This window comes from Camelina sativa, chromosome 18, assembly GCF_030686135.1.
Source record: "Camelina sativa cultivar CO46 ecotype springtype chromosome 18, ASM3068613v1".
NCBI classification, from domain to species: domain Eukaryota; kingdom Viridiplantae; phylum Streptophyta; class Magnoliopsida; order Brassicales; family Brassicaceae; genus Camelina; species Camelina sativa.
Genome location: NC_141897.1, coordinates 4,591,088 through 4,660,722, shown reverse-complemented (window position 1 = coordinate 4,660,722; position 69,635 = coordinate 4,591,088). Strand labels below are relative to the sequence as shown.

Genomic DNA, 69,635 nt, shown 5'->3' with positions numbered 1-69,635 from the left:
AGAACATTATCCGAAGACGGTGTTGCAACATTGCAACAAAACATTTGTATTCTTCTCTGCAACTTGGAGAAAATATTTCCACTATCTTTTTTGATGTTATGGAACATTTGCCTATTCATTTACCACATGAAACTCGACTTGGAGGACCTGTATAATTTAGATGGATGTATCCTTTCGAACGATACATGGGTCATTTAAAGAAAAAAGTGAAAAATAAAGCAAAAGTAGAAGGTTCAATTGTTGAACAATACGTCAATGAAGAAATTTCTACATTTTGTTCTTATTATTTTGAACCCCACATCAAGACGAAAAGTCGAATAGGAGATCGACACTATGATGGATATGATCACTGTACACAACAACCTGATGAAGTCCCATATATTTTTTCTCAACAAGGGAGGTGCAATGGTAAAGCAAACGAGAAATAGTTTCAAATGAAGACTACCATGTTGCACATACATATATTCTTTTGAACTGTGAAGAAGTAAGCCCATATGAAAGGTACGTGAAAATAAATAACTTTACACTTGCACAGTTTTTATATATTATATATAAGACATTGTTATGATTCTCATTATATTACAATTTTATGTAGGTTGTTTGAAGAGGAGATGGTTGCTACTCATCATGAGATAATTGCAGACAATCTAAACGTCCTAAAAGAAAAAAAAATTGCAGCCTGGTTACGAGAATATTGTAAGAAATTATTACTAAATTAACCGTATTTGGATTCCTGATTAATATTTTTTTATTAATAAATGTTCTCATATGTGTTAATAAAATTCAGGTGGAAAACACTATGAGTGATAATTCATATCCAGAATGGCTACATACGTTCGTCCATGGTCCAATGACAAAAGTTACTTCTTGGCCTATGTACTTTTGTCGTGGATTCATATTTCACGCCTATGATCATGGGAAAGATAAAAGAAATGCCACATATGGAGTTCGTGTGAAAGGCACATCATCTTCTAGTTCAAGTGAAGAACATGATTTCTATGGAGTCTTGAGAGAGATTTTAGAACTCCATTATCCTGGATCTGTTCATCTTAAACTTGTTGTGTTCAACTGTGATTGGTATGATTCAACCATTGGAAGAGGTGTGCGAATAAACAAGTCTAAAATTGTCGATGTTAATGTCGCAAAGCGTTACGGTAAATATGATCCTTTCATTTTAGCTTCGCAAAGCAGACCAAGTATGTTATGTACCGTATCCACGGATGACTCAGAAGAAAGATCAACAATGGAATGCAGCAATCGTGATACAACCAAGAGGAAAAGTATTACTCAGCTCAGATTTGGATTTCACTGCAATGCAACATGTAAATGATGAGCCAATTGTTTCTGATGATCCGTTGGAAGTCGAGACTCTCACATATCCACATGGTCAAGCAGAAAATCTTGATGATATAGAAGAAGAAGAGGAATTTGGATCAGATGATGAAGATGGAAACTCTGATATTGAACTAAGTAATTCAGAAGTTGAATATTTTTTTTTTCTAATTTGGATTTGTCATTGATACGAATATTTTCTCTTAGGAAAAAATTTGAGTTTACATGTTTTTTTTTGGTGTTTCTTGGACCTGGTTTTTGTGACGATTGAGGTTTGCTCCTATTAATACAAGTTATTCATCTCTCTACTTTGGGTATGTCAAACTCGTTTCTTTGTTCTTTCAATTAAGTTGCCAACCTTTTATGACATTGGAAAAACGATCAGTTTGAATAGTGATTCTAAGACGTGCAGCTTTCTATCTTTGCAAAAGAAAAATAATCGTAAGTGATTTGATTGTTGTTGTGGTATCGAGACTTGTTTTACGTCTTTGTTCTCTTTTTCTGTTTTATAGTTTAGTCGGTTTTATCATCGTTTAGGCTAGGGTTTTATTTTGGTTTTCCTCTGTGTCTCATCACCTCTGTTTACATCTTGCTCTGTTTTACTACCCCAAAACAGAGCATCGGTTCTTTGTTCTGCTTCCGCCCCTTATCACACCGACATTATAAAGCCATCTCCGGTTTATTTGGATTTAGTCTATCTTCCTTAACCATTAAATTTGAGTCTATCTTCCAAACTTCCATCTATTTAGCATTTTCGTTATAGTAAAAGAAAAAAATTATGAGTCTAGTTAAATTATGTCTTTACTTTTAATCAGTCAAACACTCAAACTTTACTACTTAGTTAGTCATAGTCTGTGATATTTGCAAATCTAGAACCCACTTTGAATTTGTCATCATGAATAATTTCACTATATTTTATTTAGTATTAACTAAAATAATATTATTTTTCAATTAGCAAAATTACTTTTAAATGGTACAATATCCCTCTATCCCAAATTATTAGATGTTTTTACGTATTTTTTTTCTTTCATATTAATAGTTTTTCTCTAACACTGCATCTATTCTAATTTTCAATTTATTGTAATCTAAGAATAAATAAATAAAATTTGGTCAAAGTAGTCTAAAAGGCTAATGCTACTCCATCGTTAGTTTGTTACTTATATTGTATCATCCAAACTCTTTATATTGCTACAATCAAATTATTTCATGCATGTATAAACAAAATCTAAAATCTAAAACTAAAAAATGGAACAAGGAGGAAAGAAATCACAAGATGTTCAACCCATCAGCAAGACCAATCCTCACATATTATGGAGAAGAAGAGTTTCATCCCAAAGCAGTACTAGAACAGAAAGAAAGCAAATCAAGTTGTTGTAAAAAGACAAAAATGGTGACTCGAGAGGGTGTGGCTAGGGTTTTGCCCACGGGTGATTTGGATGAGACTATGTTCGATGCAGGAGTTAGGGATCGACCTCCTGGTGATCCTCCGGATGGTCAAAAGACGTGGGTAAGAACTGTAACAGGGAGTAACTCTGGTGGGATGCCCCATCCGGAGGATGTTTTGGATGATGTGTTTGTGAAGGAAAGGGTGAGTCTGGCTTTTCCGAATGGAGAGGATGGTGAGCCGGTGATTACGATTGGTAACGAGGTTTTGAGGCAATGTATGGTTTGTGGAAAAACTGAATGATTGTGAAGGTGTTGGGGCTCCATGGGTCGGTATCAGTGTTGACTAAGCGGCTGAGGGAAATGTGGAAGCCACTGGGTGGTATGTCGGTTTTGGATCTTCCTCGTCAATACTTTATGATTCATTTTGATGTGGCGGCTGAGTACATGGCGGTTTTGACGGGAGGTCCTTGGAGAATGTTTGGTAGCTATCTCTTAACACAAGCCTCGACACCTACCTTTGATCCGTTGCAGGATGAAATAACCACTACACCGGTGTGGATTCGTTTATCTAACCTATCGGTGCACTTTTATCATAGATCTATTTTAACGGCGATTGCTGAAGGTCTTGACAACCCAGTTAAGGTGGATCTGACCACTTTGAAGTTTGAGAGAGCTCGTTTCGCGAGGGTTTGTGTGGAGGTGAATTTGAAAAAACCTTTGAAGGGGACAGTGATGGTTAATGGTGAACGATATGTGGTTTCATATGAAGGCTTGTTCGCTATTTGTTCAAGGTGTGGGATCTATGGTCATTTGGTACACAATTGTCCCCACGTGATTAGAGATCGGGAGTTGGTCCTTGTGTCACCACCGGTGATCCCGACGACGGGTGGTGAGGCTTCGGTAGATGACGGTTTCACGGTTGTTGGTCGGGGGGGGGGGCAAAAGTCTGGGCCGGTAGCGAATAAGGAAAGCTTACCTAAGATAGACATGGGTGGTAATCGTGATCGTCAATCTCGGGAGATACCGATTACTAAAGTTTTCGAGAATATTACCATTTCTAACAGATTTGGTGGGTTAAGGACATATACGGTATCTGTGGGTGATAAGGAGGTTGGTCAAGGTAGGGAGAATGATAAGGAAAACGCGATGATTCAGGGATCATCGAGAAAAGGTAAGAAGTTTCCACAAGGGACGGAGAGGATATTTGGAGGGAGTTTTGAGAGTCAAAAAGATGGGTTCAAAGGGGCTTTCCAAGAGAAGTGGGCCGCACCTGGTAAAACTGGTGCAAATAATGGGTCTAAACCTATTGGGCCTAAGTCTCGGTCTAAGCCCACTAAACCTTCGAGAGGCTTGATTTTTAGTCTACATCACGAGTTGCTTAATCTGTCAGAGTTGAGTAAATGATTGCGAATGGAATCAGGACAATTTGGTCGTGCTGGAGGAGCATTTGTCACGGAAAGGACGAAGAATCTGTTATCTGAGACGGTTGCCACTTCTGGGGATGATGATGCGAATCTTAATCCGGACACGACAGCGGTTTTGGGTGATAGGGAAGATGGTATGCAGATTGCTCCAACGTAGAAGGAGGCGGTGGTTAGGGCTGCTTAGCAAGTTGCCCCGACAATTCAGTTTTGGATAGTTTGGAGCAGAAGAATGATGAATTTCTTAATGTGGAATTGTCGGGGGCTAATAAACCTAATTTTCGGAGATCTATGCGGTATCTTTTGAAGAGGTGGAAGTCAGATATGGTTGTGCTGTTCGAAACTCATGCGAGGGGAGATAGAGCACAACGGATTTGCCAGAATTTGGGATTCGAGAATGTGTTTCGGGTTGACGCGGTGGGACAAAGTGGTGGTTTGTGGCTGCTTTGGCGGTCTGGAATTGGAGTTGTGATGGTTGTCCATTCATCGGATTAGTACATTCATGTTAGGATCGTGGATGGGTTAGAGGTGGTGCATTTGATTGCAGTTTACGTGGCCCCAACTGTTAGCAGGCGGAGTGGACTTTGGGGTCAGCTGAAGGATGTTATTCAGAGGATTACAGAACCAATGAACGTACTGGAGGTAACGGTCAACTATCTCTTGATTCCTTGTCTTTTGGCAAATGGATCAATGAGGACGTGTCAAGAGCACCTTTGTTGCCAAACGGTTGGATAGGGTTCTTTGTTGTCCCCACTCTAGATTGAAATGGCAGGAAGCCTCAGTTACTCACTTGCCTTTCTTATCTTCAGATCATGCACCCTTTTACATTCAGTTGTGTCTGGAGGTGAAAAGCGACCCGAGTCGGTGGCTATTTCATTTTGAGGCAGCATGGCTAAGCCATCCAGGCTTCAAGGAGTTGTTACAAAACTCATAGAATAGTGGTTTGTCTACTCCACAGGCGCTTAATGGCTTGCGAGTACAACTCAAACGGTGGAACAAGGAAGTTTTGGGAATGTACAGCAGTGGAAAGATAAACTAGTGGCAGAAATTCAGATTTTCCGGGACTTGTTGGATGTGCATCAAACAGATGCTCTTTTGGATCAGGAGGAGGTTTTGTTGAAGGAGTTTGAGGTCGTTCTGGAACAAGAAGAGTTATTGTGGTTCCAGAAATCTAGAGAGAAGTGGTTCGTGTTGGGTGATCGTAATACTAGTTACTTTCACACTTCGACAATCATTCGAAGGAGGAGGAATCTGGTTGAAATGCTGAAAGATGACACAGGGGCATGGATTTCGGATTCCAAGGAATTAGAGGTTCTAGCAGTGAATTTTTATAAGCGGCTTTACTCAATGCAAGATGTGGACGAGGTTGTGGAGGTGTTACCTTCAGCGGGTTTTACTGTTCTCTCCCGGACAGAGCTGTCAGGTTTGAGTAAACTGTTTGTAAGAGCTGATGTGGAGAAATCAATAAATGGTATGGGTCGTTTTAAGGCCCCGGGACCAGATGGTTTCCAACCTGTCTTTTTTCAAGACTGTTGGGAGACGGTGGTTGACTCAATGTCCAGGTTTGTTTTGCAGTTTTTTTAGACTGGCTTACTCCCTGTTGGCATGAAGGATGTTTTGGTTGCGTTAATTCCTAAAGTGGACAAACCGGAGAAGATTTCCCAGTTTAGACCTATCAGCTTATGCAACGTTTTATTCAAAACGATCACAAAGGCTATGGTTATGCGTTTAAAGGAGGTGATGCCACAACTTATCGGTCCAGCACAATCAAGTTTTATCCCTGGGAGGTTGAGTGCTGATAACATCGTAGTTGTGGAGGAAACAGTCCACTCTATGAGACGAAAGAAGGGTAGAAAAGGGTGGATGTTATTGAAACTCGACTTGGAGAAAGCTTTTGACCGTATCCGCTGGGATTTTCTCGAAGACACACTTCATGCAGCTCGTTTCCCGGATGTTTGGATAAGATGGATCATGCAATGTGTTAGAGGTCCATCTATGACTGTTTTGTGGAATGGGGAGAAGTCTGAGCCTTTCACACCATCAAGAGGGTTGAGACAAGGAGATCCCTTATCTCCTTATCTCTTTGTGCTTTATATGGAGCGGCTGTGTCACCAAATAGAGATATCAGTTGGAGCTGGAGAGTGGAAGGCTATTAGTCTCTCTCGTGGGGGGCCTAAACTCTCGCATATGTTGTTTGCTGATGATCTGATTCTCTTTGCTGAAGCATCAGTGACTCAGGTTCGTGTCATACGAGGGGTTTTGGAGAGGTTTTGTACTGCTTCAGGACAAAAAGTCAGCCTATAGAAATCGAAGATATTCTTTTCTGATAATGTGCACCGTGACAAGGCGAAGTTGATTAGTGAGGCGAGTGGGATAAGCTCTACACGTGACTTGGGAAAATATTTGGGCATGCCTGTTTTACAAAAGCGAATCAACAAAGCAACTTTTGGTGAAGTTCTGGATAGAGTAGCTTCTCGCTTATCGGGTTGGAGGGGTCGTGTGTTAAGTATGGCAGGCAGGTTGACTCTAACCAAGGATGTATTATCCTCGATCCCTGTGCACACAATGAGTACTATCGTTTTACCGAAAGTGTCTCTGGGTGCTTTGGATAAGATCTCTAGATCCTTTCTGTGGGGGAGTACTACTGAGAAGAAGAAGCAACATTTACTTGCTTGGGATAAGATTTGAAAACCAAAGAGGGATGGAGGTCTGCGTATTCGATTTGCCCGTGATATGAACAAAGCACTTATATCTAAGGTTGGTTGGAGGTTGCTGAATGATAAGCCTGCTGTATGGTCTCGCGTGCTACGTAGTAAATATAAGGTGACGGATGCTCATGATTTTTCATGGCTTGTTTCCAAGAGTACTTGGTCGTCTACCTGGAGAGGTGTAGTTTCTGGGATCAGGGAGGTTCTGGTTCCGGGGTTGCGGTGGATTTTGGATGATGGGAGAACTGTGCGGTTATGGACAGACAGGTGGCTTTTGGATGCTCCTTTGTGTGAGAATGTCAGAGCACCTTTACCAGCAGTTTATGCTTACTTACGAGTATGTGATGCTTGGAGAAGTGGAATGAGTTGATGTATGGAAAATATATTGCCTTATGTATCTGCAGATGTTGACCTTCGTATTGCAGCAGTTGTGGTTGATTCTGTTATGGGTGCTTCTGATATGTTGTCGTGGGGGGGAGAGCTTTGATGGGAGGTTCACGGTCCAGTCTGCATATTTTGCCTTCACTAAGGATAATGTCCAGCGACCAGAGTTGAGTGCGTTCTTTGCTCGTGTATGGCGGGTTAGAGTCCCTGAGAGAGTGAGACTGTTTCTTTGGCAGGGTGTTCATCAGATTCTGATGACGAATATGGAGCATAAATGGCGTCATTTATCTGATATTGGCCTGTGTCAAGTGTGTAAAAGTGGTGAGGAGACGATTCTCCACATACTGCGTGACTGTCCTGCTATGTCTGGAGTTTGGAGCAGGTTAGTGTCGAGACAACAGAGAGGTGTTTTCTTTACACAATCTTTGCTTGAGTGGACTTATGAGAATTTGGGAAATCAGTCTGCCGTAGGAGGTACCCCATGGTCTATATTATTTGCAGTGGCGGTTTGGTGGGGTTGGAAGTGGAGATGTGGAAATGTCTTTGGTGTTGTGGGCAAATGTCGGGATAGAGTGAAGTTTTTACGTGACCTTGCTAAGGAGATTTACCAGGCAAATCAGAAGATGAAGGGAGTTGGGAAGGAATCTGGTAGGGTGGAGAGGCTGATCTCCTGGGTTCGACCGAGGGAAGGGTGGGGTAAGATCAATACGGATGGGGCATCTAGAGGTAATCCGGGTTTGGCTACTGCGGGAGGAGTTCTGCGGAATAGTAATGGTGAATGGTGTCGTGGGTTTGCTTTGCACATTGGTATATGCTCGACACCATTAGCAGAATTATGGGGGGTTAATTATGGCCTGGTTTTGGCATGGGAGTGTCAGATGAGTTTTGTTGAGGTAGAGGTGGACTCTGAAGTAGTTGCTGGCTTTTTTCAGACAGAGATAGGTGATTCTCATCCTTTGTCGTTCCTAGTGCGTTTGTGCTATGGCTTCCTTGCAAGGAACTTGACAATTCGAATTTCCCACGTGTATAGAGAGGCTAATCGTCTTGCAGATGGATTAGCCAACTATGCGTTTTCGTTACCACTTGGTTTTCATTATTTGGACGATTGTCCGCTTGATTTAAGTTTGTTGTTGTTAGAAGACTCCAATGGGACTGCGATCCCACGACAAGTTCGTTTGTAGTTGTTTTTCATTTTCTTAATAAATTGTAGGGGATTCTTAGTCCCCTACGACCTACCAAAAAAATTATACTTTGGATTACTAGCAAGTTTTGTAAATTAATTCGAATCCAAAAATTTATGCCTGATCTAATCCAAAAAACATCTATGTCTTTTTTTTGTGCCAAAAAAAAAACACCTATATCTTAATTAGATTCTAAACATCCCAATATATACTTTACTCCTGTAAAAAATGAAAATATATATATATATATATATATTCGTTACCTGAAAATAATTGTGAGAAATTACGGCCAGAAAGGTTAAAAAAAACTAGTGTGAGAACATAAAAGTGAAACCAGAAAAGTGAGAATAATTGTAATCATTGTATGCTTATTTAGGCATGCAAAAATTTTAAATTTTGAAAGTTTACAGTATAACGTTGATGGAACAATAATTATAAACCCATGCTTTCATGATTTACAGTCCTGTAATAGATTTTATGACTTTTGTAATAATGTACATATGTGACCTATTTGGGTAGGGGTGGAAAAATATCGCTATTAGCTTCTGATGGGGTACGAATTTATTTGATGGGGTTCAGAGTTTAAGAGAAATCATTACTTGTAAGGAGCAAAATGGAATTTAAATTTCTTGGCCTCCGCATAGAGTAACTATCTACGAATCATTATAACAACTTGCCTAAAAAAGACTACGTTATTTCCATATAAATAAATTTTACTACTATCATTTTTTATTTTTGACAACAAGAGTGGAGTATCATTTATTATACATAAAGCTATAAAAGTAATATCTGTAAACTACCAAATACTCTTCAATCATTGTAACCTTTTCGCAAAGTCCATGGCTTTGCAATCTGAAAAAGCCTAAGAGGAAACACGATCCATCTCCAATACCAATACCTATTCGTTTATTTTTATGTTGTTAAAGTGTTTGGTTTAACTGTTTAAGTAAAGGAAAAAATGAAACCCTCTATATATATGTAACAAATACATGTAACGATGTTGGTTTGAGTTTTTTCTGAATTATGACACTGCAAAGACTTTAATGTTCGAGTTAAGTTAAGGTCTGAATTATGTTTAGGCTCATGATTATGAGTAAAACTGAGGATTAAGTTAAACTCCAAATTATGGGTATGTCGTAGAATGTGCTGTTGTTTTCGTTTTAGCAAAAGCTTTATTTATAAAAAATAAACCCACCACCCCCTCACGCATGATATGTTGTTAGTTTTTTATTTCTTAATTTTCAACTCTTGTAGCATAATACTACTATATATGTTTTCGCCTATCATTCATGCCTCGGCAGCAAGTATACGTCGCAATTTTATTCTGCCATGAATCATATGTTATAAATTACTTATATATTCTTTTTGTCAGCAAAATTATTTAATATTAAAACAATAGGAGTGGTTAAACTAATTAATATCAAAAGTTAGAGAATTCCCTTTGCTGGCACAAAGATTTGATGCTTAGGTTGCTTTTGTATAGTTGTAACTTAATTTGTAACTAATATTTGCTGGTTAACTTTCCAATCTTCGTATATTTTTATAACGAAGACTAATTATACAAAACTGATTTCCACAAAAAAAAAAATGAAATAGACATGATTAAAAGAAAATTTATAGTATATATATACAACTATTTAATGATATTAATATGAATTTGGTGAAGAGGGTTGCAGTGTAATTGAGAGTTCAGGACGTTATATTGTTGTTTTTATTGGGTGTTAAAAGGTTACGATACTCTTTATGTAGTTATTATGTTCACTTGTATCTCTTCTCGATTGTTGACTTTATTTGTTGCTTCATTGGATCATTGACTTTATTATACGTTATCCAATCACATGTTTTTCTCCCCGGTGTGGCCGTACCAGAAACGTATAACGTTCATCTCCTTAACATGTTTTTGATTAATATGGTGACTTTGTACCACAAGATTCAATTTTTTTCTCGTCCGTTAAGTCATCATCTTTTCCTTTTCTATCGTCCCTAAAATTAACATCTTTAATTTTTGATATAATTCTATTATTATTATCGACCAATCTATCAAATTTAACTTATTAACTATATATGTAATACATGCAATTATGATGAATGATTCTACAAAAGAACTTGACTAAAGTAATCTAAGTGCAACTCTCCCCGCAAAAAAGCTGTATTGTGTTCACTGCAATTTGAAATAAACCTGAACGACCTGAAATTTCTGAGTCGTGGTGTTTAGTGAACCAATAAAATTTGATCATTCTGATTCATATATATATATATTTTTTTTGACAAACTTAAAACTTAGGTAGCAGAAGGCCCAAGGCCCTTTTAGCCAAATTATCAGTTGATGATTTTGGTTTCTAGGAATGAAATTAAAGGATACAAAATCGAAAAATTGAGATAGAGAAAGGACATCATGGAGAGTCCCGTGAAGTTCCTTGATCTGGATCTTCTGATTCAAAGCTTGGACTAGCGATTGCGAGTCGGAAGCAAACGAGATGGAGGTGATGTTCGATTCGATTGCAACTCTAATCGCAAAAAGAGTTGCTACCGCTTCAGCCATCAGGGGAGAGTTGATGTGTGTTGAAGAGTCGGAACCATGATCCAGCCAAATCCTGCAGATCCGTCATCTTTCCAAGAGGCATCAGTGAAACAATGAAACGTACCAGGGGGTTCTGGAGGTTTAGTGACGGGTCTGGGAGTTCGAGACGGGTTTTGGGGGAAACTGTGTGCGTTCTGCCATTCTCTAGCTCTGGTCAAGGCTAATTGTAAGTTTTCCTGCGCCACGATTCGCTTCTTATTGAAGATTAGCTGGTTGCGGGAAGTCCAGATCGACCAGAGGATCCATGGGGAAAGGGGACCTGCACCAATGCCTGTTGGAGGTAAGCATATAAGTTTATTTACCTTTTCGATTCCCTACTCCACAGTGGTGAAAGAATCCAGGGGAGGGTTTGAGTGGAAGGGTGCGATTGACCATATACGTTTTGCATAGGGAGAATGAAAGAGAAGATGGAGGATTGATTCCTCCTCACCATAGTGGGGGCAAATAGCGGAGTCCGTGATATTTCGATGTTTAAGGTTCAGACCGACCGGGAGGGCGTTTTGCGCAACCTTCCAAAGTAGAAGCTTCATTTTTGGGGACGTTTTGAGGTTCCAGATATTGCTTTGCCAGTTGAAGGTTATTGGTATTGCACTAGACGAGTGTTCCTTCTCTAGGGATGATGAATCCAGTTTTGTTGCTTCAAAGTATCCAGACTTTGCTGAGTACAGTTCGTCCCTTGTTGGTAGCCATGCCCAGGTATCTTTTGCTCCTTGTGCACTTGGTTTCTGTTTTTGGATCGTATCCGCATACATTGGGAGGATATTTCTAATAAGTTCCATATTCTAATTGTTTGAACCAGGGGTAATGAGGTCTGCGACCATGAGGTTCTATGTGGCTTCAGTTGGTGGTCCCATCGGAGCTAAAGGTGAGACTAGTGATAACCAAGGGGATCTCCACAGTGGTATACTTTCTCCCGTACCCACTAAAACGCCAAGATTGGACTTGAGGAGATCTCTACCCATACAGATGCTTTTCTAGCCATGAGAGGCAGAATTTGGGGCAGGGGATTCGAGAAAAGGTGAGAACTTACAGTATTTTCCCAATAGGATTCTAGCCAGTAGACTCTGCGGTTTGGTGAGAAGTGTCCAACCTAATTTAGCCAGAAGAGCCTTGTTAAATAGCTTAATATCTCTGAGTCCCAAACCTTCCACTTTTTTTGGTTTTGCTAACCTTTTCCACGCGATCCATGACATCTATTTTTTCTTTGTTTTTGATTCCCACCAAAAACGTGTAAGAACTGATTGAATACGCTTACAAAGCGATGCAGGGAGGTGGAAACAGGACATTGTATAGGTTGGCATGGCTGTTAGGACAGATTTGAGCATTGTTAGCTTCCCAGCTGTGGAGAGGAAGCGTGAAGACCAGCTGAGAGCTCTCGGTTTGATCCGGTCCACAATGGAAGAGAAAAGATCCTTCTTCTTTCTCCCAAACAACTCTGGTAAACCCAGGTATTTTCCTTGTCCTCTTTCTTTGCTGATTTCAAGTACGTTTTTAGCTATCTCCTTTGTATTGGCTGGGGTTTTACTTGAAAAAGTGATGGATGACTTGGTTTGATTGATCTTTTGTCCTGAGGCATATTCATACTTTTGGAGGATACGACGAAGTGTTAGGACTGTGATAGTCAGAGCGTATGAAGAACATTGTATCATCCGCAAATAAGAAGTGATTCACTCTTGGACTCCCTTTTGCTACTCGAAGACCTATTAAATTTCCTTAGCGTCGAGCTTTTAAGCACAGACCCGAGAGGACTTCATTACAAATGATGAAGATATATGGTGACAGGGGATCACCTTGGCGGATTCCACGCTGGAGGTTCACTAGACCTTTGGCTTGGCCATTGATGAGAAAGGAGTATGAGACGGTGGAGACGCATTGCATGATCCAGAGAATCCAGGTATTGTGGAACCCCATTTGTACTAAAGCAGCCTTATTGAAATCCCATTCCAGTCGATCATAAGCTTTACTCATGTCTGTTTTAACAGCCATGAAGCTTTGCTTTTGTGCTCCTGATGTCTTCAGATAGTGGAGCGATTCATGAGTGATGAGGACATTATCTGAGATGGCTCTTTGTGGAACAAAAGCAGATTGATTCTCCGAGATACAAGAATGTAGGACCGGTTGCAGTCTTTTTGCTAATACCTTTGCAATGATCTTGTAATAAATTGAGCAAAGAGCTATAGGTCTATAGTCTGCTAGTTTTTGAGCCACTTAGGTTTTAGGGATAAGTCTGACGTGAGTGTAATTGATCTTTTTTGGCAGGGATCCCAAGATGAAGAAGGATTGAACCTCTGCAATAATCTCCTCACCCACTGTAAGCCAGTTGGATTGAAAAAAACTTCCTGAGATGACATCGGGTCCTGGGGCTTTATCCGGGTGGATCGAGAAACAAGATTGTTTTATTTCAAGGGGGGTTGGCATGGAAATCAGCATCTCATTCATTTCGGGAGTGACATAGAGGGAGAGAGCTTCTTGGGCCAATGAGCTCCTATTAATTTCTTGGGAGGAGAAAATATCTTGGTAATACTCTGAGATAACTTTCACTATATCTTTTGCCTCGTAAACCTTCTTTCTCGAATTTGGACAGAAATGTTATAAATGGCTCTTCTGTTTTTTGTAGCCGCATGAAAATAACCCGAGTTTTTATCTCCTAAGGTAAGCCAAAGTTGCCTGCTGCGCTGCTTCCAATACTCTTCTTCCTTTTTTGTAGGCTAAGAGCAAACTCTGATTAATAGAGTCAATGGTGGTTTGGCAGGCAGTATCATCGCACATAGTTTCTTCCAGTTGGTCTTGGAAGGAGGAAATTACACGTTGACTGTTTTGGTGTTGCTCTCTGCTCCATTGAATGATAGCTCGTCTACATAAGTGTAGTCGATGATCTATGGGGGATGTGGGTTCAAGATTCCATACTTATGCTATAATACTGCTAATTTCAGCGTTATATCTGAATCTTCTATCGTATCTGAAGAGGTTCTTATGGTGTCTTTTTACAGGGTCAAAAGAGGATAAAGGGGACGATGATCAGATTGTTCAAAGCGCAGATATTCACTTCTCCCAGAAGGGTACGCTAATATCCAGTCGCTATTTGCCATTGCTCTGTCCAGACGGAACTTGACAAGATGCGAATGCCTCTAACCCCTCCACGAGAGAAAGTTCCCAGTGTGCTTCAGATCATATAGATCACAACTAGACATAAAGGATTGAAGGTCCGTGAAGGAGCTTTCTGATCTCATGGTACCGCCCATTTTTTCATCATTGCCAATGATGTCGTTGAAGTCACCTATCAAAAGCCAGGGACCAGTTCTGTTCAGGGCATATTCTTGGAGATGGTTCCAAGCTTGGAGTCTTTAGGACCTATCTGGTTCTCCATACAGGAAGGTAGCAAAGAAATCACAACCTTTTTCCTTAATCTTGGTATCTATAAAGTGGTTGTTTGCATTAATGATATCCAATGCTATGTTGTCTTTCCAGAAAAGAGCAAGACCACCCGCGGCTGGGGAAGCAGGGGGAACCAGATGATGGTGTGGGTAGTCAAGCCATTGAAGAGTTTTTAGAACTGATTCAGGTGAGTTTTTTGTTTCCATGAGAAACAAAACATCTCGGAAAATCTTTTTCTTGATTTCCCGGAGTCTTTGAACTGTTATGGGGTTCTCCAGCCCACAACAGTTCCAACTCATTAGTCTTAAGGAAGAGGGGTTGGCGGATTCTGAATATCCGCCTTCTTCTTCTTGCTAGCACGGATGAGGGAGATTCGAGGTGGACTAGGGGAGGATGGGAGATTCAGTGATTGTTCGCGTGGTGTTTGTTCCCTGCACTTTGTATTCCCAGCAGAATGATTGGGACCTTTCTTTTGGTTTGGTTCGAGGGACCCGATTTTGAGGACATAGTGCGATTGGGAGACTTCCGAGGAGACCCTTGGGTAAAGATTATTTTTTGCGATCTTACCCCTCGTAGAGTTTGGTTTGAATTCCCAACCTGTTTTTGAGATGGGGGTAGCCCCGTCCTCTTTTAATTGTTTCACCCGTGTTCTTTTGTAGTGCTACAAGGGCTTTTAAGCCAGTGGACTTTTGAATTTTGCTTGCATGAAGATCATGAGGAGGAGATGACAAGTGATTTTTGGCCTTTTGGTTTGATGTTAGGATGGAGTTTGCAGTCTCCTCCATTAGGTTTTCAGAATCAGTCTGTAATACTCTTAGTCTTCTCGCAGCACTTTCAACAGGATCAGGACAGGAGATGTATTGAATGGTGACCTCCTGGAGCTCATTCAAGATTTGTTCGCTAGTTTGGGGTTCATGTTCAGGTTGAGCACTGAAAGTAGCATGGTTTAATTCAACCGGATCAGGGTTCCCCTCAGGAGGTGGAGTGAGGGGATCTGGACTTTCAGCTTCTCTCTCTAGAGGAGGTCTTCTAGCTCTAGAAGAAACTGAAGGTTCACCATTTAACTCTGATGATGATCTGGTTTTTTCTCGCCATTGTAGATTGCGAACTGGTCGGGCAGGGGAACGAGGATGGCCAAAACGAGATGGAGATACCTTATCACCTCTGCGGTATGTTTTTGTTGTAGCACTTGTTCTGTAAGGTCGGTCAGTTCGCTCTCTCGAGTTGTGGATACCTTGTCGACGAGAAGGTGTGTCTCTAGGTTTATCAGTCAGGGCCTCAAAAGACATTTTTCTAGGGTTTTGGTTGAGGCGTTGTTGAAAGGAGTTCTCATACGAATGGGTTTGTCCTCGTGGTGGGAGGAAATTGTTTTGTGGAGTGTAGTAATTCCTGGAAATTGACTGCTTTGTGGTCGGGGGTTCCTCTGTCTTTGTTTGCGGATATTGTACTCTGGGTTGGTCTAGTAGTCCTGGGCAGACAGATTTATCATGCGTAAGACGTTGACAGCGGAGCAGTGATTTTTGTGGTTTTATATTCCAGGCAAATAATAGCTTCGCTTCCCTCAGCAAATTCGATGATTGTCTTCTTTGTGAGTGGTTCTAAACCGTTTAGGAGGAGTTGGATGAGGATAGAGGAGGGGGTGATATCCCAGTCTAAGATTTCTCCTAAGGCTTCACCTATGGAGAACACCATTTCTTTTTTCCAGTAATGCTTCGGGATGCCTTGGATCTCGATCCAGAAAGGTATCTGGGATGGAAACGAGGGAGATATAATGGGTTCCCAGCGTTGTAGGATGACCATCCAGTGGTCAAAGTGGTAAGGTCTGTTAGCTAGGACTTGAAGGATGCCTTCCTCAGTTTCAAAAGTGAACTGGAAGATGCCTTGGTCGAGGTCTACACCTGTTGCTTTTCCGTGAAGGTTCCAGCGGTTTAGTAGAAACAGAAAGAGAGCCCATATTCTATGGATTGAGGGGTTTGTGAGTCAGCCTATAAGTGTGAGGAAGTTTTCTTGGATCAGATCTGAAGTGTCGAGTTCAGGGGCTATGATTCGCTTGCGGGGTGGAGGGGAGAAACCTCGTTGAATCTCTTTTCCTTTTAGATGGTATGGAATACAATTAGACATGGTGATTAGCGCTAAAGGGGGTGAGTGACGAAAAACCGGTAGGAGCACAAGGGCGGGAGAGTAGTGGAAGTTGCTTGAATCAAGAGTTTTAAAAAGGTTTGGCTGATCGGTTGGATAGAAGTAAATTCTGTGGGGGAAGCAGTAATCGTGGATTATATCAGTCGCATAAACACATATTAGATTTTAGTTTGGGAAACCTTTCAGATCTAGGTTTTCCGATGAGAGATTCGAAAAATTGGTCGGGAGTTACCGTTGGACCAGGGGTTAAAAGGTTAGACTCTGCTGCTATTGGAGGAACAAGGTGGGTGAGATCTGGATAAAAGACTTCTCCATGACTCCTCGGAGAGTGTGCCTGGAGAGATTTTCGAAAAAACAATTGTATTTGTCTATGTCTATTATGATTCATATTTATCTGGTCATTAATGCTTACTAGCTAATCAGTTGAATCTCGAAGTAATTTAGATAGAGGCGATTTTTCCTATGAAATAGGCTTTGCTGCATAATCGTGTTTTGTAGCTTGAACTTGGTAGTGATAGACTTCTATTCTTTTGAATCCTTGAATGAACTTGTCGAGATCCCTAAGGCCCTAACACCCAACGTTTCGTTTTATTATAAATTTATTTTCGCTTTCTTATTTCACACCAAAAACCAAAATAATATTTTTCGTTTTTTTTTCCTTATAAGACTCGGTTTAGTAGCATCAATTTCTATGTGGTTCGATTCTTTAGTTGTGTATTTGCAACTATTGGGTGGTTTGAGCCTTTGAGGTGATATATTTGAGTGAACAAATCTACACATATCGTCTATTCTTTCTACTTGGCAATTACGTAATATTAGATGACGAAACTAGCAAAATTACATCGTCTTTTTCAATTGGTGAACTTGAACTTCTCAGTCAGTTTCATTTCCGTTTACTTTCTCTCTTTAATTCACTGTTTTCTCTGTATTTTTCAAACATAGAAATCAATTCTCTTAAAACTTTTTTCATTCATACCTCTGAAAACACATTCATACTTATAGCATAATTTCCTACTTGCTATACTCTCACACTAACACTCAAAAGCACTGGATTAACCACCCCATACTAGGTATGGTCATCACTAGCTTTTAGGCTAACATTACAAGCATAAGACTACTACCTCTCTCAACCACTCCAACAACTCACAAATTTAACTAAACTTAGTTCTACTTAGAACACACACCAACATACTTCAACTATAAACCCATCTGAAAACACTTATACTCTTGAGCCATAACCAAACCTACAAGGCCCAAACCACTTTTTAATTCACAACACAAAACCTTTATTTTATTTGTTGACTTTCTTTTTCTTTTGTTGACCTCTCTTCTTCGACTCTTTTTCTTTAGATTCCAAGTTCTCTTGTACTAACCCCTTTCTCCTTTTCCTTGGTCTTTGTTTCCTTCTCACAGATGTTGACATGTTTGTTTATCTTCTTCAGGATCGACTGAAAATAAATTGTTGTACTTGTACGTAAAACGTGAGTTTTTTTAGTTTAGGGACAACCATGAACCAATACATCTTAACATTAAAACCAAAAAATAAAACCATGAACCAATACCTATGTTGGTGTGGCTTTTCCTTCTAAATAATTCTGCAATCGTTTCACTAGTTTCTATCCAAACACCAAATTTATTTAAAACCCTAAATAGAATCTCAGATTATTCTTCAAATAATAATCTCATTAGTTAAGTAGTATAGCTAGGTGTAGCCCTGGGCATTCAGGTGACCCGATCGGGTTCGGGTCGAGTATTTCGGATTTTCGGGTATTTCGGATTAAGGGGTCCTAGACCCATTCGGGTATTTCTAAGATTCGGGTCAGATTTCGGATAAACACCCATCAGGTTCGGATCAGATCGGGTATCCGATCTCAATCCGAAATTAAGTAAACCAAACTCAATTAACATTCAATAAACCGATCAATAACCATAAACATAAAGAGACCAATGTTCAAAATTCAAACCATAATCTCGTTCAAACAACCACATAACAAGATTGTTAAACAAACAAATCCATGTCTTAATAAACCAAGTACTAAACGAGCAAGACAACAAAGTAAACCAAAATTAAAAAAACCAAATGATATACAAAACCAAGTGATTGTAAGCTTCAAGTAGTCGAGACCTTAATCTTCAATGCAGAACTCTGAAAATCAAAGAATTGGATGAGCTAACATAAACTATAAGAGAGGCAAAAACAGAAAAATAACAAGATCGAGTGATATACAAACCTTTTTCAAGTCGATCTTCATATTCTACTTCTGCTAGAATTTGAGCATTGGTAAGAACTCTTGATTCAATTGCAATGTCTTGTTTCATCCACTGCTCAGTACACATCAAAACCTCAACCATATAGGGAGTTAGGCAACTTCTACATGGTTCTATTATCCTACCATTTGTGCTAAAAGCACTTTCAGATGCTACAGATGACACTTGAATATCAAAGACATCACGAGCCATTTGTGATAGAATAGGGTACTTACCACAATTGACTTTCCACCGAGATAGAACATCATACTCAATCCCCATCATCACATCTGGATTCTCAACAGCCTCTTGCAGGTATGTAGTCAACTCATCTTTTGTTACTTGAAATCCAATCTCATTTAACGCTGCTTTGTACCTTTCGTCAATTGTGAAAAGACGAGGAACACTATCTGCTTCACTCACATCTGGCTGAGATGACTGAAAAGGCTGAGACTGAGATGACTGAGATGATTGAGATGACTGAGAAGGCTGAGAAGGCTGAGAAGGATGAGATTTGGCATACCGATCACTATACTCCTTGAACATATCAACCAGAAGATTGTAAACCTTGTCATACATCTCTTTATATGTTGGAGTCTCTCACCATACAACTCAGCAAAACAAATCTTAGCAAAATGCAGCTTCTTACTAGGATCAAATATTGTCGCTATTATCAACATCATATTGATATTACTAATCCCACCCCAATACTTATCAACTTCTTATACATTTCCTCAGCCTTTATCTTCAATTCGGAATCATAACTAGAACACAGCAGGTCAAGATTGGTTGATATGTTGACAATCTCTCCATAACACTTATGAGAATTCAGTCTAGTAGAAGCCGAGACAATCAATGTTGAGTTGTAAAAAATCTCTAAAAACTTGTCTAACCTTTCAACTGCACGCCAATCTTTGAAGCTAGGAGGTCCAACTCTCTTTTTTCCATTATCAATCTCCAAGAAATGATCATTGTATAGCTTGTCTTTTGTCTCCACCTTATCAAATGCTACCTTGTACTTAATTGCCCTCTACAACATCAAATAAGTCAAATTCCACCTAGTCTTAACATCCAAAGGCAAACTACCCCTTGTCATCCTAACAGAATCTATCTTCTGATCAAATGCGTTTTGCCTATTTGAGTGGGATCTAAAATAAGAGATAGCATTCCTGATTGCAAGTACATTCTCAGAAACTTCAGTCAACCCGTCTCTCACTATCAAATTAATGATAGGACCAGCACATCTCACATGCATAAACTCTCCTTTCATAACTAAAGACTCATCAGAAACGAGAGAGAAAGCAGTCTCAAACTTACTCAAAGCATTTGTATTTGCTGTTGCATTGTCCACTGTAATAGAAAAGACCTTCTCTATACCCCAATCAGCTAAACAATCAAGAAGAGTAGCTGCAATTGTCTCCCCTTTGTGGTCTGTCACATACTTGAATCCTATTATAAGCTTCTTTAGTCGCCAATACTGATCAATGTAATGTGCTTCTTTAGTCCCTGAGTTTGATGAACACTTGTATTCTCTCTTGCAATAGTGGCAGGTACATATATTGCGGCTATTTGGTAGCCTTGTGAAATGAACCCGTACACCTGACCTTGGAGTGATTTGCCTCACAGTTTTTGGTTGTTCATCTCCATCTTTATGATTCTGTTTTCTTTTTCCCCATTGATTTGCTTCTGGAGTTTGAAACCCTTCTCCTTGGTCATCAAACTCAAATCCATCTGCATCATTATCTCGATCATGTTGATGTGGAGATGATGAATCCATCTGCTAATTATATAAAAAAAAAAGTTAGTGAAAGAAAACACCATGTCACCATCGATCATTGATCACACAAAACAAATGCTCACACAATGTCACCATCGATCATTGATCACACAAAACAAATGCTCACACAATGTCACCATCGATCATTGATCACACAAAACAAATGCTCACACAATGTCACAAAACTAATTCAAAGATCCACATGGACATGGATCGTAATCTTATACATGATCATATATATCCTAAACGAACACTTGTTGTGTGTTGTGTGACTTTGGTTTTCTTTATCTATGTACTGCAATTCAAAAATGCTTTCGAGATGATGAACTAAAACAGATCACAAAACCCATCGATCACAAAAACAAAACCCATTGATCACACATGAAACATGAAGCTAGACTAAAACAGAACCCAATCAAATGATCAAACTAAAACAATACAAGACATGAAGCTAAACTAAAACCAATTCTGGGTGCAGAACACAGTTCAGATTCAAATGGGAGGAAGGAACAACATTGAGCAAACAAGTGAAGAACATGTGATTAGAACAGAAATGGGAAGAACACATACCTATTTTTAGTTAGATAAAGAAACCAAATTAGATATCACTAGACCATTACATAACGTAAAGAAAACCCAATAACAAGTCTCACTTCTTTCGAAGAAGTCAAAACAAATGATGAATAAAGTAAAAACAAATTCTGGGTGCATAACACATATCTCCGTTTTTAATAATTGATACAAGATGATTTGCAGAACACATGATTGCTAATAGCGATAGAACACATAACATTGCAGAACACATGATTTGCAAATCGATCAACCGAACAAACAAATCCAAAAACCCACATAAATTGCTACAAGATACAATAGAAACTGAAATAGAGTAGAACTCATAGACAAAATTTGATACAAGATACAACCAAAATAATCACTTGTGAATGTCTCCGTGAAGTCTCAGACGGAGGAGATGAGTAGCAGTTTAGGTTTTCCAGCTTGAAGAATGGGGATTAAATCCTGATAAATAGTGTTTATAGACCTTGTAACTGGAAAACGAACCGGCGATGAGAGGTAAAAGCAACAAAGCGAAACAAATTTATTAGTTATAGTGAGAGATTGTAGGGATAGGGGTTATGCAAAGCAACTCTCAGCTCATCGGGTTTTAATCGGATTTCGGGTAATACCTAATCGGGTTCGGGTATCCGAATTTCAAAAATCCTAAATCCATTCGGGTTTTTTCTTCTTTCGGATACGGGTTCGGTACGGGTTTTTTGGATCGGGTTGGAAGTTCGGGTTTTGGGTCCGGGTATTTTGCCCAGGGCTAGCTCTTACCCGAACATTCCTTTAACGCCAAGGAATAAGCAATATCACCCATACTATAAAACATTAATTAATCTTTGAATGTAGACATGAGAAACTCCATGAAGTCCCAGGTGATTGTAAGAAAACTAATTAAACTTTTGTTTCAAAGGGATAAAATACACCACAATTATGGCAAAACGAAAACATAAATCAAAATCAAACGGATATGAGCTTAAAACCAAATTCGGTCAATAATATTGAAACCAAAAAGTGAAAGAAAAAAAACCTAACTTTGTGAGAATAGTTTTTTTTTCAATCAAACTAACAAACCCTATACGTACTTCCACCAAAAGATGTATCTACCTTATGGTATAAGTATATGAACCCTACGTAATCATTAATTTTTACCAAAAAATTAAGATAGGGTTGCACCATCACACCATCACGATCGACGACATCGCTGACAACGAACAAGTTTCTTCAACTTAAACAAAAGTTTACGAGCCATTGATTCTTGACGTTTTAGATCTGCATCAGGTTTGGCTTCGTTGAACTTGTAGCTCTGTAGATAGATGCAACGACGACGACGTTTGTAATCATCTTCTTGACTCGATATAAAGTCCGCACTCAATTTCTCTGAAGTTACCTCCACATCACATGTTGACTTCTTTGGGTTTCCTTCTCTATCCCAAACTTTTCCATAGACCCAATGCTCCATCGTCTTCTTCACCTTCTTCTCGTTAATAGTAAAAAGGTTTTGCAATACCAAAAGGGTTTGTGAAAACTTAGGGATTCGATCAATAGTGCATGGTGGTATTGGTAGGATATAATCTAGCTAGTTATATAGAATCTATCTAATATATTTATTTATCCTATTGAATTTTATTACAACATTTATTTGGGCTTTTTAAATGAGCCAAAACTTGGGCCTCTGATATCTCGTGAAGTTTTAACTAAGGTCTTAAAATTTCTTTTCTATTCGTTCACTTACAATTCTGGTTATACTTTTTATTAGTTTGACCAATTTGGAGACAAAAAACTCAAAAACAGAATGAAATTGTTTTGTTTCTCGATTTGATATAATTAAATTGTTTGCCGTAAAAGAATTTTTTTAAAAGAGAGATAAACCTTACGAATGTGAAATTGTGAATCATTTAGTAAAATACCCTTTATTATTATAACTTATAAGTATCTTTCATAAAACCATTACAAAGATGAAAATTGAAAAACAGAAGAGGGAAAAAAAAATGAAATAATGATGAAGAGAAACGCCACGTCATCCTTGTTATACAAAACGCCCATACAGCCTTCAAAAAACGACACCGTTGGGTCTTCAGGAGAGGGCTCTCTTGTATATCTATTTGTCTGGATACTTTTGTTTACAAAAAAAAATGAAATAATAAATTGAACACTCTGTTTTTTTTTTTTTTTTCTCTTACCCCATCCCTTTAGAATAATGTAAATGGTATAATAAGCCAGCCCTAACTTGAGGCCTAAGCAACTGAGATGCATCTGCGGTGACCCACTCGTGTTCTCATTTTCTGTCGTTTGGTCTCTTCTCTCCACACGTTTCCAATGTCTTGAGCGATGTTAACGGCGTCTGCTGATGCTCCGGCCAATCCTTTCCTTGTGAATCCGGCCGCGTAAAGTCCCGATTTCCCTTTCCATGCGTTTGGAAACGGCGATTTCGGGAACCCGTTTTTCGAAAACAGATCGTTTTCTTGGAGCCATGAAGGTACGTTGCTACGGTAACCCGTGGCGAGTACCACAGCGTCAAGATCTAATCTCTGACCGTCTACAAGCTCCACATGGCTACGAGTAAACCGTCTGATTCCGGGAACGATCTCTACTTCACCGGATTTGATTTTCTCCATAGCTCCAATGTCAAGAACTGGAGTCTTCCCTGTGACAACCTTGAGCTCCATTGGGCCCATATTGGGTCTCTTTAGCCCATACTTTGTCAAGTTTCCCAAAATCAGCCATGCGAGGATGAGTAGAATCTTGTCTACTAGCCATAGAGGAAACCACTTCATCAACATCATTGAGATTTCGAAACTTGATTTGCCAAGAACCTCTCTTGGTAACACGTGAACTGAGCTACGAACAACCATGGAGGCATTAGCATTGTGATTTGCGAGATCAAGCGAGACTTCCATGCCTGAGTTTCCACATCCGACGACAAGAACACTCTTTCCTCTGTATTTCTCGCCGGATTTGTACTCACATGAGTGGATGACCTCGCCGTTGAACTCTGTTTTGAGCCCGTCGATCTCTGGTACAACTTTCTCCGCGTTTTCTCCCGTCGCCACCACTAGCCACCGGCAGATGTATTCCATCTCCGACCCGGAGGAAGACGAGGATGATGTCTTGATGCGCCAAAGACCACTGGTCTCGTCGTACCGAGCAGACTGAACACACTCGTTGAACTGAGGAGTAATTTCGAATTTGTTTGCGTAGGACTCAAGGTAATCGATGAACTGTCGTTTTGTTGGATATTCCGGGTAGTCTTCCGGGAAGGGCATTTTAGGTAATTGACAAACTTTTTTTGGTAAGTGAAGTTTGATTCTGTCGTAAGTACGTTTCTGCCATAGTGAAGCAATGCAATCTGCTCTCTCCAATACCACAAATGGAACATCTTGCTCGCGGAGGCAAGCGGCTGTGGCAAGACCCGATGGCCCGGCTCCGACGATTACCGGACCGTTAACCCAAATGCACCGTCTTCTGTCGGAGAAATCTTCACTTCCCATGAGCCTAAACAAGTTCTCCATTTTTAGGGGGTGAATTTGAACAAATCAAGATTATATGTAGTAAAAATAGAGTAAGGTTTTGGGTGATTTTGATCGAAGTATAGGTAGTGAAGTTTTGTTTTGTTTTGTTTGTTTGTAGATTGAGGAATGAGATGTTTTGGAATGTGTTTGGAGGAAGAAGTGGTGTGGGTCTGTTTATATAATGGACGAACTAAGAGGAAGCAGCATGTGAGCTTGTGATTTGCGCGTTCTAAGGTTAGTTATTAATCAATATAATAAACACAAAAGTTCTTCTTCAATAAGTGTGTGTAAATAATTTATATATAGGTTTCCCATTTAATCATATGCTTTCGCTAAAAATGCGAAATAGTTTATAGTATTTTCTTAAGCTTTTTTTCTTATGGAATCATTCGATTCTTTTCTTCCAAAGCTTGTGATGGGACTTTGATTAGAGTATCTCATAATCATATGCCCGTTATATTAGTATTAATTAGTTGGTGATAATATAATATAATTGCTTTATGGTATATATTGTGATTGTACTTACTGATAAATTTTGCTTTGAATATTATTACAAAGATATAGTTTTAAAATTGTAATGATGTGAAAGGGGGTAATCAACTGGGCACAATGGACCAATCATAATGACATTTTATATCATCCAAATTCACCCATGAGCTTGTAGATGGCTATGGAGAATTAAAACTGGATTGTGAAATCTACTTGTGATGTAGATACATAGACATAGACATAGAGCCAGTAAAAATATAATTTTGCTGCATGCGGCAACCGCATGTATGTTAATTCGTTTATTTGATGCAGGTATATGTGTCATGACGCTAGGCAGCCGCTGCCGTATGTGTCAACCAAATGAACAAACCCACGATCAATTTGTATTAGAGTTATTAGTAGCTAGGAAACAAACTGAGTTTGCATAAATGAACAAAAGAATCCATTGATATTATTATTATGGTGTTCTTTTTTGAGGATACTTTAACGTTCAAGTCAGGCCTTTAAACAAACTAAGTATGGAGAACAAATCTAGATGATAAACTCTATTTTTTTCCTCTCCGGTCTAATTCGTTTTCTTCACTTACGATTTAGTCGTTTCCCATTTGAAACCAAACACTTTTACAAAGTAATCGAGTTTGATAAAACAAAAAAAAATGGTGTGGCAATGCATGCTGACAAGTATGCAACCACGTGGATTAGATGGTGAGCCCAGGTGGGGGTTCAATTTCGCCCCACTTCAACTCGGCTGCCGACTCTAGTGTAATTACCATGTCAAAACCAATTTGCAATTTTTTTTTGTTTTTTTTAGTATTATCAATTCGTTTTTTTCATCTTCTTTTTGACAGCTAATACAAATCTTTTTTGGGTCAGTTTATTGTAACTTTGTTATATCTTTATTTCTGTAGAACTTTTTGTCCTTTATGAAGTTGTTCGCTTTATATATTACTTTCGATGAATGTTCCGTTACAAAGTTTTTTTTCTAGATTTATAAAATGAACTCTAAATGGAAAAGCTGATATTTATATTCCATAATTTTATACATTGGACCTTAGTGGATGTACAACGGACAATGTGATTGATTGTACATATATATTTTCTTTTCAAGTACATTTATATGCTTTAAAAGGTCTATAATTCGTAATGACTCTTGCTCTATCGCGTTTTCTAGTACTTACTAAATATTGTACTATAAAATCACAACTGATCGTACTCACCAAGGAATCATACAACCACACTAATATCTTGTTTGCAATAGCTTAAAACCGAAAGGTAACTTGCTGTAATAAATCTTTTAAACTGCTAAAACCCTTCTTGAGACACTTAAGCATAGCCTTATATATTTGTTATTCTCCTTCATGCAACATAATATCATAACCTAACCTATGACTATGAGTCCACATCAGCCTTCTAATAATACGTCATCCATCGCTCCATTCCAATTTATGAAGCACTACTACCCCCGCGGGCCGCGGCTAGCTAGTATAAGTTCGTTTCTTCAATGTAAAATGCCTGATGTTTGTTTATTATCTCCTACAGATTGAGTTAAGTTTCTCATAAAACATTATACACACCGAATCATAACACCCAACAAAATTGATTAGCGAATCATTATATTTAGTAATGATTTTCTTTCTTCTTTTCTTCTGGCAATGATCGAATTGGGCATTTAGATTAGCATTGTAAGATCATTTTTTCATGTGGGAACAGATAAACTCTGTAGGAACGTCTTCATGTAGGAACGTCTTCATGTAGGAACATCTTCTTTTTTGGCGAAACGAGAAGAAAACGCAGAGAAGATACGAAATAGAGATCAAACGAGCGAAAAATTGCTCTGATACCATATCAGTTGAATCAGAATCGAGAGAGAAAGCTTGTTAAACTCTGATTCACCTTAGACGAAGAAAGAGTTGTTACAATGTTCTTATCTAGAACATGATTATTAAACCAGAACAGACCGAATCTATACATTTAGTTAATCTTATAAGCCGGACATTCCAGAGTCCTTAACTAACTCTAATATTCACATATATACAAACTATATACACTCATCTAATAGCTAATAGTAATTGATTATAAGTATAACTACTGAAGCTAGAATGGATTTCATTAACTGGCCTTGGTTAAACTTTTCCACCGGCACTTAAATTTGGTTGGTGCCTTGGTGGCATATGTATATTTTTCATCACTATATTATAAAATAATTAGACGTAAATCGAATAGTACAATAAAAATCTTTTGCATTTTCAGTTTTAGTTGAGGTTCAATGATCACTTTATTAGAAAGCTCCCTTTGTAGTTGTAGATATTACAAATAAAATACTTTTGTAATGATTACATTTTTACTTATTTATATATTAAATTATTTTAGGTGTAATAATGGAGAATTTTATACATGTTATCAAATTTAACAAAGAATGTATAGTTTTTGGCTCACATGGCTCCTTCCTTCCCACAAGCTGAGTATATCATTGCATAAAATAAATACTAAAAATAATCGAAGAAAATCTTAACAATATCCTTATCATTTTCCCAGTTGATATATTTATCCTAAGAATAATTAAGAATCCCCATAATTGCCGAATTTTAGTAGTTGAAAGAATCCAAATAAATTGACCAAATTTGTGTCAACGGCCTCTTCGCATAGAGACATTAATGACGTATTTGACTAGTAGTGTACATAGAATGTGTATATACAAACAAATATGAGAAATATTGGTATATAAAAATATGCATTAAAAACAAGACTTTTAAAAATTGTAATTGGTATTCAATACTAATTAGGTAGACTAAACAAATGAGTTTGGTTGCTTCTATACAAAGGGGAATTTAAATTGTTTGCCAAGTCTGAGAAGTAATTTGAAAGGTTTAAGATAAAGATATTAAAGTATTGATGATAAAGTCCATAAAACCAAAAACATTTCATATGCATAAAAATTAATATGCATGTATGAATAATTTCTGATACATATATATACGTGATCAGTAATATGACATATTAACAAGTAATATTAACACAAACCAATAGAAACACTTCAAATACATATATAAATTATATATATTGTGTTATTATATGATTAAATTTATGTTAATTTATGCTATCACAACACAACTAAAGAACAAGTGTGAATTTCCTTAAATAGTTAGTTATATTAGAAAATGTGAGAGAAAAGGTCGCTCTACTTCGGTATGATGAAAACTGAAAAGCCAAATTCTTCTTGACTAAAGAACCACCAACAACAAAAATATATTCAAAAATTATAATCGTTGCATGATAATTTGAAAAGGTATGATGAAAATTAGAATAAAAGTCTTAATTATTGAGAGAATTTAATTTAATTGGGTTCTCGATATTTTATACGTGGCGTTTTCATCCATATGCATGCACATATATTTCCTCCACGTAGTCGTAATGTGCAAACAAAAAAAGTGGAATAAGTATAAAACCTTATTAAGTTATTGAATAAGAACATATTAATTGTCAGTCACTAATCTCTATCTATGAATGTCAAGAAAATTATATTAGGAAGGACTGCTACGCGTCAGACACAAATTCATTTGACCAAAGTCGTTAAGACCTTCCTCAAAAATTGGTTTTTTGTTATCCAAAACAAAAACTTCTGCTGATAGATTTTAGGGATTTTGTGCAAACTTTACAAAACTTAAGTTGGACTAAACAATTTAGAAGAAGATCATGCATGTGCCACGATCTAGCTTAAATTTTTCTTAAACCATTACTCAGATTCCCTCATGAAGAAAGTCAAACTTGTTTCTTATTTTTTTGTTTTCCTTTTGAGTTTTGATAAATGTTTATTTCCTTTCGTTTTAGGCAAGCCAAATTTGTCTTTTTCCGATTTTTTTCTTCTTCTTCTTCAAATTAGGGCAAATTATACTTGTTTCTACTGTGTATACATACACATGCAACACATTTATAGACACTACAATTTTTTTTTTGCTGTTGATAAAAGGCTTATTATATACACATAACTATTGGGACATAAAAAACATGCATACATAACACCGATTCACCTTTTATAGGTAGTGATCGATAAATTAGTGTATAGTACTGTGTAAATTTTTAAACTACATTATGAAATGACCGACTTTGAGTAAATATGGGAATTCGATATGATTCGATTCACATTTTAATTGGGGAGGGAATCGTAATCTTTAAGAACATGCCAAATATATTTGAATAGAAGATGCTTATTTTGACTATATGTTGGGAATAAGTTGATTTGGTAATCAATTAATTAGTTAAAATATATAGCGAAGAACAAAATTTTCTCTATTGTTGTAAAACGTTTAGTGGACTTCGTACGGACCGGTCCATATACTGTCCTTATGTCCTTGGTTTTACGACCCATGTACTATCGGCCCATCGGCCCATCTGCCGATGGCCTTCTCGGCAATGCCCTAGTCTTACGTCGGTCTTAGCTTTGGCTTTGTATTGTACTATATATAAACATGTAAACCTCGAGTTTGATCATTAAGAATAACAAGAGCTTTATCCCTAAACTCTATATTCATCACGTTATCAGCACGATAGACTCCTACCACCTAAAAACCCTAAAACCCTAAGACAGCCGCCGCTTTCATCCTTCTCTTCCAAAACCCTAAACCGTTCTTCTTCTTCTTCTCCTCCGAGATCTACCTCTATTATCTCGAAGTTCTTTTGTTGATTCACGAGCATCCTTAGCTCGTGATCAAGTTACATACAAACTTGATCAAGGTTCGTGGTACGCGGATCGGGGGTGAGTTTCAAGTACGTGCGGTACAAGGAGCTGTTCGTGGGAAGCAGTTCGTGGTTAGTGGAAGCTGTTCGAGGTTCGAGGTTCGTGAGATATCTGAGGTCTTTAGCTCCCAGATCAATACCGGTCATAGCCTATTGGTGTTAAGGTAAACAGAATTCGAAACCCTCTTAAAACCCTATAATTGAATTTGAACCTTAAAACTAATGAACCCTAAAACATCCAAGTACACGATCTAACAAAGCTTTAATTTCCTTAAAACCTAAAACTTAAAATCGGTTGTTAGGATTGTTAGATTGATTGAGAATTGCACCATAACTCTATCAAGTTTAAAATCGGATTTGATTGTTTGAAATTGCTTGATTTGTTATTTTGCATAAGAACCTAGAATTGTTTTGTTAAATCATAAGATAGAATTTATTCAAAGCTGTTCTAGGAAATTTAATAACTTGGATTGTTCATGCATCATGATCATAATCGAATTTGCTTAGGATTGTATAATCGGCTGCATAATTTAATCTTGTGTTCTAGGATTAAATTTTGTTTGTTATTAAAAGTTATGTTAAATTTCTATAAAGCTAAACCAATGAAATTGGAACTAAAATATAATTAAGATAAACTTCTAAATTTAATTTAGTGGTTATCGAAAATCTTAAGAGAAAAAGGAAATCCTATCTAGAATTGTTGCATGCATTAGCATATTTGTTTTTGTTGCTTTGCATGCATGAATTTAAACCATAAAACCATAAAGTGGCAAGTATGTTTCGGTCTCAAATACCGCATGGCCCAAGGCATGGTACGGTCTCAAATACCGCATGTCCTATTAATCAAGTGCATGGTTCGATCTTAAATATCGCATGCTAACATTCGGATGTCTACTTCTGTTTATGCAGATGGCAAGCCTTAAGAGCCTAGACTATCCAATACTGAATGCTTCTGGTGATAACTACTTGCTATGGGCAATGAATACCAAGATCAACTTGAAGTCAAAAGACTTGTTTGAATGCATTGAAGAGGATTCCACATGCACGGACAAGCAAAAGAATAAGTGTATCCAGCACATGCATCACCACATTGCTGAGAGTCTCAAAAACCAATACCTATTCATAGAAGATCCTCTCGCCCTTTGGACACAGCTTAAACGCCGTTACGGGCACCAAAAGACGGTGCTCCTTCCAAAGGCCGAGTACGATTGGAAACACCTAAGGATCCAGGATTACAAATCCGTGGATGAGTATAACTCCGAGCTTTTTAGGATTGTCTCGGTCCTTAGGCTGTGCGGTACAGTAGTGACGGAAAAGGAGCTATTGGATAAGACATTGTCTACCTTTAGTCCTAACAATATCATCCTCCAGCAACAGTACCGACAAACGAAGTTTGCGGACTATGGGGAACTAAATGAGTGTTTACTGCTAGCTGAGCAGAATAACGAACTGTTGCTGATGAATAGTGCCATGAGACCTCCCGGTACAGCCCCATTACCGGAAGCACACAAAGTTGATTTGGGACAGGATAGTGCTGCAGTGCCTAACGAGCTTAGAGAGCCTAGAGAGACCAACTACGTCCACAGAGAAAGACACTACGGCCGTGGCCGTGGTGGCAGAGGACGTAGCGGTCGTGGAGGCCAAGCCGGCCGCGGACGTGGTAATAAGGGCCGCGGGCCGTTTAAGCCACAAACCAAGGCAAAATCGGTTTGTCACCGATGTGGTATGTCAAACCACTGGGCAAAGAACTGCAGGACTCCCAAACACCTTATTGATGCATACCAAGAAATCTTGAAGAAAAATCCAGAAGCTAATCTTGTGCATCTCGATGATGAAGGAGACTTCGATCATGAGAATGATGACCTGCTAGAGACTTCCGATTGTTTCAAAGATGATGAATAAATTTTCGGTTTTATTTTTGGTTTAATTCTATGCTTTTATTTATTTTATGTATTGGATGATTGATTTGGTTTAAATTTAAGAATTCTATTTTATTGCCTTATTACATTACAACACAAAATGTTGTTTTATATAGAAATGGCTGAGGATATGAGTGAGCTAGTGGTGGACAGTGGATCCAGCCACACCATATTAAAAGATAAAAGATATTTTATCAACCTCACCATGAAAATGCCAATGTGAGTACAATTGCGGGTATAGCAAATTTAATAGATGGCTACGGCCAGACTCACATTTTGTTGCCTAATGGCACACACATTGAACTAAGTGATGCCCTATACTCACCCAGCTCTAAGAGAAACTTATTGAGCTTTAAAGATATAAGACAAAATGGTTATCATGTTGAAACCAAGGGTGAGGGAACTAAAGAGTTCATTATACATTACAGAAAATGTAAATGGACAAAAGAAGGTCCTAGAGACTATACCTGCACTAGCCACTGGTCTATACCATGCTAGGATTAACATGATAGAGGCTAACATGGCAAAGCACAGAATATTCAACGAACAGTTCACTCTATGGCATGACCGGCTAGGCCATCCGGGTTCGAACATGATGCGTAAACTAATTAAGAGTTCGAATGGGCACAACCTTATAGAAAGGAAAGTTATCCCTAAACATCTCACGTGTGTAGCATGTGCGCACAAGGGAAACTTATAATACGGCCTTCACCAGCCAAAGTCCATAAAGAGACTTTAAATTTTCCAGGAAAGGATATAAGGTGATATATGTGGACCAATACACCCATCTTGTGGGACATTTCGATATTTTATGGTGATGATAGATGCATCAACCAGATGGTCACACGTTTGCTTGTTATCCACAAGAAACCTAGCATTTGCTAGAATGTTAGCTCAAATTATAAGGCTAAGAGCACATTTTCCAGATTTTCCACTTAAGACTATACGTCTAGATAATGCTGGTGAATTCACATCCCAAGCGTTTAATGATTTCTGTATGTCCATGGGGGTGAGTGTGGAACATCCCGTGGCACATGTCCATACACAAAACGGATTAGTTGAATCCTTCATTAAACGAATACAATTAATAGCTCGACTATTGTTAATGAGATCGAAGCTTCCTGTGTCGGTTTGGGGACACGCAGTATTACATGCAGCAGAACTCATACGCATCAGGCCATCTAGTGAACACAAATATTCACCATCCCAACTATTAACAGGTCATGAGCCAAACTTGTCCCATCTAAAGATATTCGGTTGTGCCGTTTATGTACCGATTGCTCCACCACAGAGGACTAAGATGGGACCTCAAAGGAGGATGGGAATATACGTTGGATATGAGTCCCCACCATCATAAAGTACCTTGAGCCAACCACAGGAGATTTATTTAAGGCCAGGTACGCGGACTGTCAATTCGTTGAGTCCGAATTCCCTGAAATGGGTGGTGAGACTAGCAAGCTGGTCAAAGAACTTACTTGGAATCAAACATCCTTAAATTGGCAAGATCCTCGAACTCTAGCATGTGATGCAGAGGTTCAAAAGATTATACATTTGCAAAAGCTAGCTAATCAATTGCCAGATTCCTTTGTTGACCCAAATAGAGTAACAAAATCGTACATACCAGCTTGCAATGCACCAGTACGTATTGATGTTCAGAAGGAATACAATAATCAAGTTGCTACAGAGTCTAAAGCCCGTTTGAAACGAGGTAGACCATTAGGTTCCAAAGATAAGAACCCTCGGAAGTCTAAAGGTGCAAAACAGACCGAGGTTCAGGGAATTATAGAAAATGCAGACATTGCCGCGGCAAATCCTAAGGAGCCATATGGAGTTCAGGACGCTGAACTTCAAGGTCCTATAGGTGTTGATAATAATGAAATATCAATCAATTATATAATGTCTGGGATTAAATGGAACCGTAAAGATGTCGACATCGATGATATATTTGCATACAAGGTAGCACTTGACATAAATGAGGATCTAGAACCCACATCCATATTAGAGTGCACTCAAATCAAAGATTGGCTTAAATGGAAAGAAGCTATTGATGTGGAGTTAAACTCTTTAAAGAAGAGAAGTGTGTTTGGTCCGATCTTAAGGATAACACCTGAAATTAAACCAGTTGGACATAAGTGGGTCTTTGTAAGAAAAAGAAATGAGAAGAATGAAATCGTGAGATACAAAGCACGGCTTGTAGCACAAGGATTCTCTCAAAGACCTGGCATAGATTATGAGGAGACATACTCCCCTGTGATGGATGCAACTACATTTCGGTACCTAATAAGTTTGGCCATCAAAGAAAAACTTGATTTGCGGTTAATGGATGTTGTAACTGCGTATTTATACGGTCCACTGGATAATTAAATCTATATGAGATTACCAGAGGGTATTGAACTTAAAGCAAAGAATGGTTCTCGAGAACAGTACTGCATAAGGCTAGACAAATCGCTTTATGGACTGAAACAGAGTGGTCGAATGTGGTATAATCGCTTAAGTGATTATTTGGCAAAGAAAGGCTACAAGAACGACCCAATCAGTCCATGTATATTTATAAAGAAGTTTGCAAACAAAGGATTTGTGATAATAGCAGTCTATGTGGATGATTTAAACATCCTTGGTACCTCTGGAGAAATCGCCCAAACAGTAGAATACCTCAAGAAGGAATTTGAGATGAAAGACCTAGGCAAGACAAGATTCTGTTTGGGATTGCAACTTGAGTACAGTAATAATGGAATCCTTGTGCATCAAAAGGCATATACTGAAAAAGTACTCAAGAAGTTTAAAATGGACCAAGCTCACCCATTGACTAGCCCAATGGTTGTTAGAAGCTTAGATTTGGATAAAGATCCATTTGGTCCAAAGAAGGCCAATGAAGAAGTTCTTGGACCTGAAATGCCTTACCTCAGTGCTATTGGAGCGTTAATGTTCTTGGCTAGTCACACTAGACCGGACATATATTTTGCCGTGAACCTCCTAGCAAGATATAGTTCATGTCCGACTATAAGGCACTGGAACGGTGTTAAACACGTCCTACGTTACCTGCAAGGGACGGTTGATTTTGGTTTATTTTATACTAACCATAACAAAGATGGTTTAGTTGGTTTTGCTGATGCAGGTTATCTATCCGACCCACACAATGGTAAGTCACAAACAGGTTATGTGTTTACGCACGGTGGTACGACAATCTCCTGGCGTTCCATGAAACAAACTCTTGTGGCCACATCGTCAAATCACGCGGAGATTCTAGCCATACATGAAGCCAGCCGCGAGTGTGTTTGGTTGCGGTCCATGACACAGCATATTCGGACCGATAGCGGATTGGAGGACAGCAAGGAAGCAACCGTAATCTATGAGAACAATACGGCTTGCATTGCACAACTCAAGGAAGGTTACATCAAGGGAGATCGGACGAAGCACATACTGCCGAAATTCTTCTTCACACATGAACTACAAAAGGCCGGAGAAGTTCAAGTGGTGCAAGTACAGTCATGTGACAACTCCGCCGATCTCTTCACCAAATCGCTACCGACTACAACGTTCAGGAAGCTCGCGCATCAGATTGGAATGTGGAGGCGTAGGGACTTGGAGTGATGTTTGGAATAGGGGGAGCAATGTGTGCTGTACTCTTTTTCCTTCACCAAGATTTTGTCCCATTGGGTTTTCTTGGTAAGGTTTTAATGAGGCAGCATCCCCTATGCACATTGCATCGATCCCATCCAACATAGGCACGGTCGTCTCGTCCAAGGGAAGTGTTGTAAAACGCTTAGTGGACTTCGTACGGACCGGCCCATATACTGTCCTTATGTCCTTGGCCTTACGGCCCATGTACTATCGGCCCATCGGCCGATGGCCTTCTCGGCAATGCCCTAGTCTTACGTCGGTCTTAACTTTGGCCTTGTATTGTACTATATATAAACATATAAACCTTAAGTTTGATCAATAAGAATAACAAGAGGTTTATCCCTAAACTCTATATTCATAACATCTATTAGTTATGTAAATACTTCACCAAAAAATAATTAGATTGGGTCAAGGAATAACGAGAGAAACAGAAAACACATGAGGCACATGGAAATTACGATTTTCTAACTATTATAGGGATTATTGTATAAGAATTCGGTTACATGAAAATTGAGAAATAATAACAAGGAATATTTGGACCGTTAAAGTATGGTTAATGTTGTAACTGGTCAAAGTAAAGGTTCTTAAATTGAGTGGTCAGTCAAAGTTTATAGTCATCATACTACCATGTCATCAGACGCATTGTTTTTTTTATTTCTTTTTATATATATATATATATATATATATATATATATATATATATATATATAACTAAGCACTTAGTTAGCCAACACTTAATGTATCCATCAATATATATATATATATATATATAATAATAATAGTAGCATCTATGGTTAAAGTGAATTATTGAAATTAGTTACTTTTATCCAGAATTGATACATTATTTGAAAAAAAATATATATATATCAGTTGTTGTAACTCGATACAACAACTTTAGATTCAATCAAGTACTGATTGATGGATCTGACACAAGTTTTAAACACGCAAATAGAGAGAACATATAAACAGAGAACATAGAGATTTGGTAACCCAATTCATTGCATCAGCAACTATGTCTGGGGAGGAAACATAGTCCTCAACATCCATTATAGATCAAGAGTTACATATGTGTTATGGTTACAACATACCTCTCACACTCGTCTAACATCCTAGATCGAGTCTCACAAGAACAATATATGAAAGAAGAATAACAAGAGATTGAGCTTAGATACACCGAGAATCTACATCTCTCTCTAGCTCTGTTCACCTCTTCAAAACCGCCTAAACTAGGGTTCAGCGCAATTCCTTTTTGCTTTCTCTCTCATCTGTTTGACCTTATGTATTTATACCTAATACATAGTCGGTTCTTGTATGAGTTTCAGACCAATATCTGGCCCAGTTTCTGACAGACTAAACATGCCCATGTTAAACCAACGTAGACAAGCTTCTGATCCAATACAACTTACTGTTTCAAGTTGGATCATATCTCAACATCAGTGAAAGCTAAGGCGTGGTGGTGGTGACCATCAAAGCCATGAGGGTCAATATAACTGAGTCCACATAAAAATGGTCAGCTAAATTGATTGGCCCATTAGTGAGATTGACATCAAGTTGATCATTGATATGGTGGGCATTGGCTTAGGTTTCGTGCAAGGTTTTTTCGTTTTTTTTAATTTCTTTTATGTGTCATTATTATTTTATATTCATCATGTTTTTGAAATCGACTAGCGGATCGGAAGAGTTCACTATGAATCATTGGCGTTCACGGATTTGGATTTGGTCGATGGGGTTTGTTTGATTTAGCCATCATCTCTTTAGGTTGTCGTGTTTTGTTTCACACAAGTAGTCGACTGAATTTGGTTAGGTCTTCATAAGTGGATGTAATAGTAACGAGGCGACAGAGTTAAAATGTATGTTTCGTTCTTTTAATTACTTTATACCATAAAATATTATTGAATGAAAACTACGACCTTACTTGAACAGGATTTGTTCTATAGGCTCGTCCCTCTGTTTAAATCGATACTTGTTGAGTTTGACCAAAAAAAAAAAAACCAAAATAAATTGGATTTTAATTTTCGTTTGGATCGTGATCCTAAATAACCTTAACTATTCACAATTGACCACAGAATCCCATCCTGATTTTGTTCCTTTATAGCCAATTAGCCATAAATATTGTTTGGACCAAACATTGTTGTGTGAGAGGTAGTTCAAAGAAAGGATGGATGGTGATATCTTTGAATTCGAGAATGACTAATATTCATTTTCATATAAACGATGAAATATTATACAAAAATCAGTCAATATTCTATTATCCAAATTTTGGATTGTTACATTTTAAAAAAAAAATGATAGACCATTTTTGTTTGCATGTCGATGAATTCACCAATTTTTTTTTTTTTTTTTTTGTTAAATTGGAATTGGGTCAAAAGAACGACGCAAACTAGAGAACAATATTATGAACGGTGACAGCTTTGAAGCCACACATTGGAATAACAATCCAATAAGGTGAAAAGACTACAGTTGTAATTTGGTCCTGTAAGGTGTCCTCACAACAATAAATCATATTCAAATTGGATTAATTCTGAATAATACTATATATGTATTAATGTTTTGAAAGGATATGAGATGTTGAAATAGCATGATGGATGCTGCACCTTGTACCTCTGAGCATGGCAGCCATTAGAAAAATATCATGTGTTTTGAAAGATACTAGCCAAAACAAAACAAAACAAAATCGTCATTGAAAAATATTAAGGATGCTTCGACCTTTCGTTGGAGGTCCCGCCTCTCTTCGGTTCGTCCTTTACAAAAAACCTTCAATTGGGACCATCCCTCGCTTTATCGCATCCGCTTCTTGAAATTTTCAGTTCTGAGCAAGAAAGAATTTATTGAGCTTCTAAGCTCACAAATCTGACCACAAATCATATTCTTGACCAAGCTCAAAACTAGATTTTCTCTTCCGTTTCCATCGCCTCCCCCGATTTCTAGACTCCTTGGCCAGTTGCGTAGCCTAAATCTTACTTGAGCTCTCGAGAGTCTTTTTGTTCTCCCATAACATGTTAATATGTCAAAAAAAAAACATGTTAATATGTCAAACTCATATATTTACACTTGCGAGTCACTCTTTGAAAGTTGAAAGTTGGCAACAACCCATACCAAAAATGACGTTTAATTTGTCTTTTAACGGTTTGAACCATCTATTGCTCCAGTGTTTCTGATGCTTATTCATTCCAACTAAAAACTATACCAAAAAGAAATTGAGAAGAAAAAATAAATGAAGCGTTATGTTCCAAAAAAAAACCACTTAATGGAGCATGTACTGTTCTTAAAACTTTGTACAACAAACAAAGGAATCTTCAACTTTTCAACATATAATATGTGGTCACTCTAAAAACCTTTATAAAAAAAAAACCGAAAAATTTGAGGTCAAAAATAATAAATGAATGAATAGTTGAGAATTACAGAAAACATCTATAACAAAGAGGAATTTACACCTTTTCCCATCTTCTTTTCCTTTTGGTTCAGGAATGCCCTCCCCTCTTCCACTTCACTCTAAAAAATATCAGAGAGGAAGAGCTTTTTCAGAATCTGAGCTTCTCAACTTTCAAGAACTTAGTGCAAGAATACAAAAGCTGGATTCTCAAGAAGTTCTTCTGCTGGTTTAATTCCTACAAAGTCCTTCTCTTCCATCGAACTTGATATATCATCGATTGAGAAAGGAATGCTGCAAAATTAATAGTTACCAAAAAAAAGTTAGTTGTAAAGTATCTTGGATCAATTTAAATCCTAAACCTTAAAACTTGTTAAAAGTGTATGCTTTCTTTGCATATCAAAAGACATAGTCTTACCTGGAATCATCATCCAACAAGAATGAATCACTATCTGCATCATTGGATTCCTCTGTCATGAGTGCACGCATACTCGATATAACCTGAGATATATTTTGAATTTTGTTCAGCATCTCTACAAAGGTTCCAAACTGAACAAGAAAATTGATAATTTTAATTTCATGTTGGAAGTCAAAGAAAAGTTTTAGGTACTTCTTGTGAGACGCTTCGGGTGTTATAGCTATCATCCCAGTATAAGGTGCAAATACGGTAAAGCTGCTGGACACTAAGGACCTGTAAAAATGAAAGAAAAAAAAAGAAGAGAATGTTAAGGCAAATAGAATGAGTGAATGACCATCAAGTGTGTTTGTAGAAACTTGAAACCAGAGCCTTACCGGGCAAAGATCGTTTGCTATTTCATCGTATGAGATTCTGTATTTCTGGTGGATAACCTGCAGGCAAAAAAAAAAAGAAGAATAAAGTAATGTTACTGTAGTATAAAGGAATGATTATTTTCATATGACCAACATGAGTTCAATCGAAAACTGTCCCTAACTAGTCTTAACTAAAAATGGATCAATAACAAGAATGTAGGAAGTATAGCATACCAAGAACCCAACGGCTTGTCTGATATGTTTTAGTTCTTCCCAAGACGGCCCAGCATACTGAAAAGTCACAGAAAAGAAGGATAAGATGTTAATAGGACGTTATGAGAAAAATTGAAGTATTTTAGTAAGAAATCATGACTCAGAAATTCTACTTCTTTGGCTTGACAACACCATAGCTCTAGCTCGGCAAGCCCGGACTTAACAAATTCACCATTGCTAAATGTACAGCACTCTTTACGTAGAAGGAGGCTGTAAGATACCAGAAAAAATCATGTCAGTGAAGACACAAAGTGCATAGTTTTTTACCAGAAAAAGCCATGTAAGTGAAGACACAAAGTGCATAGTTTTGTATGTCAACCAGAATTAAACTTGCCTGTTGAAAAGTTGTACGTTGATGAAAGAGAAAGTTTGAGAGTATATCTTCTGGATGAGTACTAAAGGAACCTGAACATATCATGTAAAATATGAGAATCCATGTATTGAAGTGAGAATACACAGTACAATTCCAATGAAACACTATAATTTTCCTTACATGATTTTCTTTCAATGTGACAAGAAGCGAATTGAGACCATCGATAATGCTTTGCCAGTGAACTGCAGGAGAATCTTTTCCAAAGGACCTACCAGATCTTAGCATCCCTCCTTTAGAAGATCTCGGTGCCTGAAGTTTTCATTTAGAAAAACAAATCTATCATCAAAGGGGAAAAGACAAAAAAACATCACATCATTATGATACAAAGAATCCAGCAACAAACCTGAATGCATAGAGAAAGTAAAATTGATAACTCTTTCTTCAAGTTATCCCTAACCATCCCAAACATTTTCTCAACATAGGCTGCAAGCTGTTGCTTGAAAAGCAGAGCAGGGTACTTGGCCTCCACTGGTCGGACCACTGCAAGAGCAGCAGCTTCAGCTGCTGCAGCAAGGTTGCCTGAAGCGGGTGACGAGCGGAAGCTCTGGTGAACAAGACAGGGTGAGAAGATCGTTAAGAGTGATATCGTAAGCAAAAGTTAAACCGAAAAGTCATATTAACTCAAGAAAAATTGTAATACAAACCATGGCCATCCTTCCAAACAAAGAAGTTGAAGCTGGTGGCTTCTTGCTTTGTGTTCCTCCGCTGCCCCCGGTTTTAAGACTTTTTTGAAGCAAAAATAGTAGTGCCGATGTGGTTGTCAACCAATACGCCAAGTGACTATTGTCATCCTCATTCTGAAAATATCAGCAGAACGGTGAAACTTCCAAGTTTAAGTAATCTTGATCATGATCTTGTATAATCTATATTTCAGATAAGCAAATGACAAAGCCACTACACACAAATTTCTTAGGACATTTCAAAGAAATTTAGATCTTGGACAGCCAATATCCCATCATGTGTGTAAATCCTACACTGAAACAATGTGAAGAAATGCATTCTCAATTACCTCGATTGCAGAACCAATCATCTGGATCAGACGATCAAACACATTAGTCTTCTCAGATTCGAAACACTTCCAGTGAAGTAGACACTTGTATATCGTAAATGCAGCCACAGGTTTTCCATTACTGAAACCGATGTTGTCTTTTACACAGTCAATGAGAGCATCAACATTCATCTGCAGTGAAAATACAAATCAAGTTAGCAGAATTGGTTACTAACAGCTTTGTGAAGATATTACTATGAAGTAATTGGACAACATACAATTTGACGTTCTGCAGCAGATTTAACAGGCTTGCCATCAACTGGTGTTGTAAACTCGGCTTCCTAGAAAATAGACTTCACAGATCAATAAACTATTGAAAAAAAAAACATGATGAGAAACAAGTGACCGAGATAGCTGGTTGGAGGAACTATACATTGAACTCGGTTTCCAAGTTTGTTTGGTGGCCATTTTCCAGATTCTACAAACAGAATGAAGACAAAGTTAACATCTAATGGCTGGTTAGAAGGCAGCTCAACGAATACATTTGAGAGTTGCAGAGAAACTTTCTACCTTAATAGGTACAGCTGGAGGATGTCCTAGGTTTGTCCTCACAGGAGTGCTTAAGATTGTTTGCTGATGCATAATTTTCTTCTCAGCTTCCATGTCTAATATTTTCTCTTCAAGCCTGCAGATGACATCAGACATAATTCGAACAAGACAAGTAAGGAATCACCCCCAAGACATATTACAAAGGATACCTCTGCATTGCACTTGTCAACTTCACAAGTTTAGATTCAGCCTCCAATGCTTGCTTTAGTCTATCCTGGCTAATCTTGGTGGTCTCTTGAAGTTTTTTCTCTGTCTCATCGATTTTCATTTCCAGTGAACTCACCATACCCTGTATAAGACGAAATTTTCAGCAGAGTTTGTCATTTGGAGAGATCTGTGTAATTAGTGTTCTCAAATATTGCATATGTTGGCACTTCTCCAGTAAGTACGCTATAACATCAAAAAGTTTCACTAACCTTCAGCTTTTCATTTTCATTTGTGATCTTGTCCATTAGTTCCTGATCAACCACAGGAATCTCCTTAATAATTGGGGCAATCTCGGCAACTTTCTTGGCAGCTTCACGTTCTTTAATAAGCAATGCCTCAGTTTCTTTGCACTTAAGTTGCAATTCCTCCAAAGAAGACTGCGCTTTTGCATTTTCTTGTTTTTTGGCCTCTTCCAGGTCAGTCTGCAACGTTGAAAGAGGATGAAAAAAAATCTCAACGAACTTCATATAATATGCAAGAAGCCCAAAGAAATTAGGGTCAGATTTGCCAAAAACAAAATGTGGTTCCTCAAACAGCAATCTCACCCTTATTCGTTTCTCTAATTGCAATCTCCAGGTCAGGTCTTCAACTTGCTTCTCTAGCTTGTTCTTGGCTTCTTGAAGTGCTCCAGTTTCTCGAGCAGCCTATGTGTAAAATTCAAATTTTTTAAATAAGCTCCGTTAATTTCATGCAAAGCGATATCTACACAAGTAAGCCTTTAAGACAAAAGACCATGGAACAACACCAGAAAGAAACCACATCTCACCATCTTAAGCTTTCGAAGTTCTCCACGAGCAATCTTTGATCTCCATGCACATTGGGTCGTGATAGCTGCTTTCTTTAGTTTTCTGTAATGTAGTCGAGCCAAGTATCCACGACACCAAGTCTATAATAACATTAAACATTACCAAGATCAGAATATGACAGAGAGAAGAACTGTTTTCGTTGTTGTTATGAAAAACCAATCTCATTATGAACATTAGTGTTCTCTGAACGAGTTGACCTTCTGATAGAACCACACGTCTGCAATGTTGATTTAGTTGTACCTGAATAATTATTGCAGCTTTGGTCTGCCTTCTGAAACATAGTTCTTTACGGGCAACCATACCACGCATACCAGCTTGAACCGAAACAGCAGCAGAAAATAGCTCTGTGTAAGCCTTCCTAGCCAGAAACCTACGCAAGTCTCTATGGATTTTTAAAGCAGCTGCTTCCCTGCGCATGCCTTCATATACACTTCTAGCGAGATAACCTGACAAAAAGAGAGACACATAGGTTTGACACAAGTTACTCAAGAATTTAAATTAAAGAAAAATGACGAAGACTGATAGACATGTTCGGCAGAACATTGAAATACCTCTGCAAACTGACTGAATTTGTTTAGCAGAATTACGCAGAACGATGAAACTCTTTTTAGCAAGATATGACCGAACTTTTCTCTGAATAATGCTTGCTGATCTTCCCAAGACCTCAGTCCTTCGGGTATCCAAGTCTGCCATTTGTCCAGCCCTAAGAAAAACTTTTGTCTTGCCAATCTACAAAAGTAAAATGTCAGTGCTCCAATCTATGTAGCTTATACAATGAAAAAACCTTGATGAGGCAATTACCTGGTACCCTTCGAGTTCCACTTTGTCCAGAAGCTTCTTGCATGCAGCAGGGTCATCAGAGCTGCTATATAAGGAATCAGTTAAAGACATGTCAACGGACTGTATCAATCACCAAATGGAAATCCTAAGAGGGAACATCTTACTTCTTTACCAACACTTCTGGAGCAAGAATACCAAATCTGGCCAAGAATTCGTCAAAATGTTTCCTAGTAGGATAGCCAGCACAACTAATTCTGATTGCCTCCATCACTCCCTAAAGTTATGAACACAAACAATATCCTTCTTTCAGAAATAGAATTTTTCAAAAGAAACTGAACTACAAAATCGAAAGAGAATGTCATTCGCACCCCACAACGTAATTGCTGTAAAATGTTTTCGTTCTCAAAGATGCCAGGCTTCAGAAGGTTATTTGGTTTTATACAACGAATATAGTGTGGCTCTGTGGTATTGAGAATCTCGAGCAATGATACCAATTGTTGCTGAAAAGAAGCACACAATGGAATTAAGTGACCAAATTATTTAATAAACTATGTTAGAAAAAATTGGAAACCAAAGGTCAGGCTCACCTTGAAACGGGTACCTATAGATGAGAATTTTGATTGTTTGGAATCATCAGACGCTGGTGGGAACAAACTTGCAACAAAGGAACAACTAGAAGAATTTAACAATGCTTGATGCTCGGCAATTACGTAATCTTTGTTCTTGTCCAGGAAAAGTTCTGTCTGATAAGTGACCTGGAACAATACCCCAATGGTTGTTAGACCACATAACTATGGAACAATTACTGAAATTTCTTGGAACATTTTTCACAATTATGTGAACCAATGAAAGCAACGGCTGCTCACATCACCAGCATAATGGCAAATGGTGAAGTCGCTACGAGCTAATTTTGGCTTGGTAAAGCGCTTGTGGTTTTTAAATGTCTGGTATAGCTTCTGTGCAAAAGTTTCATGAGTTGACCTTGGAAACATGCTGCACGGCAAAAGTCTCACTTCAGCTATATTGCTCAGAAAGAAAACCAAATTTGAGCAAGCAAACTGAAAGCACAGTAATTAACGGGCATAAATCTTAGATTGTAGAATAAAAGAAAGAGTTCAGAATCAATAGCTTGGGTTTCATACTCACCAAGCTTCATCTAGCAGAGCAATAATACCTCCAGGTTTCTGAAGAACACAAAAAAAGGAAACAAACACCAAGAATGAGCATACGATAAAAGGAGATCACAATTGTTTACTGTGGGCAAGAAAAATGGCAATAGCAATGGCTTGGTCGCTTTAAGAGTATCGTAAGACTATTCTGAATAAGCTAATAGCTCCAAAAAACTGTGTAAAATGTATAGAAAGGTATCATTAAACAGAGACCTTTTCTATAAGATCTAAAATATCTTGATTGTCTACGAACTCTATATAGCTCCAGTTGATCTCCTCCTTCTTATATTCCTCTTGTTCCATTTTAAAGACATGCTGCACGGTTAGAAGTAACACACCTCAGAACAATGGGAACTACAGAATTTAGAAAAGACAAATAATCGAAAAGTGAAAAAGGTTCTTCTAATCAAACCTGATTAAAATGCTGTTGAAGTTTTTCATTGGTCAAATTAATGCAAAATTGCTCAAAACTGTAATGAAACTTGAGATTGTAAGTATTAGGCCAAAAAAGAACAAGAAACAGTCATGGATAATTCTTTATCAAAACTGTTTCATCAGTTGCATTCTACATTGATATTCATATGTCTACATATCTACCAGTACTCTCCATACAAAACAAACTTTAGTCGGATAATCTTACAAGCTCACAATATGATAGGCTGTAAGAAAATCTGAATCGTCCATGTTAGAAACAAGCACTAGCTTGGCTATCAAACTGATCAGACCCATATATTATGGTGAAGTATCAGAGTTCAATCCACTTTATTAAAGCAACCCATCTAACCAATTATGAAAAAAACAAGCATACCACTTAAGCACCTGTTTGTCTTGAAACTCTCGAATCCATAAATATCGAGAACACCAATCAAATACTTTGAGTCAGGATCTTGACCAATTGAGCTATTTATCTTGTCAACAAGCCTGCAAAGACCATGAAAGATTAGTATATAAAAATGATGGCAAAGCACCTTCGAGGCGGAGAAGCAGCTATTGAATATCTTCATCAGGGTAGAATCGAGAAACCCACCAGTCAAACAATCTTGAGTACATGACTTTAGCCAGAGCATCTCTACTAAGAGTAGCAGCTTCGGGATCAAGAGTTTTAGTGATAGTTTCATCACGAGTTACCATGATACGCTTGCACAGAGAATCCTCAAGTGCCTTTTCATCACAGCTGGAAAGGAAGACGATATAAATAAGGAAACCTACTTCAGTCCAAAAATTAAAGAAAACCAATATTTTTCACTCTATTAGTTGAGGATATTACCTGAGAAGCTCGGCTGCAGTTCTCAGATGAAACAAGGATTTCTCATCTTTGGGAATCGATGAATCAATTTCTGTTCCCTTAGCAAATTCAACATTCCCGAGATGGAGAATAGCCGCCACGACGCTGAAAATCGCATCCTGAAACAAGATATCAGTAAAGTATAGAATCTGTTTACATAGATAAATATAGCAGCTTTGGCTAAAATCTAACTGATGGAGTTCTGTGATGAGTACCTGCTCCTCGGTACTGATCCCGACGACATCCATAGCCCGTCTTGTGGCATGATATTCCTCCGCATCATTTATACTATCCAACTCTAGACATTTAGACTGATTGAGATAGTGGTATGTCTTTGGTTTATCCAGCTTGAATTTCTTCACATCCTGATAGTAGAAATACATCATTTCAGAAAACAAGATATGCGTTCATATGCCAAACAAGGCTCAGATACTCGACATGTCTCAGCAAGTTATCCAGTGTTACATACTCCGAAGTAAATTACAAAACTTACTTCTTCTGGAGCAGCACAAATCATGTAGAAACAGTGATAGTTTCTTTCAGGATCAGAGACCTGACAAACACGTGATCTTTCCAACAAATACGTTCTTATGGCAGCTCCTGATATCCTTCCCTTTTCGTCAAACTGAATCTCCACGAACTTACCAAAACGACTATAAAGTACACAAATAATCATTTAAAACACACATAAAGTGGCAGGGAAACTCTCAACTAATCTTGAAGATGAAAGAATGCTATAGAGATATGAGGAAACTATGTTACCTGGAATTATTGTTCCTGACAGTCTTTGCGTTTCCAAATGCTTCTAAAACAGGATTCGACTGAATAAAAGACAGAATTAGGAAGCTTATTAGAAACAGGTCAAAGCAAGAAAAGAAAAGTACAACATCATTTGCATAAGGAAGTGAGCATATAGACTATTCAGTTTTCGTTAATGAGGATGACTACTAGCATTTGTTTTTTTGAAGTTTCAGTTATTTCTTCACTCTACAGATGCTCATGAAATGTAAACTCAGCCGAAATGAATATTTTGACCATCATCTGAAGTCTAAAGTTTTAGTTATGTGTTCACTAAATGAAAGTATAGATGATGCTTATTTTCACCTCCAAGACTTTCTGTTCAACACTTCTTCCCTCAGAAGCAGCTCTACCTCCCATGTAAGCAAGATATCTCATAAGCAACTTTGTGCTTTCAGTTTTACCAGCACCACTTTCTCCACTAACCAGAATAGATTGACTTACTCCGTCATTGATCATCTGTCTGCATTATACCCGAGCGAGAAAACAGGCAATTTTACATATAAGGATCATCAACAACAACAACAAAAAAAACAAAGCGTTTTGCCAGTGCGCATAAATAAAAAACCTATATGCAGCATCTGCAACGGCAAATGGATGTGGACTAAGCTCCCCTAAGGCAGCTCCTTTATATTGAGCCATCATATGGCTACTATATAAATGGGGAAGTCTTCTAAATGGATTAACAGCAATCAGTATGCTTCCTGTATAAGTCTGGAAGTAAATGAAAGTTTTAGGCCACATATAAATAGAGTGGATATATATACTCTAAACCAATAGGAGGGATTAACTCACATAAATCTCATTTATATCATATCTTGAATGCAAATTCTGTAAAACTCCAGGTTCATGCAAATAAGCAAGTCTTGTCATGTCGTCCACTCCAGATGCTGGCGCTTCCACATCTTTAGGATAAGCATTAGAGATTTTCGTAACAACCTGAATTTTCCAAAAATAGGAAAATCAAAAAATGCTTTCACAATTGTGATTCCTAAATTTTCCATGAGAAGGAAGCACACATACATGTTTCCCTGAGGTGCATAGAACTTTGATATCATCACCATTAACTTCAACAACTTCACCATCAATCCATGCTTCATCAGGATCCTCCACCCACACAAACGACCCAACTGAAGGATTGAAATTAGCAACCTGTAGAAAAACAAAAGGGTGTGTCAAATTCATTTCACGGTTTACTTCCACAGAGTACTTATCTCACTCAGCTTAAAGACGAAGAACTAAAGAAAATAGCTTCTTGAGCTCTCACAAGCTTCGTTTACGGCAATCACAACTACATATACATTGCCACTATATTAGACTATAATAATAACCCAATCAGAAGAAATGGCGAAAAATCAAAAATACTATTCCTGGTAAATATAAACAATATATAGCTTATGAAACGAAGATTCAGACAAGATTTAAGACCAAATCGTCAAACCAAAGTCGTAGTCTGAAGTCAAATCTCAAAGACAGAACAAAGCCATGATCCAGAAATTTAGATGATCCAAATTAACTCATTTCCCCCAAATTAAAACTGGATTTAATCAAATAAAAAAATGAAATTAATATTACCATATCGATTACGCAGATCAGGAGACTTGTTGGATCTAAGAATGAACCAAAACGAGCTATATGAACTCCTTAAAGAAACCTTCAGAGCGAAGAAGTTGAAAGAAACTGAGATTTGGTGTGGAGAAGAAGACACAACAAAACTTCGCAAATCTAAAACGCGTTTTTGTTTCTCTGTAAAAAAAAAAAAAAAAAAAAAAAAGAAAAAAATTTCCCCCCGAATAGTTTTTGAGTATAATTAACTTTTTTTTTTCTTTTTTTTTTGGGCCTTTTTCGTGCCTCCCTCCTTTGTTCCACCTTCTTCTGTGGGGGATGATTTGGTCTGAATTTGTAAATTTACTTAAACAGCATAAATGTTTCAATTAAGACATTGATTAAGACATATCTTTTATTCCTAAAGTACCCTTTGATTTTGCATAATCACGGAGCTAGGTTTCCTTCCGACACGCTAAACCAGTTTTGTCCGTTCGCGATATATTATTTTTGTCCCAAAAATATCAAATTTTTTTATTTATTAATAAAGAAAACTATCATTGTTTAATCCATTCTTCTTAATGGTATAAAGATCTAACCATAATTATTATACACCGAAATTCAACAAAAGAACAAAAAAATTTTGATCAGTTTATGTAAATGGCCAAACGTTTTAGAATCTAAGGAGTCTAATAATCAATGAATTGTTTAGTTTATGTAAAGATAAAATAATATTTGTTCATTTGAAATTAAATATCGTTTAAAAAAAATAAATATTTTTCCGTTTTGTATCTTCCAATCGTTGCTTTTTCTAAAAATTATGTGTTATCCCTATTTCTTTAATGTATTAAGCAATGAAAAAACTGATACACTATATGTTTAATGAAAGGTAAAAAAAAAATTCGTTTTATCTCTATTTTTTTAAGTATCAATAAATTGAAACTGATATTGTATATTAATGAAAAGTAAAAATAAAACTTTAATTGTTTTCATTTAGTATATCTGAAACTCTCCTGTACTTATTTTTATTTTAATAATTAAACTAGACATCTGTAATTTCTTATTGCTATATATCTTACCATTTTAGGCATTTACACCCAATATGATTGAATTATTTATTTTCCATCAGTACAGTAAAACCTCTATAAATTAATAAACACTATAAATTAATAAATTTTACTGGTCCCAAGTCGGACCAGTGTAAAAATTAACAATATTCGATAAGATAATAAGATAATAATTTTTTCGAAATCTCCTTATAAAATATGGTCCCAATAATATCAAAAATTAATAATTATGTAAATATATATATATATATATACTTATATAATAGTGTATGTTTCTCCTAAAGCTCAATTCTATAGAACAATAGTAATGTTGTATTTTCAACCTATAATAATATCTCTAAAATATTTTATAACATGTCATACAAATAATTAAAATTTAAAGTTTTAATTTTTAGATATGCATCATTTACAATTTGATAATTTGACAGATTATTAAAATAGGAGAATTGATATTATTATTCATAGATTTGAATTTATGTGTCTCATGTGTATAAGTCAATTTGTCTATAATATTTGTAATTTATTGTAAATAGTGCTTTCTGAATATTACAAATTCAATTCCTAAACCATAAAATTTATAACATCCAAAAGTTTAATCTTATTTTGCTATAGTTGTTCCAATTCATAATTTTTTAAAAAATAAACAATTAAAAATATATCTATAAATTAATAATTATTAATTTATAGATAAATTAATATCACTATAAATTAATAAAATGTCTTAGTCCCAACATTATTAATTTATAGAGGTTTTACTGTACTTAGTTCACATGGTACACGTAATGTAAGACGGTGTCACGCAAACGAGAATCTGACTTGGCATTTCCCGCAACATATAATCTTTTATTTTTATTTCATTTTCATACAAAATAAAATACAAACGCAATTTAAGACCTTGGGTCTATTGAGTTGAGACGTCAGGATGACAAAAGAAAAGCTACGGTGGTGTTGCCAAGAACGTTGCAAGGTTTGGATCAGTACGAAACGGAAGAGTAGTTCGAGCTCCTAAACCTCTGCAGCAGCAAGCAGCCTACAACAAATCTCAAACGCAAATCCTTCAATCACAATTCCTATCAAAACGCGTGTGACGCTAGCGTTTTAAAAATCGCGTCGGAATAAAACAAAAGAAGAAACCAAACTTACGACTCGAGATGCAAACGTCAACATTTTTTCTGTAGCCATTTTCGTACACAAACCTGTAAGTAAAAAAAAAAGAACAAGAATGAAGATTGTAGTCGGTTTACGCCCGGTTCAATGCATTTAGTTAACACTTGGGTTAGTAGTGAAGCGTCAAGCGTATTATTACCATAGAGCAAAGCTCCGGTAAAGGCATCTCCAGCACCAGTTGTGTCTATAAGCTCCGATGAAGGTATTTTCTCAGCTGTTACTATAACCAATCTCCCTGTAACATTCCCTGCCAGTCTAGTCACTAGCTGAATATGGTAAAAGAATTGAAAATATATATTCATTAAGAAAAAATGTGGAACTTGTTAGAAAGCTATGGATCTTTAAAACGTTTATTTACCGATGAATTGCAGACCGGTAACAAACTTGTATAGTCTGTGCTTTGCTTCAGAGACTCGTGTAATTCATCTATGTCTGTCTCTTCTTCTGAACCTGAAACCTCTGTAGATCATACCACCAATGGCCAATTATGGAGAACATGAGTGATCCTCTAAGTTAAGAACTGTGATCATAGGATAATTGCAAATAGGGGATATCGAGAATAACACACCATTGGAACATCTCTCGAGCATCACACAACCGTGTTCCCCCAAAGTCATGATCACAAATTTTAGCTTTGGTAATCTAATGAGCATAGATAGAAGTGCACTGGGAGATGATGGTGACTCTGTCCAATCCTGTTTTTCCAATCAACTATTATTAAGCTTTATATACATCATGTGTGACACAGTTTCGATGCAAGAACATGTGTAAATAGTTACAAACCAATCATAAAGAGTAAATGAGCCTTCTAGTTCAGCAGAAGTACACATAGGTTCATTTCAACTCATAAGTTATAGATTCCACATATTCAGCTTTATAGAATCTTTCGCCACTCTTAATAACCGACCACAAAAACCAAATTTATGGTACCATCATTTAACATACTAACTGATTTTACTAATAAACATACAAGAAACTCGTAAGCTAATTTGCTTTGATATGATGCTCTAATATTCACATCAAACCTTATATATGAACCAATGGATCCGTTAGATTACAGAAACGTCCCGAGAACACTCTCACCTGAGGGAAGTTAGTAGAGCAAATGGCGTAATCAGCTAAGTCAAGGAGTTCCTCTAGCCCTGCCCTTCTTTTCTCTGCATTGATTAAGATGGATATATCCTTGCTATGTGCCTGACAGAAGGAAAAAATCTCTTACTACAAGTTTCAAGAATAAAATGATGTGGTATGCTTGAATGAATCAGGTAAACAAAACAGATTTCCAAAACCGTGCAAGGGTGAGAGCAAAACACACACCTTTTGCGCAAGAAGCAATTCGGCTTCACGGGACCTTCCATTTACATAAAGAACTCTTACTCCATCAAGCACAGATAAAAGGAGAGATTCAGTAAGGTCATCTGGGAGCAAAGGAGGATATCCTGGAGTGTATATACACGTACGCGTATTCCTAGAAATTTTGTTATAGGGAACTTCAAAACACGATAGAACATCATGCTTTTGTTCTATATATGAACATTCTACGACTAGCAAAATGGTACGCAAAAAGTTATGTTAATGTTTACCCACGTTTGGTTATCTACAATGACGTAATTAAAATGAGAAGCTCCATCTTTAGCATTCTGAGACAATAATGGTAAACAAAAAGAGCTATGTGTTTTATTATATCATCTCTACATTGAATTGTATCAAAAAAAAAAACTTTTTATCATGATCATACCAAACAAAACGAAGTATCCACGCCGCTAGATTCGAGTTCCTCAACCATATAACGTCCTTGAGAATCATCAGCAACCTAAAACCATATCCAAAATTTCCTTGTGAAAAAACACACAAACTCTGTTATCATCTAACTATAACTTGATATTTTGGTTAGTCTAGGTGGTTCAAGTCAAAGGCTACATTTTTTGCAGTTTCTAACTATAATGTTCACCTACTAAAAGTGTAAGAACTACAATTTTGACTTTCCTATGACCTTTCTTGCCACTACATTAACAACAAGACAAATATCCAAAACAGTACCAAAGACTTGAACGCAGAAAGAGAAATTGTAAAAAGAACCTTAGCTAAGATTCGACAAGGCAAACCCAAACGAGCAACACATGTTAAAGAGTTGCCAGTGTTTCCTCCTCCTTGGACCTGAAAACACATAGAAAAACTCAAAATCTCTCCAGAACGACAAAATTATATAAAGTCAACGCAGAGTCAAGAACATTAGCCAAAGCTGTGCGTTATGGACCTTGGAGCTAGTGCACCGGATCTTCTGATCGGGATTTGGGAAAGAAGATACTGTGACTAAGTAATCAAGACAGAGTTGACCACAACCAAGCTGCAATTTGTAGACAAATCTAATTCAGTTTTTTTTTTTTTTTTTTTTAAATTAGTTCATGAGAATAAGAAGAGAGATACGTACGACGATTGGTTGGTGGCTCGGGATTGTTTCGTCGGAGAAAGATGACATGATCGGAGCGAGCTCCGCTCCGGCTATGGAGTTGGTGGAATTCGAAGTGGTGGTAGAGAGGGAGAGATGTTAGATTGCAAATTTATAGGGGGGACCAAGCTTTGGTTTGATTAGACCGTTAACTAAGTCGTATTAGCTGAATTTAAACCGGGATTTTTTTTCTCAGTTTAGTAGAGAGTCTTCTTCTATGGGTGGTGCAATTTCTTGGACATATCCGTACAATTTCTGTTGGTATGTTCATGGAACTTTACCCATAGGCATATAAATTGGATAATAAACGACCAAACATGATAAGTAGAGACACCACAACCACAAAGTTCATTTGTTGAGAGAACGTAAGTTTTTGGGTTCGAAAAGAAAGACCAAAGACCCAAAACCACTTTATAAAAAAAAATACTCAAGAATGCTTTTTCGTTTTTACTTTTGTGTATCGTTTCATTTTTGATAAAGTGGTTTTGGGTCTTTGGTCTTTTTTAACTCTTAATATTGTGAAGATAGTGTAAACAAACATTATCGATTAAGAAAGTGGTAACATCGTATTTTCGCTGAATTTTAATATGTTTTTAATAGATATTCAAGAAAGATATTCAAAAACACGATAAAATTCTGTTTCAGAACAGTTTCAAAGATTATGAAGTTTGGCATCCGTTGAAGACCTTTCCGTGCCTCAAATCAAAAGATTTTGAACTCTATAGAAAGGTAGAAGAACCAATGTTTTCCAAATGTTGAACAAAGCAGCAGTTAAAGTTCCGTCTTATTCATCAGCGCGCTCAAGGCTATTTATAAAGAATTTAGAGCAGCGGAGGTATATATTTGTACTAGAACTTGTAGAACACTCCACTACAATTTGTATAAAACTAAAGAGGTCAATGTTTGAGATCGTGACAATTAATTACACTTTTTATGTCTCTGATTGGTTAGGTCGAACTACTTTTGATTGAGAGTCCACCACGTCAATTTAGTAACTCTCTTCTATATACGAGCTAACGGAAAATGGAAATTAAAAGAGCATCTCTTAGGTAAATACATTCATTTTATATTAAAAAAAAAAACTGTTTTAGACCAATATCTCCTAGACCAATATTGTTGTGATTGCAGGGTAAAGCAGTGGTTCTGTTTCGAGTTGGCCAAGTAGACTTAAAATAGCTGTTCGATCCTTTTAATTAGTTAGCATGTGGAGGTTTCATATGTGTAGGCATTGAGTATCCTACACAGCCGCATCTTTATATTTATTCATTTGGGCCCAAGAAAAGAAGTCGAGTCGACCCCCTACTTTTCGTAAACCTTTACACACGAAACTGCAGTCTAGATTCTGATAGCTAGCTACTACTAATAAAATATATGCACTACCGCTGGCAAAAACTAAAACAGGCCTTCTTTTACTTTACTTTTCATGTGGGCAAAGTAAAAAAACAACGTAGATACAAGAAAACAAAATCAATTTAAGAAATGATGGGTCTGAACTTCTTTTTCTTGATCTACAGTAGCACATGTACCATGTCAGATAGTATTTGGCTTTATATATCCGATGCAGCATCAAATAGAGAACAAGCCGGATGGGTGAAATTCTCAAAATCAAAATTACAAAGGAGCAAGTCCTATACCGACTACAACGGATCCAAGTACCCAATTTTAGTTTCTGATCAAAAGAACATGATAACACTTGATGGAAGAAAAAACAAAACAAAAATGAATGAAAAAAGAGGCCATCATATGCAAGAAACAAATAAGGTATTGTAAATGGTACTAAAATGGACTAGTACTCTAATTTTTTCCTTTTGCCACCTGCAGGTACTGGACCTTTGTGATGGATCTGCACCGAACTTGGAACATAAGAACACATAAGCGGCAGATGATTGGATTGCCCGAGAAGCATTTCTTTGTAGCATCCATCCTCTCGAATCACATAAGCTACGTTGGTGGTTCTTTTTTCTTTGTCTTTAACACAAACAACCACGGCTTTCCTCTCTTCGTCGATAACGAAGAAACTACAACGTTCAAGTGCAATATATCTTATTGGATTCAAGATGCTTTCATCTTTTACTGCCAAGAACTTCCTCCACGACACTGTGTTGGGCTCGATCTTAGTCGTAATCCATATCTCCATCTCATATGTATCTCTGCTGCGTTTAAGTAGCACTGCAAGTTGCTCTTCTCTGACAGAAGATAGAGTCACAATATCTTTAACACCATAGTCAAACGGCAGATGAAGATGAGGTCCAAATCTCTCTCTTGTAAAATCAAAACAAACTAACCCATATTTTTTCTCCCCAAAACTTTGTCGAGCAACAAAGTAAGTGTTTCCTTTCAAAGACACGCTGCATTGATGAGACTCTATATCGCAATCACTGGGAAAGACATCAAGAACCTTCCATGAATTAGACTTAAACCTGTAGATTTCACAATCAGTTATTCGCTTGTTAGTAATATGTTCGTAACGAAACCAAAACCACAAGATTTTGTAAACGTTGCTGTTCCTGTTGCTGTTGTCATATCCAATAGCAAACTTATCTAATATGTGGAATTTTCTTCTAGCTAGAATCCACCTGACTTGCCCCAAGTACGGGTTCCATGCCACAAGCCTTGGCATGCCCTTGGTGACGCATAACAATAAGCCGTCACACTCAAAGACTTCAGAGATCACGACTTGGTTAGGTAAATTACCTATCTTCTTTATACAACAAGATGTATCAAACAATTCTTCATGGTTAAACATTTCATGGAGATTGACGCCAATAAGAGAAACCCTAGAATCATAAAACATGATCAGCAAAAACTCTTTGGCTGCTTTATCAGAAGAGTACTTCTTTGTAAAACTCTTATCTTTAGATAAACCATTCCATCCTTTGCAAGCAGATCTCACCGCTGGTAGAGAAGTTATAGGAACTCTAGAGAGTATCTCCTCCATCAAATCCCGAGAAAGATCAATAATCATCGTCATTGTTGTCAAAAAGAAATCATGGTTTTTAATTTGCCATATGTACTTTTTTTTATATAGACAGATATAATGTGTAAGTCGTAACAAAGAGATTTGCTTATTTGGTTCTATCTAGTTGTAACTAACAAAGAAATTATTATGGGTTTAAATTTCCGGTATCTTATTTGGTTCTATCTGTTTTTATTTTTCCCGAAAATACCTTTCCTGCGTAAGAATTATGAATTATTTTTAAAAATACTCTTCTTACTTAGCAAGTGAAATGGCCAAATTATATACTTTGGTTCTATAGGTTTTTATATGTTTTCCCTTTTTTAATGTACATTTTAGATAAGAATTATTAATGGTTGACTAATTTAAACCTGATTATGAAATCAACTACGTTTGAGAATTTTCCTGCGTAATCTATAGTTGGAGATTCAAATCACTAATTACAAAGAAGTCAGGAATTGACCGATGGTAATGAAATGATCCTGCCTCTCATCCAGTTTTTGTAATCGCAGTTCTTGATCATATTCATCATATCTACGGCGAATCTACAAGTTATTGATCGGTACATCACTTTCAGAATTCTCCAAATTACTCTTTCCTTTTTCTTTTTCTTTTTGAACTCTTACCTAGATTCAGTCTATGTAAATGTGCGTGTTGTTGAAGATTTGAAGCGAAAGAAAGAGATGCATTATAAAAGTCTGATTCAATGTTACATCGAAAAGTAGTGATCAGTCGCGTTCACTAATGGCCGTCAAATGCTCCTCAATCTCCTCCGTTTCCAAGGAACGGAAGATAGGGTTATCAGCTCTCACAACTCCCACCTGCCAAAACCAAACAATGGCCAGGGAATATATTTACATCAATTTAAAAAACTTTAACAAAAATTCATTGATACGACCTAAAATACTACTTTTTGGCCAACATGAATACAAAAAAAGGAGTACAGGGAGTGGAAGATTGATACCTCAATCTCAGTTGCCTTGAAGTCTTCTTGAAGAACAGATTGCAGAGCGGATATAGCAGTCTACAAAAGTAGGATAACTCAAAGTCAGAAATAATGAGCTAAGTTATTTTTCTCAGAATCTTGGTTCCTAATATCAAAGCTTTTAAAAAGTGTGTGCAAATATCAAATATGAACATAGCAAAGGAAGCACCGATAGACAAAAATGGTATTAAATGCTTTTTAAAAGTTGTTTCCTATATGCAACTCTAAAGGAGGAAATAAAGAAGAGGATCGGCAGTGACTTTACCTGCACTGTTTCATCATATGTGAATGCAGGGTTTTCTTTCATTTTCTTCTCCAAAAAATTGATAGCTTCTTGCTCTTTCACACCAGCACTAGTTGCCTGCATCATATGTTTGCTTATTAGTTGAGACTCTTATTTCCATGGAACACATAACATCTGACTTTGTAGCCTTCCTAAGATCGTGTACATGGTCCAGAAGTTACATATTTACCATCTATGTTAACAGGTGCTCGATGGGTTTTTTCACCTACATAGTGAACCAATAACAACAACCAAAAAAAACTATCCCCTAGCTCTTCACAAACAGATTAAATTATGTAAGGAGACAATAAGAGAAACATTGAGAGCTTTTCTCAGTACAATCTCTGGTTAGATACGATTAATAGAAAACCTAAATTTTAAAAGAAGCAAGTGCAAGATAGCAGTAAATGCAGTACTCTCGATATCAATATGCGTGTAAGATAGGAGGAAACAGAGGCCATCATAACAAGTAGAGTGGTATCACCTTGTGACCGTAAAAATGTCCAGCTGGGTCACACTTGTAAAGCAGGGGTCCTCTCTCTTCATCGATACCGAGAACCATGGCAACTTCAGAAAGACAAAAGAAAACAAGAATAAACCTGTCTTCTATTCAATATAACTAGCAAGAAACCACAAATCAAATATATAGTCATGCAATAGGTAAGTAAGTGAATGCAGACTTGCCTACTCCAAGAGGTCTCATGTAAGCATGCTGAGTGTAGACCTGTGACTTATCGGCAATCCTGTTCGCAAAAATTAGTAAACTTTCTCAGTAGCATACTTTCACAAGCGTAGAGGAAGATAAAAGTTACAGCTTAAATCCACAATAACTAACTAAAAAACACAAATGAAGTATACCATTTAGCAAGAATGTCGGCAGGCATCTCGTATCCATATTGAAACCTAAACTCAGCCGCCTCATTTCTTGCTTGTGTCACCAATGACCTTGAATCAGCTGGAATATTTCCATTAAAGGGTTACAGATTTTTAGATACACACAAGCTTTGTATAAATATTGAAAGCTACTGTTTTTTGGAGAACAAAAAGTGTGGAGATATATAACAAACCTGTAATGCCAGTAGCTAACAAATCCAAGGTACTTGGTTACACGGAAAAGGTGAGTTACGCTTGACTGATCTAAAAGCTTTTCCTGTACAATTGCAAAATCGAAACTTTAACTGACAAAAAGAGTCAAAATCTCGAATTTATTGGATCTACGAACTAAATAAAGACGCAAGCTTTGAGTAACCAAGAAGGGGAAACTCACTGGAACTTTCTTCTGAGTAACAACGCAAACTGAATCTTTTCCACGAACACCGATCGATGTGATTCCAGCTGCTTTCACGGCTTTGAATGCATACTCTACAAAGTTCGAAACCATTGATATCAGTATTTTTTTTTTTTTTCTAAGGCTTGTAAAGAAAAAGGTCGAAGAGGAGTTTGGATTTACTTACCGACTTGGAAGAGACGACCTTCTGGAGAGAAGATAGTGATGTGACGATCGTAGCCAGCGCCGCTTCCTCTGCTCATTTTTTTTTTTTTACTAAACGAAGAAGAGATAATAATAACCAAAAAACCTTGAACTTGTTCCTAACCTCCATGCTGCCTAAAGCTGAAAATTCATCATCTTTAGTACGAGTTAAGTTTTTAAAAACCTGTTGGAATCTTTATATTCCAGTATGGCAATTTGTCATTTTGCCGCCAGTTATTTGGTCTTGGTCAGCCTTCCGTCACTTCATGTAGCATTTCTACTTGGTGGATTTCACTATCTTTCTATTTTTAGTACCTTTTTATCTCTATTTTTGTTGTTTGTACCTAGGCTTTCAAGCTTGCTATCTCTTGTGTTGTAGCTTGATCCGGATGTTGTTCGCTTTCTTAAGCAACATATCGTGGTTTTCTATTCTCCTATGTAAGTTAGTTGGTTGTACCATACTCCTTTTAAAAAGGAGTACCAAAAACCTTGTAACTTAACTGAATGGAGAGTTTGTTAAGAAAAAAAAAAATAATAACCCAAAAACCCTTTTTTACTGAATCGGAAGTTTGATTTTTTCTTTTCTTTGTTCTGTGATCGATCTAATAGAGAGAGGAGGAATAGAGAAGAAAGCTTTGTCTTCCAGACAGGAAAAATAAAATAAAATAAAAGATCGCCGGAGCTTAAGTTAATTTCTTAAACTACCCTTGAAAGTAACATTAATTACAAGTTTTGATACTCTTTTTTGTTTTGTTTTGAAAGTACTCCTTTTATTTTGGTTTGATTTTACGTGAAAGTGTGAATTTGGATAATGACTGAATCATACTTGAAAGTGCTTTCTTTAAAGAGTATTTCGATTTTTCTCATAAATTTTTGATTACAAGAAAAGATACAATAATCAAAGTTTTCTCTTATGTTCTACTCTAAAATACAAGAGAAACAAATACAACTAAGGGGGTGTATTAAACCGAAGATTTTAAGAGATTTTGGAATATTCTTAAATCCCATGTTATTTAATTGATGATTTTTTAAAATCATCCGAAATCCTATGTTATTCAATATGAAATTTATAAAAATCATTTACAATCTCTTGTTATAAAAATGATTGTAAATGATTTTTATAAATTTCACATTGAATAACATAAGATTTCAGATGATTTTAAAAAATCATCAATTAAATAACATGGGATTTAAGAATATCCCAAAATCTCTTAAAATCCTCGGTTCAATACACCCCTTAGTGTTTTGTTTTTGTGTTTTCACCAAAGTTTTATCAATTTTTGGTCTTGTGAATCTCTCCTCTTACTCTCGTTTTTCTAATTACTATTTTTGTTATGGAGAAGCAGAGTACTTATAATGCTCAACGATTTGATGTACGTTTGCAACCGCACATTTAAGCAGTGTAACCGTTCACCAACAATTGTAATGTTAGTGAAAACCGTTGATCAACAACTTAATCACCAACAAAAGATTACATCACTATGACGCTAGTGATCTCCAAACTGCTGATCGATAGTGAACCTTAGTTCTTTGACAGCTACTGTCTACTACATTATCTACACACTTTTTGACCATATATATATATATATATATATATAAAGCTGGAGCAACTTTCCTTTGGTTTAGTCACAACAAGCCACAAACTCCACTCATACTTCCAATCGCATGATATCAAGATCATCGCTGATCACAACCGAAGAACATCTACAACAAGTCATAACCTACATATGCTTAATGAAATGGGTTGCATTCAAAACGTACATATGATCAATACATAGCACACACGACAGTTAAATATCAGTCACTCGTTGATTTTCTAGCGAATTGCACCATGGATGGTGCACCACATGTGGAAATCAAAATCATCGCGACCACTAGTCCTTCTAATCGATGAAAACTCTTTGTTAATGGGGATAAAAAAATTTCGAGGAGTTGGATTGTGTTGGAGTAAGCTTGAAGAAGAAACTAGTTCTAGTCCTATTGTATTTGTGTTAATAAAGAGATAAGGATCAAATGTCTAGGAGGTATCTAGATATGTGAGGATTCCTAATAGGACTAGGATTAGCAATGTAGTATATAAGGAGGTGTTGAAATGTAACACAACTTATATGGTTTATGAGAGAAAGAGAGAATTGAGAGCTTGAGTTTTTGAGATAGTTTTCTCAAGCTAATATAAAGGGAGTTATACTTTATAAATCTTTGTGTTCTTAAACAAACCTTTATTCTATATTTGGTATCAGAGCTTTGCTCGATCATTGAAAGAATCATGTCCGCACTTGCACTACCACCACCACCACCCAAAGAAGGAGGAAGCTCTTCCGCCATTGTGTGTCCTATGCTTAACAAAAGCAACTATACTGTATGGGCGATGAAGATGAAGATCGCACTCAAAGTTCATAAAGTCTGGGATGCCATAGAAGCAGAAACCGACCAAGTCAACAAGGATCATAACAACATAGCCATGGCTTTGCTATTTCAGTCGATACCCGAGATCTTAACTTTGCAAGTTGGAGATCACGGTACAGCAAAGAAAATATGGGAAGCAATTCGGGCTAGAAACGTTGGAGCAGAACGTGTTAGAGAAGCAAGACTCCAAACTCTAATGGCTGAGTTTGAACGATTAAAGATGCAGGAATCTGAGACAATTGATGACTTTGTTGGTAAACTTGCTGCAATCGGATCGAAGTCAGCTACACTAGGGACAAACATAGAAGAACCAAAGATTGTTAAGAAATTTCTTAGCAGTCTTCCTCGCAGAAAATTCATCCATATGGTTGCTTCCTTAGAACAAGTTTTGGATTTAAATATTGTAAGCTTCAAGGATGTTGTTGGTCGCTTAAAGACTTATGAAGAACGAATCAGTGCCGAAGAAGAATCTCAGGAGGAACAGAGCAAGCTTATGTATGCAAACATAAATCAACAGGCGAATCAAAACCAACAATACAAGGAATACAATGGAGACTTTGGAGGTTACAGAGGAAGAGGTCGTGGAGGTAGATTTGGAAATAGAGGAAGAGGAAGAGGACATTTTGGTGGAAGAGATATGTCACAATCTGTTTGCTTTAGGTGTGACCAAATTGGACACTTTGCTTCTCATTGCCCTGATCGACTACTCAAGCTGCAAGAGACACAAGAGACTGATAACAAAGATACGTAGGATGCAGATGAACTCTTGATGCATGAGGTAGTATTTTTGAATGAGAAGCTTGTTATTCCAAGTAAGTTCGAGACTAGCATAGATGAAGATAATATCTGGTACTTGGATAATGGTGCCAGTAATCACATGACCGGTGATAGAAGGTATTTTGATCAGCTTGATCTATCTGTTACTGGAAAAGTACGTTTCAGAGATGATTCACGGGTCGACATAAAAGAAAAAGGAATAATTGCTTTTATTGATCAGAATGGCAAGTCGAGAGAGATGACTGATGTTTACTTCATTCCTGACCTAAAAAGCAATATTATTAGTCTCGGACAAGCTACAGAATCAGGTTGTGATATACGACTAAGAGGTAACTACTTGACAATGAAAGATTGAGATGGAAATCTTCTTGTCAAAACAAAGAAATCAAGGAATCGGCTATACAAAGTTCAGATGGGGTTGCGAGACAATGCTTGTTTATATTTTACAGAGATAAACGAGTCAAGAAAGTGGCATGCGAGGATGGGGCATGTGAATTACACCACCTTAGAGACAATGTTGGACAAAAAGCTAGTCTTAGGAGCACCACAGTTTAAGATGAAGAAAGAAATCTGCAGCTCATGTTTGCTTGGGAAGCAGACCAGACAGTTGTTTCCTCAGGAAGCTAGCTTTCGAGCAACAAAGAGACTATAGCTTTTACACGGTGATCTTTGTGGACCGATAACACTGAGTACTTCAGCAGGAAATATATATGTGTTCGTGATCATTGATGACTTCTCTCGATATATGTGGACTATGCTGTTAAAGGAGAAAGAGGAATCGTTTCAGAAGTTTCAGAGGTTTAAAGCTATGGTAGAAAAAGAAGTTGGAGAAAAGATACAAATTCTAAGAACGAATAGAAGAGGAGAGTTTGTGTCTCAAGAATTCAATTCTTTTTGTGAAATCTCAGGTATACAAAGACACTTGACAGCTCCTTATACACCACAACAAAATGGTGTTGTTGAACGACGCAATAGAACTCTAATGGAAATGGCAAAAAGTATTTTGAAGCACATGCATATGCTAAATTATCTTTGGGGAGAAGCCATAAGAATTTCAACATATCTTATAAACAGAGTTGCTAACCCAAACGTATATAAAAGTAAAAAATAATCAGAGATTTGAAGCATAAACAACAAAAGAAAATCATAACATTAAGAAAGTTTAAAGAAGACAGAAAGTTTTTTACCTCAAATTGAAAAATCTTCACAACACAGCAGCGGCTGCACAATAAAAATGAGAAAGAATGACTTACATATCTCTAGGGTTTAGGTTAGTAGATCGTGGGCTTTTGTTATTATTGGGCCAAATAAAAACAATTTTGTATAATTGAATAATAGACTCAAACGAAAGCCCAGTTACTAAAACCAATTAGGTTTTCTCTTTCTAACATCCAGCTGATCAAATATGGACGTCGCATCTTCTTCTTCCTCATGAAACAATCATATAACCAGATAACTATACAGAATTACAGATGAAGAAAAACATGCAGTGATGAGTGTTAATAACCGATCGGTACCGATTACCGAACCGAATTCCGATTTCCTAAATTAATTTCGCCGATCGGTTAGACTGAATCTCTTCGGTTTGCGCCGATAACCGAAAATATCGGGTTGATCTTTTCGGTTTCTACCGAACGCCCAGAGTGGCTAGAAACACAAAAAAGGGCTTTCTACATAAGCGCGTCGTCCAAAACGAATTTTTATCAGCTGTAGCAAATAAATAAACTTCATTGATCGAAATATGAAGTGAAGACCAGATATGCCTAAATACTTTCTTCTATGGATAAAAAAAGATTTAATTGATAGAGGAAGCACCCTAAAGATCAATTGGAAAGGTTAAGGTTTTGGACCGATACAACAAGAGCTGTTTATTTATATCATAATATAAGATAAATCTTAGGAATCTACTTATGTAATAGAGTGGATCCCCTAAGGTATTGACCCCCTTTGTGAGGGGCACCCCTTCTCCCGAAGTTACGTCCGCTTTGAAATCGTCCGCTCTGCGCCCCGCAGTATATGATCCTAAAGACAGTAAGTCTTTTTTTTTTTTTTATGAAGTATGAAAAAGTCTTTTTCAAAGATTCTATATAAATTTTTAGGGTTGCCGCTATAATACAACCCATACTTATCTCGTTCTCAGCTTTTCAGCCCATACTTTTCATCTCTTCATAAAACATCCCAAACTTAATATATTTTGCATAAAACAACATGTACTTTTAAAAACATCTAAAACAGTACTCTTCTAATTGAGATAGAAAATAACGATCACTAAACCCAACTAAACCAACTAATCACGATTACTCATTCGCGTTTGACTCAAACTCGCGAGTCGACAACAACCTAACATGAAACATCAACCATCTCAATTTCTGAAAGTTATGACTTATGAGCTACTCTTCCGATTCAAACTGTTCAGCCAATCGAGAAGCTCGTCGTGGTGTTTCGACAAGTTGCTGGTGTGGAGAAGAAATTATCAAATACACATCGAAGACTGAGGAGAAACCTTACCAGAGATTTTACAGATGCTCTATTGCAATGAAGGTACATTCGTTTTCCCCTTTTGAATTATTGATAAAAATTATAATTTGATCGGATTAGATGTGTACTACAAGAAGAAAGAGGAACATTTGTTCAAGTGGGTGGATGAAGGTTTGTTAGAAAAATAAGGATGGTCGATGAGAATTGTAGGAGAATTGCAGAGGATGTCAATGAGTTGAAGACAAAGTTGGAACTGCAGAAAGAAATCCTTGAGAATGTGGTTGATGAGAACATTGACAAACAAGTCATGATAAGGAAGGAGCAGTTGGGTAGTGAGATGGCTATGATGGTTGTAAAGATAGTAGCTGTTTTTATGACTTGTGTTGTTGTGTAATGTTGTTGTTATGTCTCGTTATGATCATCAATCCAAATGTAGTTTTTTTGTGTCACAAATTGGTATGTTCATTGATTACAAATTCACAAAATTGATATAAAAAAAAAGAAAAAACAAAACAAAAATTCTGCAACACATGCCTAGATACTGCTATGAAATTCCAAAATCCAAAAAAAAAACCTGCAATATAATCCTAAAACGAGACCCCAAAAACCTGCAACTACTTCTCAAAACCTAAAACTGCAACATAACTACTAATTATGGCTTCCTTGTGTGAGTGACCTGATCATTGTGAGCGTGTCATCACCAGCTTTACCACTACCATTGTCTATGTCCTCTTATCTCCATCATCCCTGCTTGCGACGACCATTGTCCTCCTCGTATCCAACAACTACACTATCTTCATCTGTGACTTTCTCGAAACCATCGGTATCTTCATCAGTTGCATTTCTTTTGGTATTATGACCGAGATCATTTGGATCACTCCCATACACCAAAGAACTAATCGATGTCCCCCAATTCTGAAGAGCCCTAGTTCAATTTTCCCCAGTTTCTTTCTTCTAAACCTCATTTGTGTGGCTAAACAGCGTCGTCTCCCTTTTCTCACAAAACTAAGTCGTTTATCGTCTTGACTCATATATCGTGTGTTTTGAGTCAAACACTAATGGGTTGTATTATAGTGGCAACCCTAATTGAGCAGCGGTGTACCAGTATGAAGTAGTTACCTTTCTGAAAATTCTAATATCTAATAACAGTGGACATGCCTTTTTTCTAAAGCTAGGAGAAAAGATAAAACTTATTATATTAATTAATATATTAATTAAATCAAAATAAAAGTTTGAAACTCATGTAACTACTCTCTTTTGTTTAATCCAATAAAAACAAAATATCTATAAAAAATCTCATTCAATTAGACATTCAATTAGATATAAAGTTCAAAGTAGGTTAAAGGTAAAAGCTGATACACCAAAACAAAAGAGTTGGTTGTCGAGCCGTATGAGGTAGGAAACTCTCAAGTACGGTTCTCATGGAGGGAATTGACCCGCCTATTCCGACCGTGGAGAACAGGTCATTCAACAAGGAGATTCTGAAATGGCGGAGGCTTGGTTCGCTCAAGCCGCTGAGTATTAGAAATAGGCTATAATGCTTACTCCTGGTAATTATATTGAAGCACAGAATTGGTTGACGATCATGAGGCGCTTCGAATAAAAACTTTTCCTTTGTTTCTTTTTTTCTATATATTTATTTTTATAATTAATCGTTTTTTAGTTTCTTGGCCCTCTCGGTCAAATAAAACGGATCCTTTTTTCTATCAGAAGAACCAATCAAAGAAAAAAATTTCGTTTTATCCTTTTCTCAAATCGTTCTATTTCATCTGGTAGTCTCTAGGGGTAAGTAGTACATGAATATGAGAATATCTATATATCTAGTTTTTTCTATTTTTTCTTTTCGACTATTAAAAACAATAAAAGATATTTGAAAATTACTAAATATCAATACTAGACTGTTTCTTAGTAATGACTAATCTTAGTAATGACTAATAAGCGTTTATTGAAATAGGATAATTAATATTCTCTAAAAAAATAGGCTACATTTCGGAACTTAATAATTGGAAATATGAATAACACTTGATTAGGTTATAAAAAAAGCTCTTTGGGTACCAATGTAAAGGCCCAAAAACTTTTTTTTAATTATAAAAAAGGGTCCATTGAGCATCAAAACCGAGAATTGCTTCAGAAATTCGGTTATTAGGTCCTTTATGCTGTCGATTGACCTAGAAGGGAGCCGCGAAAACCAACTGAGAGCAGTTCCTGTCAGATGCTCGGCAAAGATTTGACATGCTCCGGCATCGTATTCTTCCGGGCTGAATTGCAGAGGGCCGAGGGACACCCCAAAAGTGCGCAGAAAGTCTCGCGGGTCGGCGGTACCGTCGTAGTAACCCAGCCTCGGCTTGACCGCTCGTTTCACTGGTGTGGTTGCAAGCCTTTTGAAAATGGGGTTCGCTGAGTCGCTTCGAGCATGAGATCTACCTCTGGTGCTCTACTCGTTGCTTTATGGAATATCGTTTCCATTTCCTGCATTTTTTCTCTAATTTGAGTTAGTTCGGCATCCTTATCGTTGTCACTCAGCTCATCGATGTGCGAGTTAGGGTCGCGCTCGAACCCGCCAGTTCGCGCATTCGGTCTTGGCATCATTCCTGCTGAGAGGAAATTCGTCGAACCTTGTCGGATGGTTTGGAGTTGGTTGATTTCTTCCTGAGAGCCGACCTGTGCTGCAGTTAGTGCATCCAATCGAGTATTGGTTCGTTGTTCCTGTTGGTCGAGGCGTGCTAAGATCCTACGGAATAGCTCGTCTATGTTGGAGACGGGCTGGCTGTTGAGCAAGATGAGTTGCACAGGGTTCGACATCGGCTCTGTGGTCGTCGGGCTCGCTAGGTTTCTTGCGATGACGAACATTTCTGGACTTTCTGCTGCGGCAGCCTTCCTTGGAGCGTCTGAGGTTGGAAGGACTGCTTGTTCCACTTGATCCGCTATCGGAGTTATTGTTCCCCCTGACGAACCGACTTTCTTGCTTCCTTCTTTGGTGGTTATAGTCATCTCGTGTAGCTGTTGTAGGTCCGCTCTTCAAACTTTCAAAGAAAACTTAGACTTGGCTCCCCCTTCCTGGCTCGCCAAATTGTTGATGTCCAAATCGGTCCAATTAGAGTATTTTAGTTCGGTGTTTAGAGGGTCGAAGTTCTCTTTTATATATGAAAAAGTCGGGCTACAATTGATAACGACGAGCTAGAAAATGACGAAAAGGAAACAATTGACGAATTGCGAGCTCGTCAAATCGATACTTCGAGAACCTGTTCTCTCGTACAAATTTCCCCTCCGTTTTTCGTGTCCTTTCGTCGTACGCCGTACAGTCACTATTTATAGATTATTGTGTCGGTTCGTCATCCGAAAAGACCAAAATAGCCCTTCTTGGCCTATCAATTCCTATGGGCCTTTTCTGGGTTGGGCCTATTGTAGGGGTGAGATCCATCCCTAACAAATCTCATATTTATTTGCAGATGTTAATTTTGTGATGCATTTGTGATGCATCCGAAAAGACTTTAAATGTGTTGTTTTTACCAATGTTTTGGGTTAAAAGCATTTGATAATATATATATATATATATATTATATATATATATTATATTTGTTATATATATTTTATATCATGTTATAAAACTGTAGCTCCAGTTGATAATATACCTTATGAGATATGCTACACAAATCACATGTCATTTTTTGTAACGGCTTATAAATCATTTTTTCTATATTTTCTAACCATTGATTTTGTGTTTTTAGATAGATTATTTTTTCAAAGTTCTTTTTCATAGTTTTCCCAAAAAAAAAGTGTGCCCTTTACAATATCTTTGTTTTAGATCAAAAAATAAAAGTTAAGTTAAGTTAAGTAATTAATTTTTTCTGTGATATAAGTAAAATTTAATAATAAATTTTTATGGTATATGTTTTTTAGAAACTAATAGTTCACTTCAATTTTCTTTTCATGTTTAGATTTTTGTAAATACAATTACATAAATTGTTTTTTTACTCAACCATGCATTAAAATCTTACTTACATTCTAAAACTCATTAACCCATTCTAAACTTTGGAATATAATCATTTTTGATTATAATTTTAATAGTAACATTATTACTAAAACAAATTTATAGTATTATTTTTACTATTTTGAAATTTTCATTTATTTTACTTAATTCATTTAGATTGTTATTATTTTTATTATTTTCTAAAAATTTAATTCATTTTAGGTAGGAGAAGTGAGCAAAGTTAAATTTATATATATAAAAATATTTAAAAATTAAACTATCACATGACCGATTTATATCAACTTATAAAAATATAATTAATTTGGTTCTACACACAGTTAAACCACCATTTTATTATTTTGTCAACATCATCGATGTTAGAATATTAGATATCTAGAACAATGTCTCTTAACAATGTTTTACAAGAGAATTATCCTAAATAGCATTAAAATAAGTTTTTTAGACAAATATAATACACAATCCACTAATTGACACATTTATAATATTTAAATTAATTTTTTTTAAACTGTCTTAGGTTTGGATTAACTATTTTACATTAGAATATAAGTTTTAGGGGTAGATTTTTAGTATTTAAAGTTTAGAGTTTAATTTTTGAAACATGATGCTATATTTGGAGTTTTAGAAATGACAAAATTTGGAAACACAAATTATTTTTATGCTATTAGTGAGGATTACTCATTTTACAATAGTAAAGACGTTTTCTATACTTAAATTAAATAATTAGATGTACATATGTTATATTTTATCTTGATAAAAAATGTATACATTTAAACGTGAAAATAAATTATTTTGAGAAAAAAATTCTTTTAATAGCTCGTATAGAAAATCAAAAATATATAAATAAGATAATGAGTAACTGTATAAGCCTTAACGATAGGGATTAGCGATAGCACTTAACGATCCGATATTAACACATTCCTTTCAATCCACCTCTGCCTCTTTCTCTTCCTCCATACAGATTACAGAGAGAGAGACTCACCCGAAATTAATTGAAATCTGTTTACAAGATTTTGATTCATTTCAAGCCTTGCCTTCTTCTCCTTCTTCTTCTTCTCGTTTGAACTGGTTCTTTTATTTATCTCTCCGTACGAATTTGGATCTAGCAACCATCCATTACTCTTCTCGCATCTTTGTGTTTTCTTGCTTGGAGCTGTATACGTTTATATAGTGTATCCGATTTAGTTTTTAGTATTCGTTGATTAGCTTTTTTTTTAGGCTATTTTGGGAACCAAATTAGGTGATTTGCTTCTGAGTTTGGGAAATTATA

At 37.0% G+C, this 69,635-nt stretch overlaps 9 protein-coding genes, 1 long non-coding RNA gene and 3 pseudogenes across 19 annotated transcripts in view; 6 read left to right on the top strand and 7 right to left on the bottom strand.

Moving 5' to 3' along the window:
* LOC147921522 (uncharacterized) overlaps window positions 1–1,849 on the top strand; it is a 3,767-nt pseudogene extending 1,918 nt beyond the window's left edge.
* A 1,166-nt stretch (window positions 1,850–3,015) lies between these two features.
* On the top strand, window positions 3,016–4,122 carry LOC147921521 (uncharacterized). The gene has a single exon (XM_087497719.1). It carries the CDS (start codon window positions 3,016–3,018, stop codon window positions 4,120–4,122), a length of 1,107 nt encoding a protein of 368 aa, XP_087353845.1.
* A 6,632-nt stretch (window positions 4,123–10,754) lies between these two features.
* On the top strand, window positions 10,755–17,123 carry LOC147921520 (uncharacterized). Of its 8 annotated transcripts, none has more exons than XR_015589074.1 (13): window positions 10,755–11,273; window positions 11,384–11,689; window positions 11,793–12,011; window positions 12,261–12,441; window positions 12,566–12,887; window positions 13,013–13,101; window positions 13,253–13,510; window positions 13,611–13,645; window positions 13,746–13,880; window positions 13,984–14,368; window positions 14,462–14,555; window positions 14,726–14,909; window positions 15,028–17,123. It is a non-coding gene; the product is annotated as an uncharacterized LOC147921520 (long non-coding RNA). The 8 variants fall into 8 exon arrangements; XR_015589073.1 differs by having other exon boundaries at window positions 14,647–14,909; XR_015589077.1 differs by having other exon boundaries at window positions 13,013–13,147.
* A 1,510-nt stretch (window positions 17,124–18,633) lies between these two features.
* On the bottom strand, window positions 18,634–19,793 carry LOC147921519 (zinc finger BED domain-containing protein RICESLEEPER 2-like; annotated as a pseudogene).
* Window positions 19,794–22,986: 3,193 nt separating this feature from the next.
* On the bottom strand, window positions 22,987–24,817 carry LOC104760565 (putative indole-3-pyruvate monooxygenase YUCCA5). Its single transcript, XM_010483506.3, has one exon. The coding sequence runs from the start codon at window positions 24,599–24,601 to the stop codon at window positions 23,327–23,329; it is 1,275 nt and encodes a 424-aa protein (XP_010481808.1). The 5' UTR covers window positions 24,602–24,817; the 3' UTR covers window positions 22,987–23,326.
* Window positions 24,818–30,621: 5,804 nt separating this feature from the next.
* Window positions 30,622–31,726, top strand: LOC147921518 (uncharacterized). Its single transcript, XM_087497718.1, has 4 exons — window positions 30,622–30,636; window positions 30,734–31,026; window positions 31,114–31,402; window positions 31,622–31,726. Exons 1-4 carry the CDS (start codon window positions 30,622–30,624, stop codon window positions 31,724–31,726), a joined length of 702 nt encoding a protein of 233 aa, XP_087353844.1.
* Window positions 31,727–38,818: 7,092 nt separating this feature from the next.
* Window positions 38,819–48,695, bottom strand: LOC104760563 (myosin-6). The gene is given in 40 exon segments (XM_010483505.3): window positions 38,819–38,942; window positions 38,944–39,028; window positions 39,153–39,235; window positions 39,345–39,425; window positions 39,527–39,583; window positions 39,740–39,796; window positions 39,892–39,988; window positions 40,113–40,183; window positions 40,272–40,400; window positions 40,495–40,695; window positions 40,796–40,948; window positions 41,161–41,331; window positions 41,418–41,480; window positions 41,573–41,617; window positions 41,710–41,824; window positions 41,898–42,037; window positions 42,165–42,377; window positions 42,501–42,599; window positions 42,722–42,841; window positions 43,002–43,207; window positions 43,313–43,490; window positions 43,563–43,623; window positions 43,706–43,815; window positions 43,910–44,041; window positions 44,129–44,296; window positions 44,408–44,534; window positions 44,688–44,725; window positions 44,924–45,025; window positions 45,123–45,180; window positions 45,530–45,631; window positions 45,738–45,884; window positions 45,978–46,114; window positions 46,211–46,360; window positions 46,489–46,648; window positions 46,758–46,816; window positions 47,100–47,256; window positions 47,362–47,507; window positions 47,589–47,732; window positions 47,817–47,945; window positions 48,369–48,695. Coding segments are annotated over 40 exon segments (4,551 nt in total). The 5' UTR covers window positions 48,372–48,695; the 3' UTR covers window positions 38,819–38,885.
* Window positions 48,696–50,126: 1,431 nt separating this feature from the next.
* Window positions 50,127–53,299, bottom strand: LOC104760562 (uncharacterized). 2 transcript variants are annotated; one of them, XR_015589360.1, is made up of 12 exons: window positions 53,004–53,295; window positions 52,830–52,919; window positions 52,652–52,729; window positions 52,311–52,385; window positions 52,160–52,212; window positions 51,890–52,040; window positions 51,656–51,766; window positions 51,141–51,267; window positions 50,931–51,031; window positions 50,712–50,807; window positions 50,549–50,601; window positions 50,127–50,435 (listed from the first exon to the last, which is right to left on the bottom strand). XR_015589360.1 is itself a non-coding variant. In XM_010483501.3 (12 exons), exons 1-12 carry the CDS (start codon window positions 53,049–53,051, stop codon window positions 50,343–50,345), a joined length of 1,107 nt encoding a protein of 368 aa, XP_010481803.1. In that variant the 5' UTR covers window positions 53,052–53,299; the 3' UTR covers window positions 50,127–50,342. The 2 variants fall into 2 exon arrangements, 1 of the variants encoding a protein (XP_010481803.1); XM_010483501.3 differs by having other exon boundaries at window positions 50,712–50,838; window positions 53,004–53,299.
* A 1,293-nt stretch (window positions 53,300–54,592) lies between these two features.
* LOC104760561 (putative F-box protein At3g19560 pseudogene) lies at window positions 54,593–55,992 on the bottom strand (annotated as a pseudogene).
* A 649-nt stretch (window positions 55,993–56,641) lies between these two features.
* Window positions 56,642–58,200, bottom strand: LOC104760560 (proteasome subunit alpha type-6-B-like). The gene is made up of 6 exons (XM_087500072.1): window positions 58,104–58,200; window positions 57,930–57,988; window positions 57,730–57,812; window positions 57,228–57,323; window positions 56,942–57,001; window positions 56,642–56,798 (listed from the first exon to the last, which is right to left on the bottom strand). Exons 1-6 carry the CDS (start codon window positions 58,127–58,129, stop codon window positions 56,706–56,708), a joined length of 417 nt encoding a protein of 138 aa, XP_087356198.1. The 5' UTR covers window positions 58,130–58,200; the 3' UTR covers window positions 56,642–56,705.
* On the bottom strand, window positions 58,143–58,866 carry LOC147921517 (proteasome subunit alpha type-6-B-like). Its single transcript, XM_087500074.1, has 4 exons — window positions 58,700–58,866; window positions 58,513–58,607; window positions 58,313–58,395; window positions 58,143–58,200 (listed from the first exon to the last, which is right to left on the bottom strand). The coding sequence occupies exons 1-4, from the start codon at window positions 58,773–58,775 to the stop codon at window positions 58,197–58,199; spliced, it is 258 nt and encodes an 85-aa protein (XP_087356200.1). The 5' UTR covers window positions 58,776–58,866; the 3' UTR covers window positions 58,143–58,196.
* A 2,116-nt stretch (window positions 58,867–60,982) lies between these two features.
* On the top strand, window positions 60,983–61,873 carry LOC147921516 (uncharacterized). The gene has a single exon (XM_087497717.1). The coding sequence runs from the start codon at window positions 60,983–60,985 to the stop codon at window positions 61,871–61,873; it is 891 nt and encodes a 296-aa protein (XP_087353843.1).
* Window positions 61,874–69,204: 7,331 nt separating this feature from the next.
* LOC104760559 (WD repeat-containing protein WDS homolog) overlaps window positions 69,205–69,635 on the top strand; it is a 3,147-nt gene continuing 2,716 nt past the window's right edge. Inside the window, exon 1 of one of the 2 annotated variants that reach the window (XM_010483497.3) lies at window positions 69,205–69,635. This exon is cut by the window's right edge and continues 859 nt beyond it. The gene's annotated coding sequence lies outside the window, so the exon portion shown is untranslated. The other variant, XR_015589359.1, reaches the window with a different exon arrangement.

Bases quoted from the DNA above. Each gene is read 5' to 3' on its own strand.
- LOC147921521 (XM_087497719.1), top strand. From the start codon at position 3,016: ATGATTGTGAAGGTGTTGGGGCTCCATGGGTCGGTATCAGTGTTGACT.
- LOC104760565 (XM_010483506.3), bottom strand. From the start codon at position 24,601: ATGGAGAACTTGTTTAGGCTCATGGGAAGTGAAGATTTCTCCGACAGA.
- LOC147921518 (XM_087497718.1), top strand. The intron at 31,027-31,113 runs GTACGATTGGAA...CTCGGTCCTTAG, and splicing joins GTGCTCCTTCCAAAGGCCGA to GCTGTGCGGTACAGTAGTGA. The intron at 31,403-31,621 runs GTCCACAGAGAA...GAAATCTTGAAG, and splicing joins AGCCTAGAGAGACCAACTAC to AAAAATCCAGAAGCTAATCT.
- LOC104760562 (XM_010483501.3), bottom strand. From the start codon at position 53,051: ATGTCATCTTTCTCCGACGAAACAATCCCGAGCCACCAACCAATCGTC. The intron at 52,041-52,159 runs GTGGGTAAACAT...CAAAATTTCTAG, and splicing joins GTCATTGTAGATAACCAAAC to GAATACGCGTACGTGTATAT. The intron at 50,602-50,711 runs GTAATAATACGC...TTTTACTTACAG, and splicing joins TACCGGAGCTTTGCTCTATG to GTTTGTGTACGAAAATGGCT.
- LOC104760560 (XM_087500072.1), bottom strand. From the start codon at position 58,129: ATGCCTGCCGACATTCTTGCTAAATG. The intron at 57,324-57,729 runs GTGATACCACTC...CATATGATGCAG, and splicing joins GACATTTTTACGGTCACAAG to GCAACTAGTGCTGGTGTGAA. The intron at 56,799-56,941 runs GTATCAATCTTC...TGGTTTTGGCAG, and splicing joins TCAAGGCAACTGAGATTGAG to GTGGGAGTTGTGAGAGCTGA.
- LOC147921517 (XM_087500074.1), bottom strand. From the start codon at position 58,775: ATGAGCAGAGGAAGCGGCGCTGGCTACGATCGTCACATCACTATCTTC. The intron at 58,608-58,699 runs GTAAGTAAATCC...CGAACTTTGTAG, and splicing joins AGGTCGTCTCTTCCAAGTCG to AGTATGCATTCAAAGCCGTG. The intron at 58,396-58,512 runs GTGAGTTTCCCC...GCAATTGTACAG, and splicing joins TTACTCAGAAGAAAGTTCCA to GAAAAGCTTTTAGATCAGTC.
- LOC147921516 (XM_087497717.1), top strand. From the start codon at position 60,983: ATGTCCGCACTTGCACTACCACCACCACCACCCAAAGAAGGAGGAAGC.